At 50.4% G+C, this 70,265-nt stretch overlaps 4 protein-coding genes across 4 annotated transcripts; 2 read left to right on the top strand and 2 right to left on the bottom strand.

Moving 5' to 3' along the window:
• Positions 1 to 13,681: 13,681 nt before the first annotated feature.
• On the bottom strand, positions 13,682 to 27,505 carry LOC114702152 (UNC5C-like protein). The gene is made up of 9 exons (XM_028882482.2): positions 27,335 to 27,505; positions 21,574 to 22,003; positions 20,785 to 21,085; positions 19,292 to 19,554; positions 18,574 to 18,675; positions 18,388 to 18,455; positions 17,474 to 17,574; positions 16,925 to 17,038; positions 13,682 to 14,351 (listed from the first exon to the last, which is right to left on the bottom strand). Exons 2-9 carry the CDS (start codon positions 21,956 to 21,958, stop codon positions 14,129 to 14,131), a joined length of 1,557 nt encoding a protein of 518 aa, XP_028738315.1. The 5' UTR covers positions 21,959 to 22,003; positions 27,335 to 27,505; the 3' UTR covers positions 13,682 to 14,128.
• A 2,781-nt stretch (positions 27,506 to 30,286) lies between these two features.
• LOC114702156 (translocator protein 2) lies at positions 30,287 to 32,863 on the top strand. Its single transcript, XM_028882487.2, is given in 10 exon segments — positions 30,287 to 30,316; positions 30,736 to 30,853; positions 31,543 to 31,596; positions 31,599 to 31,734; positions 32,328 to 32,344; positions 32,347 to 32,473; positions 32,664 to 32,709; positions 32,711 to 32,773; positions 32,775 to 32,808; positions 32,811 to 32,863. Coding segments are annotated over 8 exon segments (510 nt in total). The 5' UTR covers positions 30,287 to 30,316; positions 30,736 to 30,853; positions 31,543 to 31,562.
• Positions 32,864 to 45,438: 12,575 nt separating this feature from the next.
• On the top strand, positions 45,439 to 54,446 carry LOC114702158 (C->U-editing enzyme APOBEC-2). Its single transcript, XM_028882489.2, is given in 4 exon segments — positions 45,439 to 45,611; positions 45,614 to 45,716; positions 54,019 to 54,250; positions 54,252 to 54,446. Coding segments are annotated over 4 exon segments (558 nt in total). The 5' UTR covers positions 45,439 to 45,583.
• A 5,947-nt stretch (positions 54,447 to 60,393) lies between these two features.
• Positions 60,394 to 67,091, bottom strand: LOC114702167 (ADP-ribose glycohydrolase OARD1). The gene is given in 8 exon segments (XM_037201969.1): positions 60,394 to 60,561; positions 62,540 to 62,582; positions 62,585 to 62,651; positions 63,578 to 63,636; positions 65,689 to 65,726; positions 65,728 to 65,828; positions 66,150 to 66,281; positions 67,023 to 67,091. Coding segments are annotated over 8 exon segments (585 nt in total). The 5' UTR covers positions 67,065 to 67,091; the 3' UTR covers positions 60,394 to 60,458.
• Between the last annotated feature and the right edge of the window lie 3,174 nt (positions 67,092 to 70,265).

Below are 70,265 nucleotides of genomic sequence, written 5' to 3'. Positions count from 1 at the left end.
GAAAGTGAGTCGGTGGTGACATTATCGGTGTGTTAAATCTACTGTCTTCATGCAGAAAAGCACTACACTGGCCAAAGCTATTTTTTAAAAAATGCTTGTCACGTGAACAAAAGACCAGATGTGGGAACATGTGTTCAGCCCACTGACGATCCAGGCTAAGGCGAGCAGTCTTTTCCGTGTGCTGAAAGAGCGTTCACTTGCTCCTGTGTACACATTTACAGATGTTTGGAGTGAGTCACAGGGGCGCAAATGTCTCAAAAGTCATCATCGTTTTCAGAACACGAAGGTCAGTGTGAGGCTGAAGGTGCAGGAGCCCTTAAGAAAGAGCCGCCTAGGATAACCGTGCAAGAGAAATATTTGCCAAAACAAATATTTAATGTTGATGAAATGAGTTTATTCTGGAAGCACCTGCCAAGGCATACATACAGTCGTCGGGAGTCCGCGGCAAAGCCAGGCTGGAAGGCGTTCAAGGGCACTGCAGTGCTGCCCAGGTGGGGCTGGTACCGGATCAAATCAAGGCTTTTCCAATTCCACCACTCCAAGAACCCGAGAGCTCCCAAGAGTGTGAGCATGCACATCCTGGGTAGCCTGGATGGCACTGGTGTTGTTTAAAGCTCGGCTTTTGACTGTTTAATCCAGCAAGAGACTAGTTTAGGCAAAACAACCTACGGTTCAAAAGAATGTTCTGAACACTGCGGGATTTCTGGAGCAGGTGCCTGACATGTGACAGCCTTGGAAAGACCTTAACTTTCTTTTTTTTTTTCGTGTGTGTGTGTGTGTGTGTGTGTGTGTGTTGTGTGTGTGTAGTGCATAGTGTACATGTTCCTGCGGTGTGTGCACAAGTGGGTGTGTGTTCACATGCACACATGTGTTCCTTCATGCATGCTGGGGTAGACATCAGGTCTCTCTTCAGTCATTTCTCCACTTTATTCTTTCTTTTTTGGGGGGATGGTTTCAAGACAGGGTTTGAACTCTCTGTGTACTTTTGCTGCCTGTCCTGGATCTCACTCTGTAGCCAGGCTGGCCTCAAACTCACAGAGATCCACCGGCTCTGCCTCCCAAAGCCCTGGGATTAAAGGCATGTGCCACTGCCACCTGGCTCCACTTTATTTCTTAAAATAGAATCTCTCACTGAACCTGGATTCACCAACTGGCTACACCATGTGGCCATTGAGATCCAGGGATCTACCAGTCTCTGTCTCTTCGATTCAGGGATTACAGATTAGGAACCTCCACTCAGCTCTTTGGGGGTTTTGTTGATGTTGGTTGTTCGGTTGTTTTGTTTTTGTTTGAGACAAGGTCTAGAACATCTTAGCCTGGCTAAACAGGTGCATCTTGAGGATGACCTCGAGCTCCTGATCCTCCAGCCTCCAACTCCAAGTGCAGGTTTTTAGAGGCATGTGCCACTGCACCCAGTTAGGAGGTGCTGGGGATTAAGTCCAGGGCTTTAAGTGTGCTATTGGAGCGCTCTGCACCCAGCCCTGAGCCCTAATTTTCTAAACGCAATCTGGAAAATTGCTGCAGCCTGAGAAGAAACCACAACAGTGTAGGGATGGTGTTCTCAGGAGGGTTTGAAGACATGTTGACTCATGGGCTTTCCCGGTCTCTGCTATTGAGAAATACTATGACCTAGTAGTAGCCCCATCCCAAGTAAAAGTGTTGGGTGCCTAGCTGCCTCTGACTCAGTAGTCTTTTCCACAACTTTATTTTTAGAGTAAGTCATGTTTTCCTCCACATCTACTACATCACAGAGGCTTGCCTTTAGAGCTACACCACAGGCCACACCAGTCACTGCTTTCACCTGCTATTACAGAACTTCACCTACACCTCAAGTCACTCCCATCCAGTCACATCTGGGAACCTCTGGATATGTCTCTCATTAGCCAGCACACCATCCGGTCCATGGGCCCTCTGCCTCAGGCACTCTGAAATGTTTCTGAGTCAGTCAGGGTGTTGACTACGGTCAGGGTCCAAGAACTACCTCTTGATATTGGCAAATGCCAACTGAGCTGTCCTGGGACAATCTGTGACCTTAGGTACTCGGAATTCAATGTGGGAGGGTGAATGCCCCATCCAGGCCCAGGCCTCGCTGCCGGGGGGGGGGGGGCGGAGGAAGGCTGCACACAGAGCAGATGCACTCACCACTGTAGGCTTAGAGATGAGTACAAGCCTCGCAAAGGCAAACAGTCATCGCAGAGCTAACATTTGCCGAGCAGTCACCCCATGTTCAGCCTTGTGAGTAACTTGTCTAATCTAGACACCAGGGAAGCTGCCACAACCGTGGAATCCAACCAGAACCCAGCGGCTTGCAGAGACTAGAAAATATATGTCTTTCTCACAAGTTCTGGGGAAGACCTCTTGGTGGGCAGGCAGCTCTGCTCAGGCAAACCTGGGGACCTGGTTCTTTCCATATGGTATTTCTCCTGCGTCCTGATGTGGGGTTATCTTTGGCACTGTAGAGCTGAGTACATTTGCTTTTTGTCCCTATGACAAAACACTTGTCATAAACGGCACAAAGGGGGGGGTGTGTTTTGGCTCACAATTTCAGTCCTCACCTCTACTGATTGTGAGCCTATGGGGATGCGATACACTATGGTAGTGGGAGCCTGTGGAAGCTCGTGAGAGCCCATGGCAGCCTGTGGGAGCCCGAGGCAGCCTATGGCAGAAACCAGTTGCTTGATGGTGAACAAGCAAAGAAAGACCAAGAGTTGATGGTGGGATGTATTCTCTACTGTGATTGCTCATCTTGGTTATCTACTTGACACTCCTAGGAAGAGGGACCATCAATAGAAGAATTGCCTCCATCAAATGGCCTGTGGGCATGTCCATGGGTCAGTTTCTTGATTAATAATTGATGTGGGAGGGCCCAGCCCACTGTGGGAAGGACATTGTCTAGTCAGATGGGGCCTGGGCTGTACAAGTTGAAGGTGAGCCTAGGAGCCAGTCAGTAAGCAGAGTCGTCCACAGTTTCTGCTTCAGTTTCTGATTGACTCCCTGCCCTGACTTACCTTAATAATGGATTGTGACCTACAGTGTAAGCCAAATAAATCCTTTCTTCCTCCAAGTTGTTCTTGGTCACAGTGCTTATCACAGCAACAGAAAACAAACCAAAACAGTTACTTGGCTCGTTGCTGTGAGAAAATGTCTGACAAAGCAATCCAAGGAAGGGTTTCTCATGGCTCACAGTTTAAGGGTCTAGGACAGCTGGTGGGTGTCTGTGGCTGCAACAGTGTGAGGCGCTGTCACATTGTACCCACACAGGGAAGGTGTGAGGCCCCTGGTCACATTGTATCCACAAGGGAAGGTGTGAGCAGCTAGTCACATTGTATCTACACAGGGAAGGTGTGAGGCCTGGTCACATTGTATCCACACCAGGGAAGGTGTGAGGCACTGGTCACATTGTATCCACACAGGGAAGGTGCAGGCTGCTGGTCACATTGTATCCATACAGGGAAGGTATGAGGCAGCTGGTCACATTGTATCCATACAGGGAAGGTATGACGCAGCAACAGTGTTAGGCAGCTGGTCACAATGCACCCACAGGGAGAAAGTGTAAGGCAGTTGGTTACATTGCATCACAGTCAGGGAACAGAGAATTCAGCTTCCTCTCTTCTTTTATTCCATCTGGGATTCCAGCCGTGACTGGGGGACCACCACACTAAAAGTGGGTCTTTGACCCTCAATGAACCCAGTCTAGAAACTCCCTCCCAGTCATGCCTAGAAATTTATCTCCAAGGTGATTCAAGATCTTGTCAAGCTGACAATTAACCAGCACAAGTGCCCAGGACAAAAAAACAGCCCAAGAGGACTTAGTGACTTAACCTTTCTCCAGCTAGATCCCACACCCCAAGTTTCTAGAACCTTCCAAATAACACCAACTGGGGACCAATTGTTCAACAGTGAGCATTTCATGTTGGAGACCACGACACTGGGCCATCACTGTGCCTCCTGCAATCAGTGGGAAGGAGAAAGGCAGCGGCGGAGCCATGGTGAGCATGGAAACATTGGGCATGGACGTCTCCTGCATCCCTCCATCCCACCTCTATCCTTCACTCTCACACTCACCTAATTGCAGTGAGACAGGGGGTTGGATAAAGTGGGCCATAGTAATTTTTTTTTAAAGACAGGAGCTTATGTAGCCCAGGCTGGCCTCAAACTTTCTGTGTAGCAGAGAATGATCTTAAATTTCTGATCTTCCTGCTTCCACCTCTTAAGTGCTGAGATGGCAAGCATGTGCCGACACTGTTTTGTATGGTGCTTAGGATAGAATGAAGGGCCTCCTACATATTGGACAAGCACTCTACCAACAGAGATACACCCCAGCTATACCTCCCCATTTCTGGAGACAGGTATCTTTATGTGGTCCAGGCTTTCCTCCAATGCCAAGTCCTGCTGCTGGGCTTGACTCACAGGTGAGTAGCACCATGCCTGCCCAGTGTGGTTATTTTACTGACAGAAGAAGAAATGCAATCTTGTGCTCAGCTAGCCATCTGCCACCCTCCCTTCTAGGTGCGCCTTAAGATGCTCTTCATGGATGAGCCCTTGCCCTGGCTAATAGCTACCTGATTTAATCAATGAACTTCAGCAAGGCAGCAGACTGAACCTCTTTCAGATAAAATACAAGTGGTGTGTGTTTTAACAGAGAGCTAATAGAGATGTAAGATTTAGCACAGATATCTGACTCTGGCAAGGGTGGGGGCTGGAGCAGACTGTGGCATCCTAGTTCAGGTTTTAGAAGAGATGAGACTGGATTTGAACCAGGTCTTTCACTTGTGGAAATCACTGACCACTGACCCTCGGAGCTGGAGAGGTGGCTCGTAAGGTGTCTGCAGTACAAGCTTGTGGGTCTGAATCAGGATACTCAGCACCCTGTAAAAGCGGGTGCGTACTGAATGACTAGAACCCAGCCTGGGCAGAGGTAGGAGCGGCTGGCAGGTAGATCCCAGGGCTTACTGCATAGCCAGCCTACCTGAACAATGAGCTTCTCTCAGGGAAAGCCTTTCTCAACAATTAAAGTGGAGAGAGAAAGAGGAAAAATCCAGCACCAACCTTGCACCTCAATATATGCATGCACATGCGCACACACACAATACACAACACACACACACACACACACACACACACACACACACACACACCACATACAAGACTGAGAATAATTCTGACCCTTCACCTTCAGCTTTCTGATGTGTATGGCAAGCTGTGAGGGACTGTCATGTGTTTGGACTGGTTTTGGTCTGAGAGATTCCCCACACATCTACATTGAAGTTGCCCTTTTGGGAGGTAGCAGATTGGCTTTGTACAGGTCTGGGCTTTGAATAAGGTTTTTTTTTTTTTTTTTAAGATGGCTACAAGGAATTTGCAAAGATTGTGAGAGAGAGTGTGTGTGTCCAAGGTGCATTCACTCCATTCCCCATTGATTTCTGATCAAGCTAACAAGCACTCGCTGAAAGCTTTCCTGGAGATCTACAGCAATTCAGATGCTGCTGGGAAGCCCTGAAGAGCACACACCTGCTTTCTTCAAGTGTCAGCTAACACACAACACCTAAGCAGAAGGGGAGGTGCGAGCATGGAGCAGGGGAGCTGTAGGGAAGTGGGTTAGAGTGGGGACTGTACTCTGGTTCCCAAGTCCTGGAGAGTGTGTTCGCTGGTAAATATAACCAACATACTGCGCAATTACTGAAATATATAATCTGTCATCGGAGCGAATACTTGTCACAGACGCCGCTTCCGAGTGCTTATGAAGTGCCAGGTGCCATGCTCAGTATATCACAGACACACTCTCGTTTAACCGGACCTCCTGAGGATGGCGCTGCTACGTCGCTAGCAGAGACACAGATTCAGATCCTACAGAGAGAAGTCAGCTGGGTGGGAGCAACCCACTCAAGGCTCCACTGTTGGGAAGGGGAAGAATCGGGGTGAAAGCCCAGACTTGTCTGATTCCCGACACCACCTCCAACCACCACACATGCTGCCACAGGCGTCAGTCTCCTCACTTACAAGATGGGACATTCCAACCTGCTCTGTTTGCCTTATAGGGCTGTTCTATTGAGAAATGGTGGCCAAGATACAGCCCGGGGGCTGGGGATGTAGTTCAGCTTGTAAAGCGCTCACCCCACAAGCCTGAGGAGTGCAGTTCAACCTCAGAACGCATACTTTAAAAGAGCCACGTGTGATATTAAGAACTTGGTATCCAGCCCTGGCAGGTGGAAGCAGGCAGGTCGCAGAGGCAGACAGAATAGCCTTCTTGGCAAGTTCTAGGACAATGAGAGACCCTGTCTCTAAAAGCAATCAATAGATCAATCAATCAATTAATCAATAAATGGGTAGATCGCACCTGAGGAATGACCCTTTGAGATGGACTACACATGCATGTGAACCCATATATCCATGCGTGTGTAAACATACTCATGTACACACAGACAAAAAAATAACATTTTTTATTCATTCATTCTATTGTATGTGTATGAGTGTTTTCCCGTCTGTATATCTTTGTATCATGTGTGTTGGGTTTGCTGCTGTGGAGGTCAGAAAGAGCATCAGATCCCTGGAGCTGTGGAATTACAGGTAGCTGTGAGACACCATAGGTTCTAGGGATTGAACCCGGTCCTCTGGAAGGAAGAGCAGCCAGTGCTCTTGTTGGCTCAGCCATCTCCCTAGCCCTGGACTGTTTAAACTTCTACAAAATAATTAAACAACGCTGCTCCCAGGTTCCTCAGGGTGAAGAGTAACAAAACCTTCCTTCAATATACTTAACAATATGTTGTGTTTGAGAAGCCTCCAAAGGTAATGGATTCTGTGTTCTCATCACAAGAAATCAGCACATGACGTAAGGTGTGTTAATTACCTCTATTTAGGCACTTTACAATGTATACATATTTCAACACAGCAGACTGAAAAGAGAAACACATAAATAAAGTTAGCCTCCTCCATGCGCAAACATGAGAAGAAGGATATTCCAGAGAGTTCACAGCTGTCTTCACCCCAGTAGAACATCTGGAATGGATGGTGTATCATCACATTGCAGAACTCTCAAAAAAGTCCATGGAGAGAAACCAAGGCTCAGGACCACAACTGGCATCCAAAGACAAGCCACAGGGAGGGTCACCATGGAAACGGACACTCCAGTCTCCATCAGCCATCAGCCAACAGCAGCCTTCTGAAAGCCCATATGCAAAATTACCCTGACTCCTGACCATAAAGATGGTGAGAGATTGGTCACTAACTGGGACGCAGCTGTGATGGCTGCTGTTGATCATCAGTTTGACAGAATCTAGAATCCCAGGGTAGACGCACCTCTGCGCATGCCTGTGGAGGTTATCCTGGCTGTGGTCATCGAAGTGAGGATGTGGAAAGATGCACCCACTGTGACTGATCCTGAACTGCAGAGGTGGAGAGAGGAAGCTGGCAGCAGCATCCATCGCTGTCTGCATCCTGACTGCGGACGCCACATGACCAGCCGCCTCAGGCTCCTGATGCTGTGTCTTCCCACCATGGTGGCCAATCCCTTGAACCGTGAGCTGAAATAACCCTTTCTACCTTACGTTGTTTTTTGTTGAGTACTTTATCACAGTCACAAGAAAAGATACTAAGACAATTGCTAAGATAGAGCCTAGGCTATTTCATGGCCTATGTGTAAATTTACAGGTTTGAATGTACAAACTCCTAGTTCACGCAAAAGAAGCTAATTCTAGAGAATGTATGCAAGAGAGAAGTGTTCTGGAAGTACATCAGGGTTCATTAAACACATTGACACTGCTGCCACTGTTGCCATCACCCCCCCCACCCCCAACCCCACCCCCCACCACCTCTGCACCCGCAGGCTCTGGAATAGCCAGGAAAGCACACCTCCATGGTTATATTTTTAGTTTTATCTCTAATTCTCTCTCTCTCTCTCTCTCTCTCTCTCTCTCTACTTCTTCTCTCTCCTCTCTCTCTCTCTCTGTGTGTGTGTGTGTGGTGTGTGTGTGTACATGAGCGCAGTGAAGAGGACTTCAGAGTCCCCTGGAGCTGGAGTTACAGACAGTTGTGAGCCACTTAATATGGCCCTGGAACCAAACCAGGTCCTCTGCAAGAGCAGCATGCACTCTTAACCACTGAGTCATCTCTGCAGCCCCATTTCCATTGTTCTTAGGAGCTACCAGCCATGCCACCAATCTGCCTGGCCATAGGCCTTCCAGACAGCTGTAACATGTGTCACTGGCTAGGAAGCTTCACACAGCAAACAGACACCTGGGGATCCTGTCAGGTTGACAATCTCATTAAGCACCACACAACTTAAGGAGGTAGAATTTACTTTGACTCCTGATTTCAGAGGCCTTGGTTCCATTTCCTTTGGGTCCATGCACGGTGAGGCAGTCATCCCAATGGGGTCAAGTGGCAGGACCATGGGGTTTCACCTCATGGAGCCGCGACAAGGCCCATTTGTCCAGATGTCCCAATGACCTACTTCCTCCAACTATCCGCAACTCCCAGTTTCCACCACCTCCCGATTCTTTATCAAATTCCCAATCACGAGTGGAATCATCCATGATGAGGTCAGAGCCCTCAGGATACAGTCAATTCCCAGAAGCCCCACCTCTGAACACTGCCTTGTAGAAAAGCAATAGTTCCACCCAGGATCCTCTGCAGAACACTCCATATCCAAACTACACCAGATGGTCTCTTCAGCCAGAGTGACTACAGCCGCCGCTTGGGGAACCCAGCACGGCAGGCACCAGGACAGGTGTGAAGCACTCCCACAATTCCCGAGACAACCAATGCCACCTTCTGTCTTGCACACTTTCGTTTGTATTTTTTAAGACCAGGTCTCACTTTGTAAACCAAGCTGGCTCAAACTCACAAAAGTCTGACCACCTCTGCCTTCTGAGAGATAGATTACAGGCGTGCATCACCACACCTAGATGTATGCTTATGCTTACCCAAGATTCCCAACGCTGGGAGGGTCACACATTATATCTTTGTGCACTCCATCTCCACTCTACTCCGCTAAGAAACCTCTTTTACAATCCCATCTGCACCCTCCTTAGCATTTCCAAAACATCACTCTCCGCTCTCTGATGTTATCTTCCCTAGCATGTTTAGAAACTGAATCCTCTCTCACCTGCAGGCTGACAACTAATATTCAGTATATTCCTGTCCTTGGGCTAATATCTCTATAACATGATGCATTAACCAGCTAAGATTGATGTTAACTTTTTTTTTGCCAGAAGCTGTAACATCTCTACTGACAAGAAACTAGTGTAGACAAGATTAAAACCGCGTGAGAAAAGATTACCTACAGATAAGAAAATAAACAAAAAGCCCCACCATGATCCTAAGCACAAAGTGAGCACTCCAGCATGTTACTAAGCAAATGAATAACCATGTGTTAAGGCTTGTTAAGAAGATAATAACGGGCTAGCTAGAGAGATGGCTCATGGTTATGAGCACTGGACGCTCTTCGAAGGACCTGGCTTCTGCTCCCAGGACCACACTCAGGCCATCCTTTATCCTGATCATCCTCTTCCTTTCTGGCAGACGGGGCCTTAAAGGGTCTGTGATCTCATGCAGAGTATTTAAGAGAAAGAACAGTAGACAAAACAAGGATGCGGTCATCCTGGGTGGGAACGGCTCAGCAGTTAGAGCACTTGCTGTTCTTTCAAAGGCTTTCCTATTTGTTCTCAGCACCCACATCAGAGCTCACACTGCCTGTAGCTCCAGCTCAGGGAGGTTAACTCTGATGCCTCTTCTATCCTCTGTGGGCACTGAACTCATGTGTATATACTCAACACAAGACACACCCACATACAATAAAACACACAATAAGTCTTTTAGAAATATGATAATCCTATGTTGATTCTCTCCTAAATTAAAAAGCAAAACAGAAATACAAAAGCCTAGAATAAATTTTTTTTAAGATGGGATTTTACACTATAGCCCAGGCTAGCCCCTTGTAGGAAAACTTGTAGCAATTCTCTTGCCTCAGTCTCCTGAGTGCTGAAAGTACAGGTGTGATATCTAGAATGCTTTTTAATGAGATAGATTACCTTTAAATTTTTTATTTTAATTTATGTGTATGGGGGTTTTGTCTGCATTGTGTGTATTTGCACCATATGCGTCTATGCCCGAGGAGGCCAGAAGAAGATACCAGCTTCCCTGGACCTGGAGTTATAGATGGCTGCTCTATGTATGTTGAGTGTACTTTTTTTTTAGATTTATTTATTTATTATGTATACAGTGTTCTGTCTGCATGTATCCCTGCAGCCCAAAGAAGGAACCTGATCTCATTACAGATGGTTTTCAGCCACCATGTGGTTGCTGGAATTGAACTCAGGACCTTTGGAAGAACAGCCAGTGCTCTTAACCTCTGAGCCATCTCTCCAGCCCTGTTGAGTGTACTTTGTTCAGCTATAAATTTTATGAGAACTGAATACGTATCAAATATTCCAAATGACTAGTTAACAATACTAGCTGCTTTCTGTCACTATGACAAAATACTTGTGAAGGAAGAAGGTTTGAGCTCACAGTTTCAAAGCTTCCATCCATGGTCAATAAGCCAGTGGCTTTGGCCATTGTATGCATTGAGCATCATGGTGGGAGCGTGAGGAAGAGCCCCTCACGGTGGGAGCACAAGGAAGAGCGCCCCACGGTGGGAGCATGAAGAAGAGCGCCTCAGGGGAGCACAAGGAAGAGCACCTCAGGGGAGCCTGAGGAAGAGCGCCCCACGGTGGGAGCTGAGAGAAGAGTGCCTCACGTGGAGCACAAGGAGAGCCCTCACAGTGTGGAGCACAAGGAAGAGCACCTCACGGTGGGAGCATGAAGAAGAGCACCTCACGTGGGAGCACAAGGAAGAGCGCCTCACGGTGGGAGCACAAGGAGAGCGCCTCACGGTGGGAGCACAAGGAAGAGCGCCTCACGGTGGGAGCATGAAAGAAGAGCGCCCCACGTGGAGCCTGAGAAGAGCGCCTCACGGTGGAGCCTGAGGAAGAGCACCTCACAGTGGGAGCCTGAGGAAGAGCACCTCACAGTGGGAGCATGAAGAAGAGCGCCCCACGGTGGGAGCACAAGGAAGAGCGCCTCACGGTGCCTGGAAAGCCGAGCAAATGACAAGGAAGAAGATGGGGTCCTGATAAATCTTATCCTGAGTTTCCCCAAAGACTTAACTCCCTAAACTAGGCTCCATCTCCTAAAGGTTCCATTATCTCCCTCTCAATAGCATGAGACACACTGTGGAGGAAGCCCTTAACGCATGGGCTCTGCAGAGACACGGAGAAGGACTGGAAAAGAAGCCACAAGCAGCCATCAGGGGTTTTAGTCAAGTCAATGCACAAGAGGAAACTATCTCCATAAAACTGGGTCACTGCGTGACATCTCTGTCCAGTCTGTGGACTCGAAGGTCCTTGGTGGACCTCTGCTTCTACTGCTTTGCTCCGAGGATGGAAAGGCTCCCATTCAAGTCAGCCCAAAGTTAGGGCAACACATTAAGTCTACGACACTAGGGCACACCTTCTCTTGACTTTAGGTGCCAGGAATATATATATTCAGGTGGGAACTGGTCCTTCCTCCAGGCACCACACAGCCAGGACCTGTCCCAGGACATCCAGGCATCCCTTTGCCAGCCCTAGAAACCATATTCTGGCAGCCTGAGATTGAATCACCTTGGTTGTCAGCTTGACTGGCTCTGAAATCAACTTAAAGGCAAGCTGCTGGGCACACCTCTGAGGGGTTGGCTTTGACTTTCTTATTTGAAGTGGAAAGACCCACCCTACATGTGGGGGGGGGGCACCTTCCAATGACAGATAAAAAGAAAGACCAAGAGAAAGACCTTGGCCTTTTGCCTGCTTGCCTTCACTCTGGCTGGCAAGTTTCTCACCCTGTTACTGTGGCGGCGGCCGCTCTTTCCTGGTATCAAAACCCTGATTCCCAGATCCCCTTCTTCAGGCTTCCAATGTGGACAGAAGACTAGGGGTTCCCCAGGAATCCTCTAGACCTCTGGCACATAGGACTGCTAAGGAACCCACCCATATGGACTAAACCACTGCCAGGTTCTCTGTCTCTCTGGTGTGAAGACAGCCAAGTTGGACTTTTCAGGTCATATCCTGTAAGCCAATCTAATAAACATCATTTTAAATACTTTAAAATTATACTATACATCCCGTCACTTCTGTTCCTCTAGCGAAACTTAACACATGCCAGAAAGCATTCTCTCCCATGACGGGAATCAGAACTCCTACAATCTCCCTCTCCTGTAACCCCTGTGGCTTCTGTTTGCTCTATAAAATCAATTGTTCCAGAAAGGACTCCAAAGATGCCTCTGATTGGCCTGCTGGGCAGAGAAGCAGCTGCAGGAGATGGAGGGGAGGAAAGTTCCCTTTGCTGGCCAACTCTGAGCCACGGCACCAACTTGGGCAGATCAGCAGCGGAGTGGAGAGCAGGCAGAGAGGAACAAGACAGGCTTAAGAACAAGGAGGGGCCCAAGCGCCCAGATCTCAAGGCTTGCTCAGGAAAGGGGGAGCGAGCTGCCTGAGGGAACTATCGTTTTCATCCCAGAAGTGCAAACTGCCAAATGCTCATGGGTGTGAGTTCACCATCCAAAGTCCCTGGAGCCTGGAGAGATGGCTCAGGGGTTAGGACCGCATTCTGCCCTTGTAGAGGACCAGAGTTCAGTTCCCAGCACTGTGGTCAGGTGCTCACAACCTCCTGTAACTTCAGCTCCAGGGAGCCAACGGCCTCCTCTGCCTCCGCTGACACCTGCACTCACATACACACACACCTACGCGTCACTGGAAATTTAAAATTGTATTAAAAAGTCATACCTATATCCAAATTTCTCAGTCTTGGCAAAACATAGTTATGAAGAAAGGCATTTTCATGTTTTACTAATTAATATTGCTCGCCATTAAAAAGTACCAATAATTTACGCAAATAGAGAAGTGAATTGTTAGCACTTCCAGAGAGATTGTGTGCCTTTGGACAAACTAACAAGACTATTGGTAAGCAAGAGTATTAATAGCTGGACCTGTTGACTGGGTGGAGTGTCCTTTAATCTAGTTTTTACTTCCTGACCCTAAGGGAGATCTTGATCTGTGGGGAAATCTCTACTCATTCACTCCTGGAATAATTGGGGCTCTTTCAGTAGCCTTGATGCATAGCATTCGTTTGGAGACACTCGCCTGAGGGAGTGACTGGGGATTTGTTTTAAGAAAGAAAGGAGCACAAAAAGTGGGGGAGGGGGGTTGTTCCATGACTGGATAGAGAAAAAGCAGTCAAAAAAGACCTGAGCCACAGAATGACAGGCTGCTTCTGAAAGGGGGTAACTGCGGGGGAGGAGCCAGAGACGGAGGGTGGATTCTCAGCTTCATGTGTGGTGAGAGACAGGCAGAGGAGGAAGACAGCTGTGAACTCCATGGGACGGGACAGGAGCCGAAGGACAGTAGGTATGACTGCCTCTGGATCTGGCCTTGACCCCGCGGCCACCCTCCCTCGCACCCATCGGGTGAGCTCATGAAGGCAGCTCGACACCCATTCGTGCTTCCGTCCGTGCATCCACCCTGTTCCCCAAGCCCCACCCAAAGATCTCTCCCAAGGTTCTCTCTGGAGACCTCTCTGTGCTCCAGCCCATCTCAGCGCCCTCCCCCCTCAACTCAAAGCTATGCACAGCTCCACAGCCACCGCACCCCCTAGCCATAGGGAGGCGCTCTCTAGAATGTTGCTCTCAGCTGGTGGTGAGCGCATCTCCATTCGGCAGAACAGACTCCCCAGGGCAAGTTCAAAGAAGCCGACACTCCCCACGACTCCAGCTTGGTGCTGAGACTTGAGACTCGGTGCTCCTTGAATACTTGTGGACTGAGCCGTCTCCACCTCGGTGTGCCCGCAGGGCCACCTGGCCGTCCACGAGAAAATTAAACCGCATTTTGGAAGCGGGCTGGGCTGTGGTCATCTCCCAGACTCTCGCGCCCCCTGCCGGCCAGGAGGGAACCTGCACTCAGGACAAAGTTGGCCAGCCGGATGGAGAGCAGTCCTGATACAGGGCTCTCTGGCCTCACTGGGGGTCCTGTTCGGTCCACGCGCGTCTGCGGCATTGACCCTGAGCTTATACGCATGGCCAGGTCTACTGCAGGACCCCGCGAGGCCCCGCAGGGCGTGCTTAGAGTTTCTCATCCAGCTCTAAGCCACCGTTCTCCCAGGTGCCTCCGTGCATCGTGGCAGGGCTGCCCCAGGGGGTTCTGTTCAGGTAGTTCTGGATGGCCGAGGCGCAGTCCAACCGCTCCATGGAGGTCATGAGGTAGTGGAGCTCCTGCAGGCTGCCATTCTGCTCCTCAAACAGCTCTAGGATGGCCGCAGCGGGGCTGCGCTGGCAGGACAGGAACCTGTCTCCAAGGACAGGGGCACAGTGAGAGGAAAGCAGGGAAGCTGGGGAGCAGTATGAGACCTACCCTGGACCACACCCCTGCACCACACCCCTGCACCACACCCCTGCACCACACCCCTGCGCTCTGCTCCCCTTGTGCCTCGGGTTCCTCTCACTAAGCTGAAATCTTGCACAAGACAGCCTCTGAGAATGTCCAACCGTTTGACATTGTGACAACGCTGTCCTAGTTAGCTTTGTTGTTAACTGGACAGAAGCTACAGTCATCCGGAGGAGGAAACTTCAGCTGAGAAAATGCCCCTATAGATTGCTTGTAGGCAAGTCTTTGGGGTTGTTTTCTTGATGGATGATTGATATGAGAGGGTCCAGCTAACTGTGGGTGATGCCATCCCTGGGCAGATCGTCCTGGGTGGTACAATAATGAGGCTTGGGCAAGCCATGGGGGCAAGGCAGTGAGCAGCATTCCTTCATGGCCTCTGCATCAGTTCCTGCCCTCCTGCCCCTAGTTTCCTGTCTTGAGTTCCTGTCCTGACTTCCCTTCAGGATGGACAATCATGAATAAACAAATAAACCCTTCCCTACCCAAGTTGCTTTTGGCTGTGGTGGGGTTTTGTTTTGGTTTGGTTTGGTTTGGGTTTTGGTTTGGTTTGGTTTTTTGAGACAGGGTTTCTCTGTGTAGTTTTGGTGCCTGTCCTGGATCTTGCTCTGTAGACCAGGCTGGCCTCGAACTCAGAGATCCACCTGGCTCTGCCTCCTGAGTGCTGGGATTACAGGCAAGTGCCACCACCACCCGACTTGGCCGTGGGGTTTTACTACAGCAACAGAAAAACAAACTGAGGCAGGTGTTACCTACAAATTTCACACTCGAGAACCATGCAAATTAAAAAACAAAACAGAAAAATCCAAGCTTTAAGTATGCTTATGATTTTGTGTTGTATCACATTCCTAGTTTCTATGATGACCCTCCATTGTTCCGGAACCTTCTAGAGTTTCTTTTACCATCTGCAGCTCCTGACTGCCTCGCTCCTCCACCACCTTGTGATGCCCTCTTTCTCTGACCGGTCCTTGCCTCCTCCCGTCCTAAGCCTCCTGTCTCCGAGCCCACGACTACGTCACCTTGCATATCCTGTCCCCTGCACCTCAGCTGCTCCTCACAACTAGAATGACTTCTCCGCGGCCTCCTCTCTGATGTCCTTTCTGACTCTCAGCTCTGCGGCCCTCTGGCCGTACTCAGCTATCCTTGCTTCAACTGTTGCGTCTCTCTTTTCAGTGTTCCGTAATACTGAATGCACACAAGATGGCTGTTATTCTCAAAGGTCCTTGCTATATTCCATTTGTGCTCCTAGGATGTGAAAACATATTTTACTCTTGTGTCCCAGTGCTTAGTGGCACAAAGACAGGCACTTGACAATTGCCTAAATCAGTTCTGCTTCCAAGGTCCAGCTCTAGCTGATCCCAGACGAGGACTTCCAAGCCTGGACTCTAGGACCTGCTCAGAAGCGTTCTCCTGCCGATCCCTTTGTGGGCTCCTTGGCAGGAGCCCCAGCCACTGTGATTGCTAACACTTACTGTGCTAACAAGCGGCAGGCTTCCAGCTACATGCTGTACACACATCATCCTATAATCTGCTTTTCCGTGCCTTGGGCCACAGTGTGGCGGGCGCTCACTAGTGCCAGTGACTCCTATCAGTTCTTGAGAAATATTTATTGCACACCTACTATGAGACAGACACCATACAACGGATCTCGGGCTGAAAGAAAGGGCTTGGAGTCCCGGGAGAGAGCAAAGGATCCTCAATTCTGCTGAGGCACCGGATCCCTTCTACTCAGCTGTGACACCATCACTACTTCCTTTTCACTTACAAAATTCATATGACAGACATACAGGGGTGTGAACTTGAAGCTGACTTCCAGAGAGAACACACAAAGGCTTCCTCTCTATGCCTACCCAAGAAATGACCTGAACCATGAGCTTGGCCGGGCTCAGACAGACGGGCTTGGGGGAGTGGGGGGGTTACACCACCACCCCAAGCAACCCCTGAGACTTTCTTCAAGAACTGGAATCTTAATGCCTGCCCCCATTTTCTTCAGTCCTCGACTTGAACAGTAATTAGAATAAAACTGTCTCTGGTATAAAGAACTGAGACGCTGGGGACAACCCGGGGACAAGTCACTTTCCCCAGTCCCTGAGAGAGAGAGCAGGGCCTATAACCAGGTCTAGCCGTCTTCCAGCCTTTGTCTCATGACTAGATTGTAAGTCAGTTACGAGGGACTGGAGTCTTCCTTTCCCCAGTTTTGGATAAACTGGACGTAAATCTATTTTTATCAATTCCGTTTTCCAGTTTCTTTGGAAACACAGGGAAGGCAGGTGGCCGTTTTTGGACCTGAGTGTCTGGTGACAGTTACTCTGGAGGTTAAGGATGTAGAAGGAGCTGTCCTTCTAAAGGGACTCAGGTGGGGAGTAGCCGTTCAGTAACTCTCAAGTCACCTTGTCTGTGGCCCAGTTCCCAGGATGTCCTGAAGCCCCCCCAGGCCAACCCACCTTCGATTTCCACTACAGCCCTGCTGTTCTTACCGGATTTTCATGCCACAGAGCCCCAGGTGGGAGGCCAGTCTGCGCCAGTCATTCCCAGTGACGCTGTTGGGCTCCAGTAACATCTGCAGCTGCTCAAAGAGCTCCGGGGGCAGCCTGAGACAGGGGACACGGTGTAAACCAAAGGAAGGCTCAATCTGTGGCCACACAATCATGAGGGCCTCATAACCAGCACCCACATAAAAAGCCAGTGTGGCAGCATGCACATGTGACCATAGCATGGAAGAGAGGGAGACAGGCAGATTCCTGGGACTTGCTGGCCATCTAGAGCTCCAAAGTTCCAATGAGAGACTTTATCTCAAAAACAAGATGATGGCTCCTGAGGAACAGTAGTACCCAAGGTTCACCTCTGGCCTCCATTTGCATGCACACATGTGCTTGCACACACCCACAGGAACACACACATGCACACACACACGCGCACACACACACAAAGGGACTCAGTCGTTCTCCATTCTCTTTCCCTGCTGGGGGAGCTGAGGCAGGATTGCCAAACACCCCCAGACAACAGCCAAGCCGCCGTCACCTCACCTATTGCAGGGGGGTGGCTGAGAGACAGGAGGCGGCGCTGCCCAGGACTCCTCCTCTGACGCCTGGAGTCTGAGGATCTCCATGTACTTGGTTTCCAAGCCCTGGAGCACATGCAGGGGTCATGAGAAACTCCTCCCCCAAGGGGCCCCACTGTATTCCTCGTGACTCTCCTTCTACCTGTCACAGGCCTGTCACCAGAAGACACAGCCCCCACCCCACCCAGGGCCAGGGACCCTCTGCCTCCAGACTTCAGAACCCCACACAATCAGGTTTAGATTTGCCCCTCAGGATGATAAAAACCACACGGGGTGCATCCTAAGCTGGCGGAAGGCACCAGCACGACACAGGGCACCGCCCACTAACAGGGAAACTGACTTCCAACTGTGCTCCCCCAAATGACAGTGTGTGGTGTCTGCCCCCATCCTTCCAGAGGCTACTTTGGTTTTCCAAAGACTCTCAAACCTGACTCTCCCCTGTGGCTGTGGGAGGGAGGGAGGGAGAGAGGGAGCAGGAGGTAGCTAACCCTTTCCACCTGCTCAAGTCCGGCTTCCTAGTCATCCCCACTGAAGATACATGGGGACAGTCACCTTGGAGCAGGCCAGGTCTTCCAGATGCCCTAGCTGTCCTGAGCTGGGAGAAAGAGATAATGTAGATTTGAATCGTTTAACTTTCTGATGCATCCATCCATCCATCCATCAAAGGGGCTCAGGGATGGAGGATAGCTTGGGGCCAGCCAGTCTAAGTCCCTTAAAGATCTGGCGTGGTAGCTCATGGCAAATGCTCTCTTGAGCTGCTTTGTTTTGTAATCAGGTCCCTGATCCCTGTGAACTGGACCCAGCTCCCTGGCCCAGACAGCTCCCTGGCCCAGACTTTCCTCAGGTCCCGCCCTCCCTCTGCGCCTCTGCACAACTCACATCCTGGAAGGTATGCATGGTGACAATGATCTCATTGGTCAATGCTGAGCAGTCTTTATTCTCGTTGGCTACAAAGAGAAGAAAATGGGTGAGCCAGGAAAGGACTCGGGGAGGAGCAGGGGGCGGGGCTGTAGAGTAGGGTGGCTGGGAGTGCGATCAGGAAGTGTGCAGGGCTTCTGGCCGTACCTGCCTTTCTCCTGAAGCAGAAAGAACGGAAGGGGCACTTTCCATGCCAGATATGAAGGTGGGGAACCAGCTGGCGACTACTGTCATCCACGTTTTCCCAGCCTGGGGAGAGGACGGAAGCGGAAGTCCTTAGCGTGCAAGGCCTACTGCAGGTCTTTCAGAGGTTGTGGAGAGGCGTCAGGATGTGGGTCTCAAGCCATGGAGATACAAGAGCTTGAGAGGGCACCTCAAACTGGCCTGGTTTCTATGCTTGTGTTTCTGTAACACACACACACACACACACACACACACACACACACACAGCCCTTCATCAGCCTCTTTTCCTCTACCCCCACCTCTTAAAGCAGCTGTATTCCCCAGAAATGTTCCTGTCCACAACCACACAGAGGATTCCAGAAACCCAGTCAGCAGCCCTAGCCTTAAGAAGGGCACCGGCAGGCAGACAAACTCAGAACACAGTTCCCAATCTGAGGTTCCTCTCGCTTCCAGCCTCCCACCTCTCATCCTTTCATCCCAAGATGGCTGGCAAGGGCTGAGTGGGAGACAGAGGAACATGAACAAAGCCAGAAGGTCCTCTCAAGGCTGTTGGTCCAAGAACCCAAGAACCAGGTCCAAGAAATAAAGTTGGGATTTCTGGATTCCCTGGAAGGCCAGAGGGGAGCCCTGAACCCTCCCTCTCACGGAGCTTTCTATCCCCACCCTCCGGGGCCCACCTCACCCTCAGAGATGTACTTGAGCATCAGGCACTGGTCTGCTCTGGCCCCAGTGAAGTCGAAGAGCTGGCAGGGCCCACGCATGCGTCCGCCATGGGGCTGCTCATTGGTGATAGCCCACTGCAGGGCGCAGGGGGTGTTGTTCAGGAAATAGACACGCAGCTGCAGGTGGGTCTGCCCCGGGGCCAGCGGGGAGCAGAACACTGCCAGCTGCAGCCATTTGCGGGCGGTCTGGCCCAGGGGTGCCTCCAGAACACAGGTGTAGAGGCTGTGGAGGGAAATGGTGACAGACACCCGCGCATAAGCTCCAAAAGGGCAGGATCCCAAGGTGCCTACCACCATGTTCCTGTCACCTGCGGGGTCTCTAAGTGGTGAGGGGAGCACTCCAAACAGGCAAAGGAGGAGGACTGGGTGAGAGACAGTGGCCTAAAGGGTCAGGAAGCGAATGGGCCATGAGGACCGTGATGTTCACACTGTCAACTAGACAGGATCTGAATCACCATGGACACCAGTCTCTGGGCACATCAGGGAGAGAGTTTCTCAAGTGAGTTACTGAGGTGGGAAGACCCACCCCGACAGACGGCATGGGGTTCTGGACTGAGGGAAAGACAAATGGCAGGGCAACAGCCATCTTTTCCTCTGCTGCTTGACTGAAGAGCGGTATGACCAGCTGCCTCCACCCCCGGCCTCCGTGATTAACCCTTGAAATGTGAGCCCAAGTGAGTCACGGCAGTGAGAGAGTGACTAAGACCGTGACTGCTACCTACTGGAGAGGCGAGCCAGTGTGGATTACCTGGCAGCAGAGACTAATCACGGGGTCCCCAAGATTTGAAGGGGGTCCTGCATGTGGTCCTCCTGGGGGGGTCAATGGATGACAAGAAAATTGGGAAGCAGGGGACCTAAGACCCTAAGATGGAGAACAGGCATGACGGGAGCCCTTCCTGAGGAGTTCAGGGGCAGCGCTGGAGTGCAGCACAGGCAGAGGAGGCAGCCAGAAGAGATGGATGTGGAGACAGGACACGCTCGCTGCAGGCGTGTCCAACCTTTTGACACTGGGGCACAATGATGTCATCCAGTCACACTCAAGAACCATGCAATTAAGCTTCAAAAAAAAAAAAAAAATCTCACTATGTTTTAAGCAAGTCTACAGCTGTGTCTTGGGCCTTGTCCTTGGCTGTTTGGGCCGTGTGGGGCCTGTGGAATGTGGGTTGCACATGCCTGCTAGACAGAGGGCTGAGTTGAACCAGCTGCCTCCAGACAGGCAGAGACGTCAACGGGGCAGAGTCTCAGATGGGGTTCCGATGACAGAAGGGACTGCCGTGGGCATTAGAACAGCAGGCCCAGGGAGGGACACAAAGGTCCCAGCAGACTGTCAAAGGGTCCTAGATGAAGAATGGGGCAGGCAGTTCTGACACAAAGATAAGGAGATAGACAGAGAGAAAGGACAGTGCCAGAGGGAGGCACGGAGCAGGAGGACAGGCCAAGGGATGAGGCCTACCTGAAGTGAGAGAGCAGGATACGACACTCATCCCGGGAGGTATACGCCCCCGGCCGACCCAGAGGCCTCCAGTGCTTGGCATCCAGCAAGGAAGTGTTGCTGCTGTAGACACAGGCCTGACTGGGCTGCTGGGCACAGTGCTTGAATGTGAGGGTGCAAGGCTTCAGGAAAGAGGCCCCATGAGGGCCACATGCCACCACAGGACTCACAAGTCCCTGTCTGTGGGATAATGATGGTGCATCTGTCAGGTCCCACACCAGGACCAAGGACACTCTCTCCTGGCGACCCACCGCCACAGCACCTGGAGGAACAATGGGCTGAGATTAGTCTGGCAAGTAGGAATGTTCTGCGCCCTGAAGGATGCCAGGCAGAGTGGGCAGGGAATCTGAGCCCAAAGCCCAGGACTGAGGGTGCCAGCAGAATGAGGAAGTCCACCGTGAGCTGACTTAGGGTTCAGTTCTAAAGCAGTCCCCCATTTCCTTCCAGGGCCACAGCCACTTGTATGGGGACTTGTGTGACTTTACACACGACAGTCTTCCTTCCTTTGTTAGGAAAATTGTTACAGCAGGCTGTCTTAGAGCAAGGCATTCTACTTCCACCTGCAGAGAAACTGTCCCAAAAGATGTGTGGAGACTCATCTTTGGAGAATCCAACTTTGGAATCCAAAAAAAACCTAAACTATAAATACGGTTTTCCAAATTCCAAAGCTATCTGTGGGTGGAGCTCAAATGGGGTACCCTCCCTGGCTGCCTGAAGAACTCTGCCAAGAAGGATGCTGGGAGTGGTTACCTGGTGGGATGAGCAGAGAAATGCCTGTGTCGTGGAGCATCAGGCATCCACCGCGGTGGTCCACCTCTCGAGCAGAATACACCAGCAGTTTATGCATCAGCTGGCGCGTGATGGTCTGGCCCCGGGTGGGCGTGTGCAGTTCCTGGTAGAAAGCAGCCACCTCGGGTAGTGTGGAGGGTGGGCTCTGCCTTGGGAGCTCGTACTCTGGTGACGGAGTGGGTGGGGACACTGTCTCCTCCTGGTCATCTGGCTTCTGGCAGGCCCCTGGCAGCCACCGAGAACAGTGCCGGCGAAGGCACTGAACCAGAAGGAAAGCGCTGGCCACAGGGATCCCCACCAACAGGAGGAATTGGAAAGGGTGGACAGAACTCTCCTGGGGGCTCATCCGCCTGGCCACTCCTGCACCCCTGCACCAGCCAAGGCCAAGGGCCTGAGGGGAAAGTGGGCAGAGACAGAAGGGCTGGGCTAAGTCTTTAATTTGTGGAGGCTGAGGATTCCATGCCCTACAGGGATGCTCCCCCCTCCTCCCATGCAGGCACACACACTCACACACACACACACACACACACACACACACACATGCACACGCACACGCACACGCACATGCAAACAGAAGAACCCTCCTGAGCTAGGCATGGTGGTACACATCTATAAGTCCAGCCCTTGGGAGGCAGGAAGATTTGAAGTTCAAGGCCAACCTGAGCTACAAACTGAGACACTGTCTCAAAAATAAACATCTTCCCACAGTTCTCCACAACCTAGTTACAGCTAAGTAAATACAAGCGCATTAAGAACTTGTATTCTGAGGGAGAGGACATGAGTTCAAAGCCATATGCTTGATTTACCTCAGTGTCCTCATCCATCCAAATATCTACTTTTGAGTCAGTAGAAATACACACCTGTGATCCTAGCACTCAGGAGGGTCCTGAACTGGAAGCCAGCTTGGGCAGCATAGCATCTCAAAAACAAAATTTATCTTATTTATGAGCACTCGTAAAAAAAAAAAAAAAAAATCTGTAAGGGAAAAAAAGCCCCTCCAATCTCATTGATCTAAAATCCATGTATAGGCTGAGGGCAGAGTGCTCTGATGCACAGGGCCCTGGGTTTGAGTGTGATTAACAAGTGAAGAAAGTATACTGTGAGCACGAGAGAAAGAGAGAGAGAGAGAGAGAGAGAGAGAGAGAGAGAGAGAGAGAGAGAGAGAGAGAAGAGAGTAAATTATAGAGAAGTGTCTTCAATATGGCATGTCATAAAAACACAAGCCAATTCTGTAATTTGACGTATTTTATTGGTCACATTTCGAAGTATCAGTGGGGCTGGAGAAATAGACGGCTCAATGGTTAAATGTGTCTGCTGCTCTTCAGAGCTGAGATTCAGACCCCAGCATCCATGTTGGGAGTCTCACATCTGCCTGTCACTCCTGCTCCATGGGATGCAGCACCCTCTTCTGGCCTCTGTGGGAACCCACCACAGGCATACACTCACACACACATACACGTACATACACACAAGGAATAGCAAAATATTTCAAAATAATAATATTTGTATTTAATCCAACACATTCAAAATATTATTTTGGCAGGCAGTGGGTATGAGCTCGTTAGTGACCTATTTCCCTTTGCACTTAGGGCACAGCTTGCCTGGGGCTTGCCGTAGTTCACACTCTCAGTTCTGTGATGACTTGTGTCTTAGTGGAAGTCTGGAAGGATATAATCCTGACCTGTTCTAGTGATCGCCACTGAAAATCACAACTGGAGAACACAGGAATGAATCTGGCAGACTCTGCATTGCTTGGAGTTTTCACAGCAAGCATGTCCTTTGCATGAACTTTATAGTTGTGTGTGTGTGTGTGTGTGTGTGTTTGTGTATGTGGGTGTGCATACATGTGGAAGTAAGCTTTGGATATCATTCTTCAGGAGCCATCTACCTTAGTTTTTTTTTTTTTTTACATTTATTTTTATCATTTTAAATTACATAAAGGAGTGTGTGTGTGTGTGTGTGTGTGTGTGTGTGTGTGTGTGTGTGTGTAGGTATGTGCACATGAGTACAGTTCCCACAGAAACCAGAGGCATCAGATTCCCCTGGAGCTAGAGTCGAAGGCAGTTGTGAGCTGCCTGACGTGGGTGCTGGGAACCAGACTCCCCTCTTCTGGAAGAATAGCAAGTGCTCTTAACCACTGAGCTACCTCTCCAGCCCCCACCTTGTTTATTTGTTTGTTTGTTTGGTTGGTTGGTTGGGTTGGTTTGGGCTGGTTTGTTTTGCTTTGTTTTGTTTCTTTCTTTGCATTTTGAGACAGGGTCTCTCACTAGGACTTGGTGCTCACCCAGGAGGCTTGGATGGATGGCCAGTGAGACCCAGGGATCCACCTATCTGGGTCTCCTCAGTGCCAAGATTATTAATGCAAGCCACTACGTCCACATTTTCACATGGGTCCTGGGGACCCAACTCAGGTCTCATGCTTACATGGGAAGCATGCTGTCAGTCAAGCCATGTCCCTGGTCCTTGGGGTTGTGTGTGTGTATGTGGGGGGTGGGGGTTGTTGAGTCCTAGGGCTTTGCATTTCTTAATGAGGACGGCATGAGATCATGTGAGAAGCACCTGAGATGATAAAGCACTATCCAAAAGTGTGTTTATTTATGCCCCTCCTCCTGCCATAAAAGTCCGAAGGTAGCTCCCAGGCATACATCTAGTACATGATCAGCAAAAGTTAAAAGTGGAAGCAAAAAAAAGAGAGAGAAAGAAGAAGAAGAAAAAAAGTGGGACCTACAGAGAGGCTGAAAGGAGGCAGGCCAAAAGCACATGCTCACGGAGGGCTCGCCTGATTGCCTGGCAGTGGCAGCCATTAGAAATTCAGAACCTTCTAGCAACCTCCAGGATGCACGTCAGCTTTCCCTGAATCTGCTTCCACCCCCTTGTACTTCCTCCTTGAGTCCGTCCTGCTAACTCCCAACACCCACACATGCTGGTGGGGCCGGGATCCCCATTCCCTGTGCATTCTGGCCCCTGGCTGTGGCTCCCCGAAGCCCTGGTGATGCCTCAGCCCTTGACTGGCTCACGGCCTCTCCACTGTCAATCTGGCTCTTCCTTACATGTGTCCCACAGCGTTCTCACTCAAATGAGTGTTTTCTGATCTCCAGCTGCATGCCAGGCACCATGGGAGGCTCCAGAAGTGCGAAGATGTCTTGTTCAGCCCTGGAGGAGCTGCCGAGGGAATGCAGCTCCTCCACTTGACAGCTGGATTCCTGAGGCGTGATGTCCTCCTTCTCAGGAAGCCTCCGTACCTCATCGAATTCTGCACTAACTGAAAAAGCTCCCAGGATCGCCCTTCTCCTCAGCAATCAGCAGCAGCTAAGCTTCAACACTTTTCCGTCCTGAAGACCTTCAAAGACTTCACTCCCTTCCCAGCCCCTGCCAGACAGGCAGACGCTCCTCCTCCTCATCATCATCATCATCATCATCGCCATTGGAGGTCGGGGAGGGACCTGTTTCCCTTTATTCTCTCCCTGAACTGTGCACAGGAGATGGGACGCTGTTCACTTTATCTTGAAACACAACCTTCTTTAGCCAGGACACTGCAGGCCCCTGTGAATCAGTCAGTGGAGGAAGGGAGCTGAGCTGGGTAAGAAGCCAGCTCCCTCGAGGCTCCTCCCCCTCTGCTGCTTTCACTGTTAACAATGTTACAGCTACTCCAAACTGTAATAGTAACGGCCTGACTTGTGTGGACACGCGTCTCCGCGTCACGGGTAAGGAAACTGAGTTTTCTGCCTGCTGCAGGGACGGAGGGAGGATTCTTCAGTAGGAACTGAAGATGTGCAGAGGTGATGAGTTCAGGGCGCCCCCCCCCCTCGGGCTTACCCCACTCCCCTTTGCTCCCAGGTCTCTCCGTTGAGAATGGTGTCGGATGGGAAGGAGCAAATGTAGAGAAAGACAGTTCTGCTCTGTGATGACAGAACTTGGGAGGCTGAGGCAGGAAGGTTGAGAGTTTAAGGACAGAGAGTGAGACTCTGTCTCGAAATAAGAGAGGGAGGAGGGAGGAAGGGAGGGAGGGAGGGAGAGGTGGGGAGAGGAAGGGAGAGGAAAAGGGGAGGGAGGGGGAGAGGAGAAAGGAGGGGGAGGGAGAGGGAGAGAAGGAGGCGGAGAGGAATGGAGGGAGAAGGAAGGAAAGGGGAGAGGGAGGGAGGGAGAGAGAAGAAGGAAAGGGACTAGAGATGGCTCAGTGGTTAAGAACGATGGCTTTCAGAAGACCTGAGTTTGAGTCCTGCACCTGCATGGGGTTTACAACCATCTGAACTCCAGTCCCAAATGGTCGGATGCCCTCTTCTGGCCTCTGTGGGCACTACATGATCATGGTGCACAGCCACACATGCAGGCAAAACACTATACACATAAAATAAAAATGAGTAAGTAAAAACGGGAAAGAAGGAAAATAGGCAGAGGGGGGAGGAGAAGAGGTGAATGGGAAGAGGTGAAGGGGAGAAGGAAGAGGAGGAGAGCCAGAAGAAGTTGAAAAGGAGTAAAGGCATCTCTGGGTTCCATGGCTAGTGGCGTTTATGCCCTGCCCGCCAAAGTTCCAGAATGAAATGAGAGGGCCACAGCCTTCTTGGGGCCTCTACAGACCAGAGTTCAAACCCCCTCCACCCATCGGGCCAGGTCCCTTGCCAGCAGCCCCACCTGGGCAGTCAGTAGAGAGTACTCCCATAGCACCCTGGGCCTCCAGGGAGCCTCTTCATCTCTCTGGCCTGCAGCAGCTCAGCTCCTTCTAGCTCGAGCCTGGGGCCCCCTGACCACTCTTCCAGACTCCCTTGGCCTTCACCCCACCTCTGATCCCGAGAAGGGAAAGGAACCAAAGTTTAGGGGAGTCGCCTGAAGTACCGCAAATTCACTGTTCTGCAGTCCAGCTCCTCAGAATCCAGTTCTTCCAACTTGTCTGTCTCAAGGCCAGAGCATTCTGGGTAGCACTTCCCCGAAACAAGGGACGTTAGAATACTATCATCACCTGTCCTGAGAACAAAGATCCAGAACCCTCCTGGAAAGGTCTGTGCAGATCCTGTAGACACTCAACCCTCCCCACCTCACTGCTCCTCACCATATCACCTGATAAACCAGGCTCAGTGGCACAAGCCAGGGACCCCGGCTACTCAGGAGGCCGAAGGAGGAGGGTCACAAATTCAAAGTTGTCCTGAGCATACAGAGAGTTCAAGGCCATCCTGGGCAATGCAGTAAGAGTCTGTCTTAAAAAAAATAAGGCCCCAGCACTGGGGGGAGGGGCAGGGGCGGGGGCATGCCTTTAATCTCAGCACCTGGGAGGCAGAGGCAGACAGATCTCTGAGTTTGAGGTCAACCTAGTAGTGAGCTCCAGGCCAGCCTGAGCTACATAGTGAGACCCTGTCTCAAACAAACAAACAAAAGTAAAAAGTGAAAGAGGACAGGGGATGTAACTCGGTGATGGAACACTTACTTGTCTGCAAGCCTGAGTTTCTGGGTTCAAGCCACACAGTACCAGGAAAACAACAACAAAAAACTACCAACAGAACGAATGAGGCCACACACACAGTTCGTGGCCAGCATTCGTGAGCGTGGTACACATTTCCACCAAACACAGAATCATCCCCCTGCTCCTGACACCAGCCAACACGGGCCCTTTCTCCTCTCTCCCATGCAGAGAGTCCTCACAAGGCACAGACTAGCTAAACTGACCTGGCTCTTCCCTGGGCCTCTTAACCATGCCCATCCCCCCTGCAGCCGCCCCTGGGGTACTCACCTTAAAGTCAGCTTGCTCTCAGAGGCCGCTAGCGCATCCAGAAGCAATAGTTCCTTTTCTAAGAAACAGATAGGTCAGCCAGACCTGTCTCCAGGCCAGCAGACAAGTGGCCTTGGGCGGGGAATCCAGGCAGGTGTGGCCTGCCAGTTCCCGGCAGCGTCCTGCCTCCCAGGTCACGCTAAGGAGGGTGGCTGAGAGTGTCTTTGTCTATCGGCAAAGTCCAGGTGAGGCATGGGAGTCAGCACACTTCCCACAGCAGGTCTGGAAGGGAGGAGGAAGGAGGCCGCTTTGGTACAGGTCTTGCATCGAGAAGCCCCTCCTCACAGCGCCCTCTGCTGGTGAGCAGCAGCCCCTACCAAAGGCTGCGAGTACGACCAAGAGGAGGGAACCTTCGCCATAGGTTGTCAGAGGACTGACGCACAGAATTCACCTGGAAATCTTGTTCAAACACAACCGCTGTATCCACAGAGTCTGGGCGGGAGATCTCAGCTCAGAGAAACTTCCGGGTGAGGCAGTGTAGCCGGTCCGCGCACCGAGAGTCTCTTTTCAGTCCTTCCGGTGTGAAGGATTCCCATACCTCCTCCGTACCCCTCAGAGTTGGTGGGACTCTGCCCTTGGGGACGAGCTGGAGGTAGCACCGACACTCCAAGGCTCTGAGCCTGAAGAGCAGAGCCCTGGAGACGGCGGCGAGCCTCTAAGGATGAAAGCCCCTAGGGGCGGGAAGTTGTCCATCTGTGAGCTATCTGCCTCTTGGGTACCCAGCCATCTTTCCATGGACTCTTACACTAACTCCATATCTTGGCTTTTGTGAACAGCGCTGCAATAAACATGGGAATACAGATATGAAAGTCCGGGAAGAGCTGGGAGCAGAGGGCAGGAGATGCTGGTCGATGGATTGCAGTTTGATAGACCAAGTTCTGGTGCTCTGTAAGACTGCAGTACAACCATGTGCCTACAGTCAACCATAATATGCCATGCATTTTGAAATAGTCAGAAAACAGGATTCTGACTGTTGTCACAACTTCAATAATAAATGTTTGAGGAAATTAATATGCTAATTACTTTGATTTGATCATTACAAAATGTATCCATGTATCAAGACATCTTGCATTATACCCAATAAATATGTAGTTACCGTGCATCAATCAAAATAAAAAAACAATTTTTAATTTTTTTTATTTTTATTTATGTGAATGTGTTTTATGTTTGTTTTTATTTTATGTTTTATTTATATGTACGTGTCTGTGTGAGTGCATGCCACCTGTGTATGGGAGCCTTCAGACCAGAAGAGAGCATCAGATCCCCCGAAGCTAGAGTTATAGGCGGCTGTGAGGAACTTGGTGTGGGTGCTGGGGACTGAGTTCGGGTCCTCTGCAAGAGTCACAAGTTCTGTTAACCACTGAACTGTCTCGCCAGCCCCTAAATACAATTAAGAGAGAGAGAGAGAGAGAGAGAGAGAGAGAGAGAGAGGAGAGAGAGAGAGAGGGAGAGAGAGAAAGGGAGGGAAGGAGAAGGGAGGAGGAGAGAGGAGGGAGGGAGGGAGAGAGAGGGAGGGAGGGATGAGAGGGAGAGAGATGGCTGGAAGAGGGCTCAGTCAGTACAGTGTTTATGTTGCAAGCTCAAGGACCCGAGTTCAAAGGCTCGAATCCACATAAAAGACACCCTAGAGCTGGGGAAGAAGAGGCAGATGGAACCCTGGGCCAACTGGCCAGACAACCGGACTTGGTCAGCTCCAGGTCAGGGAAAGAGCCTACCTCAAAAGAAATAAATGAAAATAAAATAGTGGACTCCAACTGAGAGAGCTGGCACTGAAGGCCGTTCCTCTGGCCTCCATGTGCACATAGCATACCCCTCATCCACATGCGCACACATGCACCTGCACACACATGTGCACATAAAAGAACGTATTGAAATAGCTTCCTTGTCTTTCCTCTTTTAGTTCATTATTCTCTAGCTTCACAGTCTCTCTCTCTCTCTCCTCTCTCTCTGCGACCCCCTCCCCTCTGCTTCCATTCCTGGCAGGAGAGTGAGACAGACAAACACCCACTAGGAGCTCTGGTGGGTGTCACCAGGGACCCTGGAGAGCAGCCAGCCCACAGAGACACAAGGAAAGGTGCTCAGAACTCACAGGGGACACACAGAGAGGCAGCAGCCTTCGTTACACAAAGCTGTCTGAGTCACACAGGAAGACTGGGCCTTGCCAGCAGACGGGGACACTCTCCCCTGTCCCTTTTCGGGGTGGCTGGGAGGAAGCACCAGGCCCCTCCTACCCAGATTCCCCACCCACCTCTACTGCTTGCAGCTTTCATCTCTGAGACACAAAGTGCTTGGGGGTTGGGAAGACATGCCTAACTCCAGTTCCCAGCCAGGCGGAAACAGGCCAACCAAGAGGCTGTAATCCGGACTGTGTTCATGGATCGTGAACTCATTTCCAAAGCTGGTGCTTACCTCACTTGGAGACAATCTGGTTCCAGAAGAGCTCTAGGGAAATCTGGGGCCCTTATCATCCCCAGGGACACAGAGCTGGGTCACAGGTACACAGACCATGCCGGTACCAGTAGGGCTGGGCTGTTAGAGAAGGTCAGATGTCAGACTCCGAACTAGTCCACCAAGGGGGTCTCCTCCAAAGACCGTGTATCAAGCAGGAGCTGAGGCAAGGGACAGAGGGAGGGAAGAGGATCAGAGCAGCTCAGTGGTAGAGTGCTTGATAGCAGGCATGAGCCCTGGGTTCATTTAATCCCTAATATCACACACACACACACACACACACACACACACACACACACACACACACACACCAAGGTGTGGACAGGAGCCCTCAGGCAAACCACAGCAGAGACTCCCCAGCAATGTTTACCACCCTTTCCATCTGAGAAAGGCAGAGCGGCAGGAGCCCAGCTCCACCCCTCAGTCCCTCACTCTTCCCGCCCTGCACTCATCACAGATGATCGCGGCAGCCGGCCTGGGAGATGTGTGTCTGAGGTAAGTGAGGAGGCCTGGGAACAGAAGGCAGCATGGCCATGGTCAATGAGGGAGACCTCCAGCACTGGATTAAAAACTAGAAAAACTGAGACAGGGAGACGGGAAGTAGACCCGAGAAGCCGGAGAACAAACAGAAAAAGGCACACATGCATGAAGCTCAGCCCTGTCCCAGGAGTCTCCAGAACTTGTCCTTGACCCATAGGAAAGGGCAGCACTGTCGGTCACTCCAGGACACTGAAAACAATCAGATTTTAATTTCTGCCAAATTCCATTGATCTGAGAAGCTGAAATAGCAAGAGCAGGTGGGAAGATTGACATTGACCCGGGCCTTGGTTGGAGGAGGGTCTAACCCCTGGCCCTCATGAAAACAGCACACAAAGGACAGCGACATGCAAATGGGAATGACGGTTTTCCATCAGAGGCCAGGCTGGTGGGTCCTTGGGAGTCAAGTCACAAGAAATCCGGACACCCGTGTTTGCAGACCAGGCCTATGGGAATGGGGAGACGCGGACCGCATCTCTGAGGTGCCAGGAGCAGGTGAGAAGAAATGCTTCAGAGAAGGGGATCCACAGTGTCCGTTGGCCATGCCTGAAGTTGGGCAGAGCAGCCTGGGTGGGCCTCTCGAGTGTTCCAGTCTGGTGCAGTGAGATAAGATGAGTGAGGTAAGGGAGGTTAGAGCCGGCACAGCAATGCCTGGCTCCTCCACTCAGGACATGTGACTTTTCCTGGGGAGACACAGACAAACATCTGTTCACCTCGGACAATGCACTGACAGAAAATCAAAGAAATGGCCCCAGCTAAGTCCAGCCTTGTGACTCAGAGCAAGGCTCATCCACTCCCTCCAGGACGCCACTGTCAGCTGCAGTGAGCGCTCGAGTCCTTGAGACCCCACAGGCTGGCTATCTGCCTGGCCAGGAGCTGCCTGTGGTGGGAGATGAAGATCAAGCCTGGTCCTGACTTCCAGGAATCAGATGGCCCTAGAGAGAAGGAAGCCTTTGACTCAAAGCAAAGACAGATGCTGAGCCCGTGCTCCCCGGGGCTGAGCAAGTAGTGAATGTGGGGAACATTAAGGCGTGGGATGCCAGAGAATGGCAAGGGGTGGTGGCTGGAGAGGGCTCGAGGCAGGGGGACCTCCTGTGAGGAACTCTGGCTAGGGAATCCTCAGGTTTGAAGGCCCAGGAGAGGGGCAGAGGAAGGCCCATCCAGCATGCTCTCTGCCTCCCCAGATTTTGCCTCTCTGCGGTGAATGTTGCTTCAAGGGCCTGTCTTCGTGGGTGTGCCCCTCCTGGACCCATCCTGATTTGCATGTTCACTCATCATCAGACATCCGGTTGGTGTGAGGATGAGAGGAAGCTGTCTTGGTGCCCACCCCACAAAGTCATATTGCTTGTGTGGGCAACCATCTACTCTGTCATGGGGTGAGTGTGTGGCCTTGGTACCTGCAAATCTCCCTGTGTGTGAGCTTGTGCTGAATACTGGCCTCCAAATGGGTGCGCCACCCCATTGTTTCTCTTCGAGTAGGGGTCCCCACCAACAAAAATGCCCTACATACCTAAGATTCCAGCAAGCCCTCCACTTCCCTGTCTCCAACCCTCTCAGCCTTCTCCCCACCACACCCAGCGTTCTCCCACCCAGTTCCTCACACCAGCTCTGCCTTGGCTCTCAGATTCACTTTATTTTACTTGTGTGAATATGTCTGTGTCTTTCTGCCTGTGTGTGTGCTTGTGTGAGTGTATGCTGTGTGTGAGTGCCTATGGAGGCCAGAAGGAGGCTGGAGCTTCCGCGGATACAGGAAGTTCTGAACGCCCTGGCAAGGGTGCTGGGAACCAAACTTGTGTCCTCTGGAAGGCAGGAAGTGCTCTTAACTGCTGAGCCGTCTCTCTAGGCCCTCCCTTGAACCTCAAATGATGCTTGCCGTCCCCTGCCCACATGCCAGGCTCAGGGTACGCCTTGACGCCAAGAGGCCTTATGCCGAAGGGCCTGGGTCCTACAGAAGCCCATCTCCCTGCAGCTACGCCTCCTACCTGGTGTGAAGGACCTGGGCGGGGGCTTCCGGTGGCCCCTAGCACTGCCCCTTGGCCTCTACACTTTCCAGCTCACCCTCAGCTGGACTTTCTTGTTGCTCTTCTTGACAGCCGACAACCCTGGGCTGGTAAAGTCACGTGGTGTTCCGTTCTGGGAGAAGGAGAGCATGAACCACAGTTGACATCAGGGACCAGCAAGCGACATGTGTGCGATTATTACAGTGTGCACGGTGCCCCAGGGGTGGGATTTCTTGGGTCAGGGTACTGTAGAAAGACAGAGAGAGGGTCCTGGCATGACTATACCCTCCCAACACTTCTGCCAGGCCCCTCCTGGACCTGTTGCTGCTCTACGGGCTGGTGGCAAGCCTGGTGCTTAATCTGGCAGCCGATCAACAAGCTGGCTGCTCTGCTCCTGCTGCCTTACCTGGCCTGGCCTCACCGTGACCACCGCCATCACCTACCGCCTGTGGAGGACAGCCTGTGTCCAGCGTACCGGCCTTAGCCGCCCGAGAAGGGCAACTGAGGCACCAGGCTACGGGAGAGAGGGCAGGGTGGCAAGCGGGAGGGGAGGATGTGGAGCTGGAGACACTCTGTGGGCTGCTGTCCTTAGACTTCGGAGAAATAGAACGGAATAAAATCCCGTTGCTGACTTGGAGGGTGTGACGGAAGGTGGATATGGAAGCCAGCGTCCGAGGCTGCAGAATGGGAGCCTCTCCTGCAGGAGTGATGAGGAGTGGATGTGGGAGCACACCCTGGGGAGGGTGGCCACCCCCCCCCTCACATGCCTCCCCAAGCCCAGCGCAGGGTTTTAGCATTTGGCGCCTTACCTCAAAAACAGAATCCTGGGCCAGCAAGACGGCTCAGCAGGTAAAGCCCTTGCCACCCAAACAGATAGAAACCTGGTTTCTGTCACTGGGAACCACAGGGGAAGGGAAAAGCTGACTTCCCAAAAAGTCGTCCTTGGACCTCCCTCCACATGAGCACTGTGACACACACACACACACACACCACACACAACACACACACACACACACACACACACTAAATAAAAAATGGAATCTTGTCTAGAGCGTTGGGGCAATCCTGTAACCCCAACAGCATTCAGGAAATGAATTCAAGGTCATCCTTGGCTACACAACAATTTTTTTTTTTTAAAAAGGTTCTTGAAACAGTACATAAAAGGAAAACTAAGGGCTGGAGAGATGGCTCAGAGGTTAAGAGCACTGCTTGCTCTTCCAAAGGTCCTGAGTTCAAATTCCAGCAACCACATGGTGGCTGACAACCATCTGTAATGAGATCTGGTGCCTGTGGGGATATGTGCAGACAGAACATTGTATACATAATAAATAAATAAATCTTTAAAAAAAAAAAAAAAAAAAAAAGGAAAACTAAGTGAAACAGACTACTGAGGAGTTAGCATGATGATGGCAGGTAAGTGTCTGAGACCACCTGACAACTGAGTTGGATCCCAAGCCCCCACGTGGCAGGAAGAGACCAAAGGTCACAGATTGTCCCTGACTTCCACACAGGTGCTGCTGTGGTATAAGTGGTCTCTGTCTCTCTGTCTCTGTCTCTGTCTCTGTCTCTCTCCTCTCTCTGTGTCTCTCTGTCTCTGTCTGTCTCTGTCTCTCTCTTTCTCTCTCTCTCTCTCACACACACACACACACACACACACACACACACACACACACACACACCATTTCCACTCACTGAAGATCAAGGGCTCTGGACTTGGACCACTTCTCAGAACCTAACTCCCGCAGTCAGGGGTTCTGTGGGCTCAATTTGGATCTGAAGCAGAATGAGGTCTGTCAGGAAGGAGGCAAATAATCTCCCAGAGGAAAGGCGCCATGCAGCAGCAACACTTGAGGGGACACACTGGCTCTGTCCAGAGCTCACCCACAGCAGAGGAACCCCGATCCCCTTCCTCCGTCAGGAAGGCTCTGCTCAGCAGGCCAGGTCACCTGTACACCCAGCGGAGCAGACGTGAGGTCCACACCATCTTGTCTCTGCAGAGCAGGGAACCACAGGGACAGAGTAGGTACTCACACACCTTTGATGGATTGAATGAACCAGTAAGTGAACAGATTGTCACACTTTGAAAAAAGAAAATCAAAATGTCACTGCCCCCCACCACCCGCCAACACCTACCACTTGCCTTTGGATGGAATGGAAAAAGAGTTTACAGAGTTCTAGAAAGTTCTTCTGATTCTAATCTGCAGCCAGATGAGGAACCACTGTTATATGTAGGGCCCTTGTGCCAGCTGCTGTGGCCAGTGACCTGATGCCTGATGGCCATGGACTCTAGCCAGCTTCCGGCCCTGAGAGCCAGAATCACTCTGTAGAGTGAGTGACTAGTAGTCTGTCCCTGGAGGCAGACTGTCACGGTTTAGCTGTGAAATGTCCCCCTGACTCATATATGCGAAGATGCTGATACAAAAACACAGCTCTCGGGGCTGAGGAGATGGCTCATTTAGTAAACTGTGAAAGCATGAGGACCTGAGTTCGGATCCCTGGCGACACCACAGAAGAGCCAAGAGTGGCAGCACACTTCTGTAACCACAGTGCTGGGGATGCAGAGGCAGGAGCATGGCTGAGGCTTGCAAGCCAGCCTAGCAGAAGATTCGATAAAGGACCCTAGCTGAAAAAAAAAAGAAGAAGAAGCTGAATGCATGGTGCTCAACTCTGGTCCCAGCACTTCAGGAAACAGAAGCATGCGGATGATCTCTGTGAGTTCAAGGCCAGCCTGGTCTACATAATGAGAGCCTGTCTTAAAAAAAAAAAAAAAATTAATTAATTAAAATAATAAGGTTGGGCTGGAGATTTTGTCTCAGCAGTTAAGAGCACTTGCTGCTCTTGCAGAGGACAGGTTTCAGTTCCCAGCACCCACATGGACTGCTCACATCTGTAACTTCCAATTCCAAGGGACCTGGACGCCCTCTTCTGACCGCGCACGGAACCAGGCACAAAAAGCATTGTACATACATACATGGCAGGCAAAACACTCAGACACATAAAACAAAATAAATAAATCATTTTTAAAAAATAAGCAAGGTAGGCGAGTGATTGAGGGAAACGCAGACGTCACCTTCTGGCCTCCACACACATATGAAACACACAGCCCCCCACACACATACAAACAACAAAACCCCCCGCAGCTCCTAACTCAAAGGGAATAAGAGTTTATCCTGGAATCAAATAAGAGTGAGCATGACCCAGGCACACAGATTCGGGTCCCCCATTTCTGTGTTCCAGCGCGGTATGGTTTCATGAGGTTTTCACAGTACCAGGACAAAAGGACGTCATAGTCATTTGCACATACATTGGTGAGTCCTGGCAGGTGGTCAGAGCACAGATGTCTCTGCTCTCTGATGACATTCTCAGCTTCGGGCTTGAGGGAGCTATTAGTCCTTTAAACACATTCCAAAAAGACTGACCTTCTGAACCACAAGGATGTGAGGTCAGATGCAGAGGTACATGGAGAATGGCCGTTAAGGTGGCTAGCTCGAAATAGCTTGGCTCTGGATCTGCACCATTCCAACTCTCCACAGGCGAGGAAGCCCTAATCAGTCAGTCTTCAGCACAGGTGTGTTCTTCTTTTTTTTTTGGGGAGGGGGGGGAGGTCAGTTCTCAACGTCTTGGTCCTCAATGAGTCAGAGGTGGGAGGTGGTGAGAGCATGGAGTTCGACCTCAATCCGTGATTAGACTATCGACAGTGTCACATCTGTGTGGACTACGGGAGTGGGGACTAGTCAGAAGGAGCTGGCGAGTTTGGCCACTGCGAGCATTCTCTCTCTCTCTCTCTCTCTCTCTCTCTCTCTTCTCTCTCTCTCCATGACTTTCTATTACGAGGTGCGCAGGCTCCGCCACCATCCACGGCTGCCATGATGCTGAGCCTCCCCGTGGGCCTGCAGTAACAGAGCCAGCCAGCCACACACTGGAGCGTCTGCACGAGCGCCCACAGAGGCCTGCTCCCCTTTGAAGTTGGCTTCACAGTGTTTCCTCGGTGAGAGAAGCTAATTAATACCCCAGAATCCAACTCTGTCATTCATTAACTGGCCAGCAGGACTTCCCGGCAGCTGGCCTTCACACTGCTCATCTGCAAAACCGGGACCTCGCAGCCGTGTGGGGAAGGGTGAATGGAATGATGGGAGAAAGGGTGTGCGGCCCAGAGAGGAGACTCGGTCACTCAATCATTAACTCAATCATTAGCCTTCTAGCACAGAACTCAGGAAGCACCGTTTAATAAGAGCAGGAGCCACCTCCTCAGATCGGTGAGCTAGCCTGACGGTTGCCACAGGGCCAAAAACGACTGGCTTTTGGCGCTCTACATTTGTATGGATTTGTCTGTGTGTTAAGAGAACTACTGAAGCCCGGGCTGGGGCTAGCTCAGCAGTGGGGACCTGCCTAGCATGCGGGAGGCCAGGAAAATCCCACGGACACACTGAAAACCTAACAACTTCATTTTGCTTAGTGCTTTCCTTGCACATGTAACTTATTAAAGAGATGCTTATGTGAAAGTATGCACATGTGTGTGCACCTGTGTGAGCTCAGGTGCCCCACTTGCACACAGGTGCCCATGGAAGCCAAAGGGCGCTGGCGCCCTGGAGCTGCAGGCACCTCATGTGGGTGCTGGGAACTGAACCTGGGTCCTCCGCAAGAGCACTGCTCACTGCCAATGGTGAGATGATAGGTGAGATGCTTCCCACCTGTGATCTAACTCAGACAAGCAGAAGACACAAGCCTGGGTCCAGATGCCCTAGTTTGGGACACCTCGCCCGCTATGGATGCTCAAGTTGGGCTTATCACCTTTGGAGGACTCTTTGTTACCGGATGCCCCCCCCCACACACACAAAAAAAAAAAAAACAAACCTAGTTCTGGGTCCTGGATGCCCATCCTAATCTATAGAAAAACAACACAAAATATACAAAACAGGGGCTGGATGGTTCAGCAGCTAGAGCACCTGATGCTCTTGCAGAGGACTGGGATTCCGTTCCCAGCACCCACATGGGATGGCTCGCAATCACCTGTAACGCCAGCTCCATGCTAACTGATACACTCCTCTGGATCCCACATGCATATGATATGCATATTCACACACACACACACACACACACACACACACACACACACACACAAATAAAAACCTTGAAAAATACACAAAAATGGGAAAATGGATCATGTGTAGTTCGGGCCATTCTTGGTCTGTCTCCGCCTTCTCTGCGGCTGTGACAACTGACAGAATGTTTTCGGTTAGCTTTCTTGTTGCTGTGACCGAAATACCCGAGAGAGCAACTTGAAGAGGGACGTGTGTTTTCACTAACAGCTTCAGAGGATCCACTCCATCAATGCTTGTCCCATATCATAGGGGTGGGGACAGGAGGCAGAGAAGGAATCAAGGACCAGGTGTAACCTTCAAGACACACCTCCAGCCACCTATTTCCTTCAAGTAGGCCCTGCTTCCTGAAGTTTCCAGAACCTCCCAGAACAGTACCACCTGCTGGAGACCAAGAGTTCAACAGGCACTATAGGCAATATTCTAATATAACAGAAAGTAAGAAAAAAGGCCAGGAAGTGTGTGTCTGTGTGTATCTGTGTTCTCTGTGTATCTGTGTGTGTCTGCATCTGTCTGTATGTGTGTGTGTCTGTGCATATGTCTGTGTCTTTGTATGTGTATCTGAGTGTCTGTCTGTATGTGTGTGTCTGTGTGTGTTTGTGTCTTTGTGCCAGGAAAGGACCATCTCGTACCCTAGCCTTTCCTCTCTCTGTCTTTCCTATTACTGGTGCTGGCCAGTTCTCAGCCTTGATTCACATGCAGGGCTGAGCTCAGGGTGTCTGTAGGTGACTCCTGTGGGGTCAGCACTGTGTGCTGTGGTTTGGGAAACCTCAGACCTTGTCTGAAGGGAGCTTTGGTTCAAGGTCATGTGAAGAGTCTGCTCTTTCCTTAACCCTGTGAGTTAAGGGGATCATGGCAATCAAACTCATGTCACCAAGCTTGGTGGCGACTGCCTTTACCCACTGAACTGTCTCCACAGCCCTGTTCTGTTTCTTTGAAAGCGAGGTCTCACATAGCCTGGGCTGCTGCGAATCGCTGTGTAGTCAAGGGTGATCTTAAACGTTCGACCCACCCACTGTCATCTCCAGAGTGCCGGACTCCAGGAGTGACCCACCACACAAGTTCCTGTGGTGGGGGCATGGAGCCCAGGCCTTGCTGTAGCTAGGGAAGCTCTCTAGCCAGTGAGCTGTATCTTCAGGTTCTTTGGCAGGAGAGGCCAGGTCCTTGGGTGGGAACGTGGGGCAAGCGTCTCTTCTCCCACACATTCCCTACAGAGGTCAGCAATTAAAAAATAGAAAAAAATAACTTTTTTAAATGTTATTTTTAAATTATGTGTGTGAGGGATATGTGCATGTAAACGTCAGTTCCCTTGGAGGCCGGAGGCATCTGCTTCCCCTGGAGCTGGAGTTACAGACCCTGGTGTGGGTGCTGGCATTGGAACTGGGGTCCTCTGCAGTACGTTCTTCACAGAGCCACTTCCCAGCCCAGGACGCCTTTTTTTTTTTTAAAACCCTAATTTTGAAAGCATTCCATCATACCCCCACACACTCATGTCACCTCTGGGAGCACAAAATCAGGAAGACGCCATCTTGGTTACACTGCCTCCCAGGTTTCTAGTCAGGGCCCGTTCACTATCTAGGGATTAGATGGCCGAGTCTTCCTCCCATGTAGGAACCATTGCTCAAAGGAGCAACAGCAAAGTCCCAAGCCCTTTCTGCCTGCCTCTGTTCTAAAGCCTTTCTCCTCTTAAGGGCTAAATTCTCTTCCCAAATGTTGGTTGTTGAGCTCATAGCTTATTCCAGGTAGTCGCTGGTTGACCTTGCAAGATCCCTTCAAAGAGGAACACTATTAGTCACTCTAATGGACAGTTCTTATCAGATCATTTTCCTCAAAGACTCTAGCTGGGCAATGCCCGGCAGCTTGGGTGGTGCCAGGAGTGGCCACGGGAATGGAAGACCATGGCTCATGGCTACCAGGGCCAGTCCTACACTGCCCCTGTTTGCCCAGGGCAGTGTGTCCCTCAAGATAAGGCAACTGTTGTGTTTTGTGCAACAGAACATACACCCTGGCCTGCCCCCGTGATTTTGGTGTCTTCTCCAAGCCCAGTCTCAGACTCTGGGAGACCCTTGACCTTCCACCCCTGTCCCCAGCCTTGCCTCAAAGCCTTGGACACCTCATGTTTATGTCAACAGAGCGGTTGCCAGAGAAGGCAGGCTCCTGCCCGCCAGGGGGTGTCTGGTGGCCAGCCCAGCCAGTTGTTTGTGTTCCTTGTCTCGGTAGTGACCAGAGGGCAGCACGCCTGGACTGGGTCTCTGGGCAACACACTGTTAGGGTCCCAGCTGTCCCTACACATAAAACACCCACTCTGTCAACACCCTCCTGAGGTATCCTCTTTCACAGAGTAAGAATTTAAAGGTTCCCCTGATGGGGCTTCTATTTTCCGCCTGCCCCTCTGCGGGCCTCTCCCTTTCCAGTGAGAGCAGCTCGATATGCCTCCAAGACCCAGAGGGTCTCCAAGAAACAGAGGGTCGGCGCCCGGCCCTGGCCCCTCCTCACCCGAATATTTTCTGCAATGACTGTGGGGCCTGGGCTATGCGGGGAAGTCTGCACCTTTTCCTGTGTGTCATCAAGCTCCTGCAAGCCGCTGCCACCAGCAGAGGGGTCATGCCGACAGCCACCCTCCTTTTGCTTTCCACCCAAACTGTGGGGTGTCTCCGTACCCCTAAACCAACACACAGCTGCTGCTCAATACCAAATATTTCCCAGAGCATGCTTTCTCAGCAAGAACTCCTGAGCTCTCCAGTTCCCCCGTTCCTCTCCCCTGTTCCTCTCCCCCACCACATTCCTCCGCTGGCCTGGGAGCCTGGCAGCAGGAATAACTGACTGATAAGGGCTAAGAACACAGTTCTGGAAGCCAGGAGTTCTACCTTCCCTAGAGGTACCATCTCAGGCCGGTCACTCAACCTCCAGGACTCAGTTTCCTTTGTCAGTAAATCGGGCGCCCCGCCAGCAATATCCTGGTGAGGAATAAATTGGTTCATCTGCAGGTGTTGGGGGGGGGGGTCAGGCTAGCAGCCAGGGAGTGCAAAAGCCCGTGCTACTGAACTCCAGGCTTCATGACGACATCGTGGGGAAAGCCTCGGCTGGCACCAGACCGCGGTGCCCCACTAAACCCCTTGTGTGACCTTGAATGAAATGCCCCGCTATGCAGTAAGAGGACCGATAGACCTGTCCCTGCACAGGCTTCAAAGGGGACAGCGTGTGCTGGCCCTGTGCGGAGAGCAGAGGGGCAACTCGCGGGGAGGAGCCAGGTTCCTGGCACCTGACCCCCACCCCCTCCACATTAGCTGCGGCACTCTGGGCCTGCCAGAGAAACTGGCCTGATTTGGAAAGGAGAGCCAGGGACCAGCGAGGAATTCAGGTCCCTCGGAGGTGCTATAAATAGCCAGCGCTGGCCAGAGGGCCTGGGGCGGGGCGGGTGGGGCCAGGAGAAGCTGGAAAGGAACGGTGGAAAAGGAAGCCGCCAGTCCTCAGTCTGGGGAAGGCCAGCGCACTCCCCTGGAGAGGTCGACGGGAAAATTATCTATGGGTGCCATAGCAGCGAGGGCCCCTGTAGGCACCTCTTCACTCTCCCCAGAGTCGCTCAGAGCCATGGGGAGGGTCAGGAAACTCTTGCCAGCACCTGTGGACTTTGCCCACCGACCCCACGCCATCATCTCCATTCCTTAGAGCAATAGCTCAGTAGCTTGAGAGGAAACTGAGGCCCAGAGATGTCTAAGATCCCACCCTGAATCAAGCTAAGATGGGGCTGTGAGTGGGATTCATTCCCTTCCTATCCAAGGTTGTATGTGAGAACCAAGATGTAAGGACATGTCTTAGGGACAAAGTCTTCCCTGAGTACCAGTGAACAGACAGGATTGTCCTCCAGAAACCCGGGGCTCTTCCTCTTCACTGAGGGACTCATATTTACAATGCTTTACTTTTATCCACGCCTTGTGCATGTGTTTATGGCATGTATGTGTGTGCTTATGCATTTTTAAATATGTATGGACGTGCATGCTGATGTGCATGCCTGTAGAAGCCCGAGCTGACATCAGGAGTCAGCCCCCATCGCTCTTCTCGGAGGCAGGCCTTTCAATCAAACACAGAGCTCAAGCTATGTCCAGCTCGGTAGTCAGATCGCTCTGGGGATCCCATTCCTTCTAAGGCCGGAATTACAGGTGAGCCAAGACACACACCTGGCGTTGATAGGTGTTCTGAGGACACAAACTCTGGTCCTCAAGCTTGCATGGCAATGCCTTTAACCACGAGCCGGCTCCCCCAGCCTCATAGGTACAGCACTTTGGAGATGTTGAGTAAGAGGTGCCTGGATGCAGCCCTAGAAATGAGACCGGACCTAGGCTCAGAAGACCTGAACACAAACCCATGTTGAGCTTACACAAATCAATTTCCCTTTCCAAGCACTCAGCCCCTTAACTTGCAAAGTGAGCCCAATAATTCACGTGTGAGACTAAATGAGACGAGGCATGCTTGAGTGCCTGATTAATGCCCCAGATGTTACAGACTCAAGCCCTGCATATTCATCTCTACAGTCTTGATATTCACTATGTCACCTGGCACATACGAGCTCTCACTAACTGTTGATTCAATCGGAGAATGGAGTCAATGCTTTGCATCTAGATGCTGTATGCTTATGTCATAACAAATGCTCTTGACTATTTATCAGCTGTTGCTGACATTGCATATGGACTGGGCATCTTTTAGGACAAACTTAACAACTCCCATTTGTAGTTTGAGTCTCCTGAGAAACTTTCAGTGCATCTTCACTCTCTGGAGTCTGAGTCTGACCCCCAGACCACTTCCCTAGTTTTTTTTTTTTTTTTAAAGACAGTCTCATGTAGGCAAGGACAATAGCCAGATGCCTGGTGATGCCTGGTTTGTTTGGTGCTGGGATCGAACTCAGGGCTTTAGCATGCTAAGCAAGCACTCTACAAAGTTATGTACCCAGCCTCCCTACCTGTAACCAATATGTTTAGGGTCCTCATTTTAATCAGCAGGTGGTCTGGCCACTTTTTCATTTCCTTGAGAATTCTAGAGCATTTGTATCACCCCCAAATATAGAAACTCGGGGCGGGGGCTGCTAAGCACTCAACTCATGAGCTCTACACTGTCCAGCTGTCCTTCAATGCCATTCTAGCTCGAGTCTTCCTCTGTCTGGTTTGACTGAACTTCTAATGGGTCCCTCAGTGTGGTTCAGTATAGCATATCACAGTGCCGTATAGTATAGTACAGCACGTATGATATGTTAGAGCTTTAGAAGGGTCTCTCATAGCCCAGGCTGGCCTCCTATTCAGTACATAGTCAATGCTGGCCTTGAACTCCTGGTTTCTGCCTCCTTCTCCCAAACGCTGGGTTCACAGGTGTGCACCACTGCACTGAATCTGCAAAAACTGAAGTAGAATGTGTGTCTCACCAGCTCAGCGACAAACAGCCCCTCCAATCCTGCAGCGGGAATTTTCTCTGGTCCGGCCCAGCTCTGAGTCCAGACAAATCTTTCCGACCTCGGTCCCATAGCTGCTTATAAAATAATTACTCAGAGGCTTATATTAATTATGAACTGATGGCCTATGGCTCAAGCTTCTTGCTAGTAGCTCTTATAACTCAACCCAGTCCTATTAATCTATAAGCCACCACGTTGCTGTGGCGTTACCAGTCTGCTGACATCTTGCTTGACATTCTTGGCGGCTGCTGGCGTCTCACTCACCACCTTTCTTTTCTCTGTATCTCTACTTGGATTTCCTGCCTGACCATACATGGATTTTTGTCATAGGCCAAAACAGCTTTACTTACTAGCCAATGGAACAGCGTATATTCACAGTGTACAGAAAGGCATCCCACAGCAATATTCTGTTCTCCCTCCGGCTTCCTTCCTAAGACTCTCCAACCACTCAGGTGGTGGTGTTACTTCCTCAAACGTAGCAGGAAATCTCAGAACCTCTGCAGCCACCCCAAAAAAACCCCTGCACACACCTTTCACTCCCTCCTCACCTACCCCCTCCCCCTCTGCTGGAACTTTCCCTTTAGATAGGCGTATGAATGCCTCCTTTGTCTACTTTCCAGCGCTCCCTGTTTCTTCCAAAGTCCTTCCCTATTAAAAATCTAATCTAAGCTGGAGAGGTAGCTAAGTGGTTAAGAGCACATTTTGCTCTCGCAGAAGACCTGAGTTCAGTTTCCAGTACCCCCATGGGTAACTCATAACTTCCTGTAACTTCACCTCCAATGTATCTGACGCCCCCTTCTGGCCTCTGCAGGCACCTGCACTCACATGCATATATACACACAGAGAGACATACACACAAGCACACAATTAAAAATAAAAAATAAGGGCCAAGCCCAGCATGGTGTGCATGCCTTTAATCCCAGCACTTAGTAGACAGAGGCATGAAGATCTTGTGAGTTCAGGGCCAGACTAGTCTATAGAGGAAATTCCAAGACAGCCACAAACTATTACACAGAGAAACCCTGTCTTAAAACAAACAAACAAACAAACAAACAAATGAATAAATAAATAAATAAATAGGAAGAAAGGCCAGGCACAGTGGTGCATGCCTTTAACCCACCATTTGGAGACAGAGCCAGGTAAATCTCTGAGTTTGAGGCCAGCCTGGTCTTACAAGCAGAGTCCCAGGATAGTCCGGACTATATAGCAAGACCCTGTCTCAAAAAAAAAAAATAGACAAACAAATAAGAAGTAAACATCTTTCTAAAATGTAATCTCACCCTTGGTCATTGTTGGAACAATCCTTGCCTGTTTTCCCCAGCACTTACCAAAACCTATCACTTATTTGACTTAGCTTGTCTGGCCGCTGACACCCGCAAGCTCCCGAGAGCAGGGCTCTCCTTTGCTTCGTTCTTTGGATTGCTCTGCACCTCTGTGCCCAGAACAGTTCCTGGCAGAGAGCATCTGCTCAGCACACGTTTGTCAGATGAGCACAGGCCTGATGCAGGGATGAAGGCTGAACATTTGCCCTTTGCACTAAATGGGATTTTAATCCTACCAGATCCACTTTGGGTCTCTATGACCTCAAGTAAGCACCCTAACCCTTTTGTGAGTCTCTGTGTCCCCATGTTTAGTGTGGCAAGAATTACCTCCCATGGCTATGGAGAGTCTTAAATACACGTTTACAGGTAAACCACTAAACTCGCTAGCAGGCCCATTTAGAAACTTTGGAACTCGGTAAACTGAGCACCCTAAGGCTGTAGGATTAGTGGTGGCAGCCAGAAAGATGATTGAACTTGGTCCTCAATCATGAAAACCAGAGTTTGGATCCCAGCACCCACAGAAAAAGCTGGGTGGCCTTGAAACACCTGTAAACCCTGCACGGAGCAGGGCAGAAACCTGAGGATGACAGGGCTCACTGATTTCTAGTTTAACTCAGACAAGTGAGGCATAGCTTTAGGGAGTATCCTGCCTCAAAGAAACAGGTGGAGAGCAATAGAGGAAGACTCCTGGTGTCCTCTTCTGGACATCATACACACAGGAAGCATATGCTCTCACAGACACACCCCCACACCCCACACACATACACACACATAGACATCTTTAAAAGAAAAAAGACCAGCAGCCAATTGCTGTGGCAACCAGGACTCACAACAAACATATGCAGCATGAAGTAGCAAGAGACGTTCTCACTTCAAAGCATTGGTTTCTATCTCGTGCCCTCCCAGACCCCCCAAACAGGAATGGCCGGGGTCTCTACAATTTCCTGTACCACCACAGGCTCTCATCCTGTTTAAAACACTGTGAGGGCTTCTCCCCAAAAGCTCTGTTGAGAACACAAGGTGAGAGGGGAGAGAGAGGTGGGGAAGAGTTGGCCCAGCCCTCCACACCTGCCAGCTTCCTGTCTGCCTGCTGATAAATAGGGGAAGAAGCATGGCCAGAGTTTCCATTCCCCCCCCCCCCCCCCGTCACCGACAGTCATCCAGTTAAAAAAAAAAGATGGGAGACAGCTCCAGGGAGGGGTGGGGCCCTGCTTATAAAGCCTGCAGCCGAGGGCGGGCGAGAGCACCAAGCCTGGTCTTCTGGTCATCCCCAGCCAAGCTGAGCTGTTGACAGCTGCTTGGGATTCTGCCTCCAGGCTCCAGCTGGCTTCACAGCCCCTCCACTTCTCAGCCACTGTCCCTCCATGGCTCAGAAAGAAGAGGTCGCTGAGGCTGCAGCGCAGCCTCCCAGAATGGAGAAGATCTGGAGAACCTAGAAGACCCTGAGAAGAAGCTGAAGGAGCTCATCGACCTGCCGCCCTTTGAGATCGTCACTGGGTGAGCCTTGTGTGGGGCTGGGGTCTCCTGCCTGGGAGAGTGTGGGGGTCTGAGCAGGCTGCGGAAGGTTAGGAGGGGAATAACAGGGCCAAGATCAGGCTCAAACTCTGTGGCCCACATCCTAGCAGGGGCTTCAGGGCGGCAAATGCCTCTTGACTTTTTTTTTTTGAGGCAGGGTCTTACCATGTAACTTTGACTGACCCGGATCTCACTCTGTAGACCAGACTGGCCTTGAACTCACACAGATCCTCCTGCCCCTTCCTTTTCTGTGTTGGGATTAAAGGCATGTACCACCAGGTCCAGCTACTCTTGGCTTCTTGAGGTGACACTTTAGACTCTGTAATCAGTGGGAGATGGGAATGGGAGTGCCTCTGAGAAAGGGACCCACAGAATCATGGCAGTTTCTGACGTGTGCAAAGGCAGAATCGTGCCTTGCTGAGAGAAGCTTCAAGAGGATGGTGGTGGCATGGATGCTGTGGAGAGGGAGAGAGAAAGAGCCCTGGGGCCATCTGGACTTGCCTCAGGTACTGGGTAACACCAGTCCCTGTGCATATGACCCACCCCCAAAGGAGTGTGGTGAGAAGATCCTGGCAGGACCGTCATCTCCCGGAGTGCAGACGTTAGGAGCTTCTACCCAGAGGAGCTGTCCCCACAGGCTCCACACAGCCCGGAGCAACTGTGCCCAGATCAAACAGTCTGCAGGTCCCTGAGGGAGAGCCATGTTCAGGTCCCCTCTTGTCCAGATTGTCCCATCTCCAGAAATGAACAATAGCAGCCTTCCTCCTCACCTCTCTCTATTCCGAGAGAGAAAGACACTGCTAGGTCAAGGCAGGAGTAAGGAGGCAGGCGGCAGGCTTCCCCCTGCACGGGGCTTTCTCATGGCAGGCTCGGCAATGTGCAAAGACTGGGTGGAGGCACACTGATTCTCAGGGGAACAAAGCCACGGATGCTCTCATGGGGAGAAGCAGCCCTGGAGAGTAGTTTGGACTTGCTGCTGTCTTATGCTTGATGTGCAATGCCCTAGGCGTGGCCTCCATTTTCCTATTTCTAACATGAGGAAGCTCACCTGACTTGATTCTTAATGTCCCTTCCTGCTCAGATATTTTCTGACTTCTAAGAGAGCCCAGGGGAAATGTAGCTTGGTTCCTGAGACGTGAGTAGCCACTGAACTTCCATTCACTCTTGCTCACCCAGCTAATCCTGCTCTCATCTCGGATTAAGGGAACAGCTGGGCACAGACTAATATAGACACAGGGAAAGCCTAGGGCAAACAGGCCAGCAGAGTCCTCAATTCCAGTGGCTTGCCTATGGCAGAGGATCCTTTTACTGACACATGAGCATGCTGGACCATGCTGTCCTGGGTTACACACATGCCTTCCACTCTCTGCAGCTCTTGATCTCCAGGTACAGGGCAAGGTGAGCCAACAACAAAATTAGACTGTTGACTTGAACATTGCACTGGAGTCCCAGGGCAGTGGAGCCTGAAGGTCTCGGAAGTAACCGACATTTGTCTAAGGCTTCACAACACAGTCAAGAGAATGCTTATTCATAATGCAGAGAGAGAGAGAGAAACAGACTCAGAGAAACTGAACAATATACCTAAGACCAAAGAACCAGGAAGTGACAGGTTTCTGGACTCCCAGCCAAGTGTCGTCTCCCATGGCGATGAGAGTTACAGGTTTTCCATGACCCAAGGCTCAAAGACAGGGGCACAGAGGGGCACAGTTCTGGGTCTCAGAGAGCACTTCTGGATGGAGGTGGAGCTCTGAGTGTTTCCTGGACACAGCAACAGCTGTGGTGATCTGTCCTCTAGGCTCTCTGGATAAACAGATACTTAAAATAGCCCAGAGGTGTGGCCTTGTTCTCCGGACCGGGAAAGATGGCTGGCCTCTCCTTCCCTTTCCAGGGCCAGCGAAGTCGCTCCTTCCCTAGTCTTGGCTCCACAGGGGATGGCTCTAAAATGCTCCTTAGATTTGGGCTGAAGCTAGAAGAGCAGAGAACACATTTCAGAACAGTCTGAAGCAAGGAGGGTTTGTAGAGGCACGAGGAGAGAGATTTGTCTGTGGTGATCTGTTTACATGGGGTGCTTCAGATAGATAGATGGAAAGCAGACCTGAGCACAAGGACAAGAAAAAGATGGCAGAAGATTCTGGAAAAGGGTCTAAAGCCATAGGTGTGCTGAAGCCAGATCCTCCCTTCTGGAGAGAAGATTCTGCCCATCTCTTCCCCATCCTGTATCCAGGGATTTCCACTCATGCTTTGAGATCTCCATAGTGCAGGGGTTACATGAGAGAAATTAGCAAACGCTGGGCTTGCAACATGCCTCAGCAGGTAAAGGAGCTTGCATGCTAGCCTGGCAGCCTGAGTTTGAGTCCCAGACCTCACGTAAAGTGGAAGGAAAGAACCAACTTCACAAAATTGTCCTCTGGACTCCAAAACAAGTGGCATGACATACAGAGACTGATGTCCACACCACATATCATGTGCAATTACACACACACACACACCACACACACACACACACGCACGCACGCACGCACGCACGCACGCACGCACGCATGCACGCACGCACGCAGGCGCTTTATGATGATTATGTAAAAAGAAAAATCACGACACATTACAACTTGGGGATTTTTTTTCCCTCTTTCTCTCAGAAAGCTGGTTATATTTGTCTCAATTCCGGAAGTTCCTTTTCTGTGGTTTGCCTAAACTCAGGGTGGCTCTTTGAAAGGTATAACTCTTAGAGGCTTAGAGACGGCATCATGCATCAGTACTAGCTATAGCTTATTAAGTGTCTACTATTGCTCAAAATCTGGGAGGTTGGATTACTCAGTTATTTGCATATAGAAAAATAAAACCTCAGAGGGACAGGGACTTTGCTCGAGGCTAGTCAGAGTCATAGGGCATGAACCTCAGGACCTTGTGACTCCAGAGCATAGCACTACCTCAAGCAAACCATAACGAGGACTTTTATATTCACGAATATTTGCCACCTATGAATTGTGCACTTAGTGCTTATTTCCATTAGGGTAGCTGTCCTGCAGGAAAGCAATGACTCTCTCTCACTGCTTTATCTCTAGCTCTCAATTGGTGCTCAATAAATATTTGTAGGATAAATGAATGGACTAATGAATGGGCACTTCGTGTGTTAGGCTGTCTGCCAGGCGCTGTAACAGGAAGTGAGCTGGAGGAGGGCTTCTAATGCAGAGAATATAAAGAGACTTGCAGTTCTCAGCATGTAGAAATTTCCAAGCATTCCCTTGCAGAAAGCACAGGGGTGCTCTAGGACAACACGATCTCCATCTTTCCATCTCTGCCATGGTGATCCTGGACCTACCTAGTGCCACCCTTCTATGTGTGGAATCGTGTATGCTTCTGTAGAAAGCACAGCCTGCTGTCACAGGGTATGGGGGCTGAAGATAAATGGCACAATGAGTTTTCTCTTAACTACGTCTTCTCAGTCTTCTAGGTTTACTTACTGTATGTGTACATATGGATGTTTTGCTCACATGTATGTCTGTGGAATGAGCCTTCAAACCTGTGTGTGTGTGTGTGTGTGTGTGTGTGTGTGTGTGTGTGTGTAAGCATGCATACCATGGTGTATATGTGGAGGTCAGGAGAACTCCCTTGAGAGATGATCCCCACCTTCACCTTGTTTGAGGCAGGTCTCTTGTTTTGCAGTGTCTGCCCAGCTAGCTGGCCCATGGGCTGCCAGAGAGTCTTCTGTTCCTGCTCCTGCCAGGGCTACAGACAGGGGCACTACCACATTTGGCTCTTTACTTGGGTTCTGGAGATCCAAAGTCAGGTCTTGACTCGGCTGGTTTCAAAATGTACAGAGATCTGCCCATCTGCCTCACCAGTGCTGGGTTAAAGGCATGCACTATCCTTATGCCACAAATCCCCACCCTGGCCTCTGAGCATGCTGAAGAGTGGGCTACTGGAAACAGGAAATGGCCCACCAGCTGCCACCCTGCCTTCAGGGAGGTCAAAGCTGTGTGGATTGAGTGTCCCATGGAGAAGGCAATGGCTTCCTGCTTGCTTTGGGTAAAACCTCATCAGTTCTGCAAATCTAGCCTTTTCTCCTTAGTTCTAGAACCTTCTGTTTGCTCTATACTCCTCTTCCTGACTGGGCCCACCGTTTATAAGGCAGGAGTACCTTGGTGGGTCTCCAGGCAAAGGTATGCCGCAAAGATCATACCACACAACAGATCTCATGCAAGAGATTTATTGGGGTTGGGAGGGAAAGGCCGTCTCAGAGTGGGTACATGAGAGACAGAGAGAGCAAGAGCGAGAGAGCACTAGAGGAGTCTGTGATGACCTAACTGCTGGCGCTGAGTCGCTCCAGGCAGGCTGGGGGAGCGCCTGATCTCTAACCCTCTCTCCTGGTGTCGGCCCTGGGAGTCTGAGAAAGGCGGCTGTCTATCGAAAGCAGCAGCTCCCCCTCGGTCAAGGGCTCACAGACAGGTCCAGTGAGGGAAACTGAAGCAGTCAACATCCGTCTGTCCCGAGTGCATGCTCCACTGCGTGGGCCACTGTGTGGCAGATATTCCGTCTCTGACCAGCTTCCAGGGACTCCACTGCTGCCCCCCTTCATTATGTATCTGTGCCTGGGAAACACAAATGTTTAAAGCATGCACCTTGGAAACAACACGCACTACACCACCCACATTGGCTCTCCCTGCTTGGGCAGACGTACTCTCTTTTGTGAATAGGTATGAGGGTCCAGTGTTTCTCTGTTTGTTCCTGGCGATGCCCAGTGTGAGCGGTGCCTAAGGAGGGCACTGGAGTCACACTCCTGGGTCTTCACCTGGACAAGTGACTAGGTGCAGAGAACAAGACCTGCCACCGTTGTCACTCTCCAGCCTGCCCTCCCAACACGCATGCACACATCACACATCACACAGTTACACACAGAGAGACAGGATGTCCCTCCTTCTTTAACAGTGAGATCTACTGAGGTTGAGAGTAATACTCAGCCATATTGTGTGATTAGGAAAAAGGTTTACAACTGAGAAGTTAGAGTCCCTGCTTCCTTTCTTCCCCTGGCGTATCCTGTGTTTCCACAGTGGCCTGAGGTAGCCATGTTATCCAGCTCTCTGCAATAATTCTAGGCCTCTGGCAGCTCTTTCCTGGTTGAGAGTAGTCCATAGGAGACCCAAAGAGCCTTATTTGACCTTTCTGCTCCTTCTGACCGAGAGGCCCACGTAGGAGCCAGAGGAACCAGGCAAGCCCAGGCTCTAGCCTAGCCAAGGAGAGTTGTAGGCGGCAGGTCTTCCCTTAAGCAGCTAGCCGAGAGGCCCTGCAGGGAGAGGGGCGGGTGGGCTCGGGACTGGGCAGGGCTGGGTCAGAAAGGATATTTATAGAGAGGCGACCTTTCTTCCTCTCCCATGGGTTTAGGATTCTGGGTTCTCTCTTCCTTCATGCTTGGGAAGAGAGGAGGGGCAAATGCCAGAGTTCCTGTGGGAGGGGCTTCTTCGAGAAGTAGTTCTCATCCACTCAGCCAGCTTGCTACTGTTGACTGGGCCCAATTCTTGCTCTTCGTGAGCCACACCTAACAAAGTTGAAGCAATGCTTTACACATGGGGTGTGGGGGCGGGATGAGGGTAGCTCACCGGCAAACCAAACAACAAAACCCTGAAGGACCACATGGGGCAGCTACTACTTAAAGCCCCAAGCCTACAGCATAGCCCTAAATACTTCCAACACCACCCTCCCCAGGATCCAGCATAGAAGGCAACTCTGGGCTCTGGCTTGGACTCCTGTCAGGGAGGGCGAGCAGTCTAACAAGTCTTTAAATACCAAAAACATGAGTTCTGTGTTCTCAGGAACAGGAATCTCTTTCAGGAAGAAAGGGGACCCCTGAGGAACAGGTAGAGCCGGAGGTGGTTTGGTGGGTGAGCGAAACTATGCAATGGGGAGTATTCCATCAGGGTTTGAAAGAGGAAAGGAAAAACAGCAGGTGATTGCTCCTGCTGAAATGTTAAGTAAATAATAAACACTTCCAGCTAGGGATGGAGGTGCTTAGAGAGCTAAATATAGCCCTGAAGGAATCCTGGGGCTGGGTCCTCCGACAGATCCATCTCCATATGGGAAACTTGACTTGCCAGCAGGGGACATGGAACTTGGGTGGAGACGTTCTGTGATGAGGCCAGGAGGAGGTAAGTCACTGGGGCTTCCTGGTTCTTCCAATCGGCTGCTTCGCTTTAAGCAGCCAAGGTCTGGGACACAAGGGACTCCCCTGTAGCCCTGGAGTCTGCTGACCTTTCTGGGGAAAGGTAAGGAGGAGAGACGCCCCCCCCACTCCCAGTGAGTTAGCAGGGCATGTCCTGCAGCAGGTGCAGAGATCACACATTTATTCTGTGGCGCTGGGGGTCTCTCATGCTAGGCAAGTGCTCTCACAGAGCCGCACCCCAGCCCCTGTGGCCGCAGAACATGGAAAGAGGGCTCTCTGGCCAGCACTTTCCACTCCTGACTGAAAACTCTCATTTTCATTGCCTCCAAACCTATACGGCTCTACATTTTAGGAATGTACTCACAAACAAGAAAACTAAAAACAATCTTTGAGACCACAAGATGGCTGGCTCAGCAGGTAAAGATGCTTGCTGTCAATCCTGATGACCTAACCTCGATCCTCTGAACCGCGGGGTGGAAGGAAAGAAACTTCGCTCACAAGTGTCCTCTGACCTCCACACACACGATGTGGCACAAGGGCCTCCTCCCAATAAATAAATAAATATAAATAAAGGTTTATACATATGTAATTTTAAAAGAACAGCACTGTCAACTCTGACGCCTGCTCTCCTTATCAATGCCACGCTGTTCTTTAAAATGCCCAGCTACTCCTATTCCATCCACTGCCTGGTATAACTCTCCCTTAAATCTACACACCAAGCCCACTGCCAAAGACATCTAGAGGGCTCTTTAACCTCAGGCCGTGTCCAGTTGTACTGCACCAGCCTGGTATCACCAGGTCTTCCCTGGATGCCATGCTTTCTTCGAGAACTAGAAAACATTTGTACTGACTCCTGAATCAAGGTTTAACTTTCACGACCCTCCATATGTCGTCCAAGACTGTCCTCATTGCTGTAACAAATGCCTGACAAGAGGCAACCGAAGAGGAGTTTCTTTGGGTCCACAGAGTGAGGAGATGTCCTTCGAAGCAGAGCAGGCGTGAGTGAGGCAGCTGGTCACATGGCATCCAGTCAGGGAGCCGGAAGCACTGAATGCTGGCCTGCTCACCTTCTCTCCAATCTGAGGCCTGAGCCCACGGTTTGGTACCTAAAATTCAAATTAGCTCTTCCCTTCGAGGGTAAATCTCCCGGGAAACACTCTCACAGACATTCCCAGAGATGTGTCTCCAGGGTGGTTCTAAATGCAGTGGAATTGACAAACTAACCATCCCACTCCATGTCCTCTCCCGTCCACATTTGCAGTGTTCTAGCATTCTCGACCGTTTATTTACATGGCTCCCATCTACATCCTAGCTATTATTAGATGACAGCCATGTGGAGGCCAAGGGCCAAATGATCCGATACTACACCCAAGCTTACCTAGCCTGTGGTACCTCGGGTAGACTTGTCTCACAGATAATTCTTAGCCCCTGATCATGTGACACCCCTTTCAATTGAGAAACAGCCAATAGGAGAACACGGTATTATGATGAATATCGGCCACTCCGTGACCAAAATGCAATCTATGTGAGCTACAAGTAGAAATGAAGGCATGGAACACTCCATAAAATCTTTGTCCTGCTTCCTCGTGAGAAATTCCACAACCTACTGCCTCATTAAATTGCTATTCTCATGCCAGGCAGTGGTGTCTTAATCCCAGCACTTGGGAGGCAGAGGCAGGTAGATCTCTGTGAGTTCGAGGCCAGCCTGGTCTATATTAGTTCCAGGACAGCCAGGGCTACATAAAAAGACCTTTGTTGTTTCTAAGGGTAAATATTTTTATACTGATGTGTATATGTCACTGAATGTGTGCCGGTGACTTTGGAAGCCAGAAGAGGGTGTCAGAGCTCTTGGAACTAGAGTTACAGGTGGTTGTGAGTCGCTGAACATTGATACTGGGAATCAAACCAAACTCAAGTCTCCTCAAAGAGTAGTAAGCAGTCCTGACCTCTGTGCGCCCCCCTCTATATATGTGTGTGTGTGTGTGTGTGTGTGTGTGTGTGTGAGTATTAGCACAGGCAAAGCCCATTTTCAGTAAGAATGAATGGGTCTTGAGAGCTGCCCGATCTAGGTCTAAGAAACAAGGGCTCATCGTTCCCTTCTTCCCTGCCTTGTCTCTCCTTGACTTACAGGGAGCGGCTGCCTGTCAACTTCTTTAAATTTCAGTTCCGGAACGTGGAGTACAGTTCTGGGCGGAACAAGACCTTCCTCTGCTATGTGGTGGAAGCTCAGAGCAAGGGAGGCCAGGTGCAGGCGTCCCGGGGCTACCTGGAGGATGAGCATGCAGGTGCCCATGCTGAGGAGGCTTTCTTTAACACCATCCTGCCGGCCTGCGACCCGGCCCTGAAGCTACAAGTCACCTGGCTACGTGTCCTCCAGCCCCTGTGCAGCCTGCGACTTCGAGACCGAATTCTCAAAACAAGCTCAGCTGAAGACAGAGAACCTGCGCCTGATCATCCCTGATGTGGCGTCGGCTCAGCCGTTAAGAGCATGTGTGGAGGCAGCCAGCTCCAGGGGCTCACAGGCTCTTGCCTCTCAGAAGAAGCTGGCCCAGGTTTGACTCTGAACATCCACGTGGTGGTTTACAACCACCCATAACTCCACTTCCTGGGACTCCAAGTCCTTACTGTGGATACTTCCTAGATTCCTATTCCCAAATTCACAACCTCTGTTTTTCTGTAATGCAGAATTTTCATTCTTGGGGCAACTTCTTGCTTTTTCTTTTGCCATCTTTTTTTCTTTCTTTTCTTTTTTTTTTTTTTTTTTTTTTCTTTAAAAAAATTTATGGATATAGGTATTTTGCTTGTGTGTGTTCGTGTACCATGTGCATACTTGGTACCAAGGAGGCCAGAAGAGGCATTGGATCCCATGGGACTGGAGTTACAGGTATTTGTGAGGCCCCACATGGTGCTGGGAATCAAAGCCAGGTCCTCTGGAAGAGCACCCAGAGCTCTTAAGCTCTGAGCCGTCTCTCCAGGCCTGCATTCATCTTCTGATTTTAGCCGGATCTGCTCTCCGCTTTCAAAGGGCTGTTCTTTGAGTTGCTCAGTGGTTGCTGGGTGGATGCCTAAGGCCAGGGCATTCTTACTGTGAATCACCCAGGGAACTAACTCATGGAGAGTCAAATGCTATCAGGTGAGAGTAGTGAGCTATTTTATACCAGAATGTCTAAAGGGTTAAGAGATGTTTGTAACGGAACTAGCAGCTCAGAAGTAGCCTCCTCCAGATGTCAAGAGGTGATAGGAAACTGGAAATAAAGATGAGCTGTTTAGGCAAATAATTAGGACACAATTAAGGCCAATTTGGCCTCTTGCTGAGGGTAAATTAGACTCTCACAGAAACAGGCCAATTATCCTCAGGAAAGAGGGTAAAAGATCCTTCACTATCCTTTGAATTTGGTCTGGTCTACTTTGCTCCCATGGAACTGCTGTGACTGAACCCCTTCCCAAGGCCGGAGTTGCTGATCGAAACCTAGCGATGGTGAAGGCTCTTCACTGCACTCCTACCGAGTTTAATTCTGGAACAACTGCTGTATTCATAAAACATGGGCGCAGCATGTGTCCATGAAGATCATTCAATTTACGTTTGATGTTTCTCGCTCCTAATACCCTTAAGAGAAGATGCTGCTTCACAGGCACGTTCTGGAAATCTCAATGTTCCGGAGCTGCGTGTTGGCAGTGTTTGCTATTAGGTAAGCACGTGGGGTGCCCAGACATCCTCAGGCTGCATCTTCCTGTCCTAGCCAACACATTTTCAGTCTATTCTTTTCAGCAAAAGGACAGAGACTTTGTGGGCAGTCATGAGGTAGGTTCCCACCATAAAATAACACAGGACACTGGGTCAGGACAGCAGTAATGACAGATGTCAAGGTGATGCCTAGAAATACAGAACTTGCTTACAATTCCTTAAAGATTTTTGTTAGTGTGTGTACCCCTACTGTAACTGCCTAGATAGCATAAGACTCACCAGAATGGTGACCACTGGCGTAACTTTAACCCTCCCTGAGCTGCTTTCTTTTGCAGTCTTCATGGGAAAGAGGAATATTGTGGTATGTGCCTACAATCCCAGCACTCCAAAGGCAGAGGCAAGAGGATCATGAGTTAGAGGCTGTCTTGGGTTATAACAATTCTCAGGTTAGCCTAAGCTACGTAAAGAGACCTTGTCTCAAAACAAGAGTCAAAAACAAAGAAAAACCCCAAGAGTTTGGGTGGCGATGTAGTTCAGTGGTAGAATGCTTACAAAGCCCAAAGATTTGTGCTGGGGTATGTCTGGTTGTGAAGTGCTTGCCTAGCATGCATACATACTGGATTCAATTCCCAGCGCCACTGACAATAACAACAACAATAACAAAAATAATCTAAGTATTATTATTCTATGCTTGTGTTCCCAGAACCAAGAGGTAGACTGACGAGAATGCAGAGCTCATAGGCAGCCTGGGCTACTACTTATTCTATCCCCAAAGCAGCAACAACAAAAACACCCCCCAATGCCACTTATAAAATTATATTTAATTTTTACTTATTTGGGGGAGCACATGTCGTGGCACACATGTGGCGGTCAGAGGACAGCCTGCCAGAGTTGGGGCTCTGCTTCCACCATGTGAGTGAGTTCCGGGGCTGGGATTTGAGCGTCAGGCCTGGTGGCAGGAGTCTAACCTGAGCTATCTTGGCAGCCCTGGAAGACTTACAGGCCACTTCTGCCAGCTCCCAAACTACTAGCAAGTCTTCAGGGATTTTTTTTTTCATTAAATTATGAATTTCACAGATGATTAAAAAGTTTTAATCTGGAATCACGGAGCGTTTTAACTGGTACTCAATAAATAATCGAGCATGAGGGGATGTGCATGTCTAAGTCAGCTTATTTTTAAAATTCTCTGGGCCAGCGAGATGGCTCACCAAGTGAAGGTGATTGCCACCAATCCTGAAGACCTGAGTTTGATCCATGGGACCCGCATAGTGGAGAGAACTGACTCCCAAAAGCTATTCTTCAACCTCCAAACATGCATGCACCCATATGCATAAATAAATGTAATTTAAAAAAGAATAGTACTCCTTGTATATGCAGATACGACCAGTATTCTTGAACGCATTAGCAGACTTCCCTGTGCATATCTGTGAGTCTTTCAAGTTCCTGAGGGGAAGGTCAAAGGCAACAGAAAAGCTACAGCAGAGTCTAAATGACCCTAAAGAACAGCCCTTCTTAAAGTGCACTAAGAAGCACACAATAAATAAATACATCTCATTTCATCTTCTGCTTTAAGACTAGCAGACCAGCATGCAGGAGGCAGAGGTAAACAGCTTTCTGAGTTTGAGACTAGCCTGGTCTGCATAGTACATTCTAGGCCAGACAAAGCTACACTGTGGAACCCCATCTCAAGCCAAGCCAAGCCAAGCCGAATCTTTGTGCCATATATTTAACTCAAGAGAACAGACTCCAAGCAGATCTCCCCTGGGACTGTTGTAACCATACCAAAGCAAAGAAGGAAACATCCCAACCCTAGCTCAGCCAGGAACCACAGTGATGAATGAGTGTTTTGAAAAATCATCCCCGGTAGTGGGTAACCCCACCAATGCAATATACCAATTCAAGCTGAATTAAAAGTCCAGATTTAATGAGCAAAGCATCCCCAGGAGATCTCAGGGGAAGAGAAACCATATGGAAGGTCTATGGATGAACCTTAAATACCCTGTAGGTGTGTCTTGAGGGGCCCTGGGCCCTCCACCCCCACCCCTGGAACTGGAGTTTCCCAACACACAGGAAAGCCCTGGAGGAAACAGCCAGGGTCTCTTTCGGAAAGGTACAAAGAAGCCTTGGTTATCTTAAAGGGCTGGCTGTCGGGTCGGCAAGGCTCTCGGTAACATGCTTTGTTTCCATGAAGGTCTGCCCGCTGCCACCCGGAGAAGCAGTGACATGGATGGCACCCAGGACAGGCCTGTCTTCTCACTTATACCTGGAGTTGGACATCTGACACCAACCAGTTGTTCTGGACAAGGCCCTCCCTCCCAGAACTCAGCGCACCCAGGCCGCCATTTGGTCACATCTTTTGTGATGTGGCTATTGGGGAAAGGGAATTGAAGGAAGAAAAGCAGCTGTATGTGGGCACCTGGGGGCGGAGGCTTCCTGCCTCCCCAGGGTGCTGCCTGAGACAAAGATCCTCACATTCAAGGCACAAACCTTTGAAATACATCAAGAAAAGTGTTTTGAGTTGGGCTGGGTTGTTGGTGTTTTTTTTTTTTTAAAGGCAAAATAGCATCATTAATAAAGGAAATAGTGTGGTTTTTGTGGCCTGTTCTTTTAAGAAAGTTGGGCAGTGCAAAGTTCCCATGGACAGTGCGTGGATACTGGGCACAGGGATATTGTAGGCTAAGAATCAAGCTGTGACATTAGGGTAGTAAAGTCAGGTCTTGACAATAAGGAAACTAACTCTCCAAGGCTGACTTCTTACCATGACCCCAGCCTTCAATTATTTTCCTCTGAGGGCTGGGGAAATGGCAACGAGGGTTCAAATCCCCAGAACCCATGTAAAGCAGTGTGCAGTAGCACAAGGTAAGAGATGGAGAATCCCTGGAGGTGTGCTAGCCAGCCTGGCCTACCCAGTGGCAACCAGGAGACTCGGATTCAAACCGGTGGAAGGTGAAGACCGCCATGGTTGGTCCTCTCACCTCCGTCTGCACGCTACGACACACGCATGGACTTCCTCTAGTTTGCCAGCAGAGTGCTTCCCTAGCATATGCAAGGCCCTCATTCCATCCCTGCACTACTGAAAAATAAAGAAAACACTTTCCCCTGGGATTCTTTGTCAACGGTAGCTTTTCCTTTCCTCTGAAGATAATATGGTGGGGTCACAAGGCTTGTGGAATTTTATGAGATAGCCACACCTCAACGGCCAAGCAATAAGCAATTTCCTTCTCACTAGAGAGGGTCCAAAGAACCAAGTCAATGTTCATACACACTGTGAGATTCCCAAAAGTAGCACTTGGAGACCATGACCGGGTGGTGGCAAGTGTCATTTCCCAAAAGGTCTGTGGAGTGCTTTGCAGAGGTGAAGTCACACTCACACGCCTGAGTGTCAGTCAGATTCATCTGGGTTTCCAAGGTTGTGCTCATCTGTTGTCAGGCTGTTTTCCTTCCTCAGGTTTCATGGTGATGACTCACTGGAATTTGACCCCAAGTCACTTGATAATATCCCCATCAAGGCCCAGGATGTCACTGATAATCAGGCTCCCTGACAAAAATTAACTATTAACTATAATCCCCCTAAAAGCAAAGGAGCCCTTGAGAGCTACCGATTTGACTAAGCACTGAGATGTTTCCGTAGGGGCTAGGGGTGTAGTTGGATAGAGGGGCAGCCTAAGATTAAGGCTACAGACTGAGTCTGTGAGAAAGGAAGGAAAGATTTACCACAGTGAAATAAGATCATCTTCTGCCCATCACCCTGATCTAATCTACTTCATGAAATTAAGACATTTCTCCCTACAGTGTTAAAGACACGAGAAGGTTCCAATAAAAGCTTTGGTCTAAGTTTGTAATGAACTCCCTCCCCCCACCCCCCCAGCAACATGTAGAACTTGTCTGTCCCCAGTGAAACACTTTCCAAGCTGCTGCTCTTGGGAGAAAGTACCAAGGTGGGTTGCCAGTGCCTTCCCGGTGCTCCCACAAGCCTTCTGTAAAACTTAGTTGTTTGTTTTTTATGCTGGAAACACCACACATTCCTGAGCAACCAGCACTCACACTGGGAGCCTTTCAGTCCTTATTCCCCAGTAACTAATAGCACGGGCGGTCTCCTCCTCCAGACAGGTCTGTCCTGAGTTTCTGAAGAGGAACCAATGACCGCAGTGCTCTTGAGATCCAGTTAGCTGTAACCTTCCCATCTTCAGGGAGGGAGAGACACGAACCTGGAACCCTCCTCGCCAGCCTCCTGACTAAACCCACGCCCCCGCCTTCTAACCAGGTGGACACAACCCTGTCCACACTTACCTCTTACCTTGATGCTCTTCCAGTGAACCCTGGCTCTTCAAAATTAAGTCACAGGTTTAGCCTGTCCCCAAGATCCAGAACAAAGAACACAGACGCACATGTGCCCAAACCTCAGTGACCCCAACAGAAAGGTTTATTGTTCCACTCATGTCTCCACAAACCCTTGGTGACAGCAGAAACCTACACGTGTAACTACCACAAAACAACCAGAATCCTTTCCTGTGACGATTCCGATGACATCAGACTGGCACCAGGCACAGTCACAAAAGACGCCAAAGAATCGCAACAGTTTACCTCTCCCGGAATTTCTCTTCAGAAGCAAGAGCTTTAGAATCAACGCTGCCACCTAGTGGCCAGCCAAACAAATCCGGTAGTGGACGAGCAAAAGAGGCCCACCTGGTGGGCTTACTAAACTGGTTCCCTGCCACACTGCGTGGGCCCAGCACCCTCCAGTCTTGGAGTACAGAAAGCCACAGCTGGCCTGTGACACAGATCCCTCACACACTCCCTGCCCATTCTGAGGTCCCCACAGGTGCTACAGTCCTACAACCAAGTAGCAACGACACAAAGACCACGAGTCATCCAAATCATCTGTTCAGAGTGTGTACACCGTGATTTTGATGTCCGTTGCCTCAAATACCTCTTCAATAATCGCAGACACATTTTCCCACTGCAGACGATCCAGACCACATCCAATCCTGAAAACAGAAGAAATCTCAACGTTTCCCGTCTTTGGTTATGATCAAGTGTGGATAAACAAAACCTAAAAGTACCTGGGAGGCTGTTCCTCCCCCTTCCATTAGACTCTATGCAAGGCCCAGTCCTGGGGCGCACACCTACAGGCAGCCACAATGAAGAATCGACAGTCCAGTCTCAGTGGGAAGCCACTCAAAACAGTTCTTAGGTGACCGCCATATCTCTTCTCTTGCCTATTAATTTTTAATTACTTTTTTTTTTTTTTTTGGTTTTTCAAGACAGGGTTTCTCTGTGTAGCTTTGCGCCTGTCCTGGAACTCACTTGGTAGCCCAGGCTGGCCTTGAACATACAAAGATCCGCCTGGCTCTGCCTCCCGAGTGCTGGGATTAAAGGCGTGCGCCGCCACCGACGCTGGCAATTCTTATTACTTTCTAATGATTTCATTCTTTGACATGAGGCCACTAGCCCAGTTACCCTCTTTCATGAAAACTTACTTCAGTGGACGGGAAATACACATACGTTTAAAACACACTTACAATAATGGAATGCTAGGGAGGATGCAAGGGAGAGGAGGACCTTTGCAAAAGGAAGCAAAAAATGCAATGTCCAGAAATGTGGGCTGTGGCCGAAATGAGATCGTCACAGCCTGCTGGTCAACCTGTAAAGCTCTACCATCTGACACTTTTCTTTTCATATGACACTGATCCTCAACAGCCCTAGGGATAAAGGGGACACTTAAAATCCCAATTTCACATGATAGCAAGACAATGAACTTCCTCAAGAATAGCGATTTTTTAAAAAAGTTTCTGATACATAAGCCATGAGTTACTAAAGGGATGATGGGCTGGAGAGACGGCTCAGCAGTTAAGAGCACCCACATGGCAGCTCACAACTGTCTGTAACTCCAGTTCCAGGGGATCCGACTCCCTCACACAGACATACATGCAGGCAAAACACCAATGTACATTTAGAAAAAAAAAAAAAGAAAAAGAAAAAGAATTGATGTTGTGGTCACACCCAAAGTCACTTAAACTTGGGTAGCACTGACTGAAAACTACTAGGATAATAAAAGAGAAAGGAAAAGGTGGTGATATATTGTGTACCCTAGTAAATTTGCCTGAAGAACAGAGAACAGAACAAACCACTAGATTAAACATAGAGGCCAGACAGTGGTGGCACACACCTATCCTAGCACTCAGGAGGCAGAGATCTGTCTGGATCTGTGAGTTCAAAGCCACCCTGGACCACATGAGATTGACTCAGTCTAGGAGAGAAAACAGAGCCAGGCAGTGGTGGCACACACCTTTAATCCCAGTACTTGGGAGTCACACACCTTATTCCCAGCACTTGAGATCTCACACCTTTAATCCCGGTATTTGGGAAGCACACACCATTAATCCCAGCACTAGGAGGGAAGTGATGGCTGGGCAGAGAAAGGTATATAAGGCGTGAGGAGACAGGAACTAAAGCGTTTTGGCTGAGAGACCAGTTCCTGAGGAAGCAAAGGGTCACAGAAGACCCAATGTCATTTAAGTTCTCAAAGGGACAGCAGGGACAAGTCCTGACTGCTCCCCATGGAAGGACAAGCAGGCGAGCAGCAGAAACGGCAGAGATCACTGACAACTTCCCTGGCCCAGACTCAACTGGAGGGGATCGGCAGCAGCCTACGAGGAGCTGTGGCTGCTGTCTCCGCTCTGGGACTCCACTGCTTCCAACACCACTCAAGAACTCAACAGTGTGTCTGAACACCAAGGGCACTCCCCAGAGGAGCTGAGGCAGGTGTGTGCCTCCCATTACGTACCCTGACCCATTCAACTTAAGCTAGAAACAGCTATCCTACAGCCTCAGAGCCAGTTGGAAGGGAGCTCTGAGGAGCAGGGATATGTCTACCTTTACATCTACACTCTCGGTTTGGCCTGGAAGTTAGAGATTCAACCAATCAATCAATTCAATCTTCGTCAGGACCCTGGGTTTCCTTGCCTGGGCATGGAGAGATCAGTGACTCCATTCTTCAAACAATGGACTTCATGGCCTCTAAACTCTTCCGCAGGTTCTCATAGGTCGGCTTGTGCGAAGCCCGCTTCTTTGTAATCTGAACACAAAAGAAAGGATTCAAACTCTCATTAGCTCCACCTCCCAGAAAGGGAGCCAATGAGGAAGCCACCAGATTCCTCCACACCCTGAAATGGAAAGAATTAGCACTTTCAGCAGGGACGACAATGTCCCGTAGCCACAGGAAAAGCCACTAATAACTGAGAAACAGACTCCGATGTGTAACAAGGAAAACCACACGGCACAGGAAAGCTGTGCCTATTGCCATGCTTAAGCAGGTGGTGAATTCTGTGCCAGATAAGTGTGGGCACTTGTGCCAAGGTGCCCACACTGCCCGAGCAGCCCCCTTCAAAGTCTGTTCATTTAGAAATCATGCTCCCCTGCTTCTGTTTCCCTAAAATGAAGCAGCAAGAGGTAATTCTGCTAACAGAACATCATTCTTGCCTTTTAGGACAGTACCCACAGCTTAGCGTATCTCCGTACTCTGTTTGCTGGCTAGAAAAGGTTTGTAGTGGCTTGGCCCTAAATCACCCAACTGGCTGTAAAGAAGCCACACCTGGGTCCAAAGATGATGTGGAAGGTAAAGAACCCCACATTCTCACAGCAGGCAGGAAAGGATCAGAGCATTCTGTGGCTCTGCATTTGACAGGGAAGATTACTAGAGTAACTCAGAGGGATCTCCTGAGACAAGGTTTCCTTTCTCTGTGACTAAGAAAGGCTAGTGGGTCTCCTAAGGGCCACCACTCTTGGACCACAGGCCTACAGTGGACAGCACAGCGTCTCACCATGGAGCTGTGGTGCAGTCTGATATGCCTAACTCAGTGCTCCAAGCAGCCAGCTCCCCTGGAGCAGAGCCGGTGTCAAATTGGAAGCTGTTTGGCATCCTTTGCTGTCTAGGATGGAGCATCGTGATCAACACAGGGAATTTGCCAATCCATTCGGTATGAAGATTTGGCCCCATCTTACCAAGTAATATATATATCGTCCATCTCTCTTCAGAACAGCCACTTCTCCAGACTTCTTTTCTAAGAAAACAGTTACTTAATAGTAAAAAGGAAAAAGAAAACCAAAACACCCATCTCCACACTTTCAGTAAGAAAAATCTTTATAGACCTGTGTACCTATCCCAATTTCAAATGCACTGTCACCTGCCCACTTAAAAACACTAATGTTAACTGTCTGGAAATTGTCTTAGAATGTGCCGCTATTCAAAATCTGTCAAACACGTTTAACAAGGGGTGTGTGTGTGTGTGTGTGTGTATGTGTGCGCGTGCGCGCGCCTGTGGAGGCCAGAGACATCAGATTCTCTGGAAGCAGAGTTACAGGCAATTGTGAGATACTCAATGTGGAGGTAAAGAATCAAATTCATGTCTTTAATCACTGAGCCATGTCTCCAGCATCCCCCCACCTCACATCATCTTTATTTTAATTCCTTTTCTTTTTTTCCTCCTTTTTTTGAGACAGGGTTTCTCACTAAAACTGGAGTTCCCTGAATCAGCTACTGACTGGCCAGTGAGCATCAGAGATCCACCTACCTCCACCTCCCCAGGGAGGAGCAAGTATGTCTGTACATAGCTTTAAGAAAGAAAATGAAACAAAACACAGGGAGGGGTTCTGGGACGGAGCTCACATTCTCATGCTCGCTCAGCAAGCACTTTACAAGACTAAACCACGTCCCCATCCCAACGATGACCTTTCAGTGTGTATTAAACATTATGAGGAACATCCCCCCCCATGCCTGGGGCTTCTCTGTGTAACAGCCCAGGCTGTCCTGGAACTTGCTCTGTAGACCAGGCTGGCCTCTGTCAGAGACCCACCTGCCCAGCTATGATAAACAATTCTTTTTTTTTTTTTTTTTTTTTGGTTTTTTCGAGACAGGGTTTCTCTGCGTAGTTTTGCGCCTTTCCTGGAGCTCACTTGGTAGCCCAGGCTGGCCTCGAACTCACAGAGATCCGCCTGACTCTGCCTCCCGAGTGCTGGGATTAAAGGCGTGCGCCACCACCGCCCGCGATAAACAATTCTTAAGGTCTTAGGTATTATCTTAGAAGTCTGGAGAAGTAGCTGTTCTGAAGAGGGATGGGCCTGAAATGTGGTCTGAGAAATTCTCTCAGAAGCTCCAGATGTACTGTCATGCACAGTTCTGATGTAAAGTCATTGACAGAGTGGTGGAGAGGTTTGTAGAGAAGCGGTTTCCAAACTACTCTCCCTTGGTCTAAGTACCTAGACCAAGCTGGCCTTGAACTCAGCGATCCACCCCTCTCTGTATTCTGACCAATGGGATTAACGGTGTCTGGTACCACTTCCAGTACAAACTACTCTCTGAAGATTAAGTTGAAAAAGCCTGGTGCAGTGGCTCATGCCTGTAATGTCAGCATCCAGGAGACTGAGCCAGGAGGACTGCTCAGAGTCCAAGACCAGCTTAGGAAGTGCCAGGCCAGCCTGGGCTACACAATGAGACTCTGCTTCAAAGAAAGAACAAATAGAAGAGTATTTAGTACAGGATCTTGACCTCCAAGCATAATGGGCATAAGGACCTTGATAAGCCCTTCAGTTAACCAAAGGTTTGAGAGAAGTGAAATAATTTTGGAAGAAAATTTTTGAGAGTTGAGAACTGATCAATGAAGTGTTTACTGCACAAACATGGGAATCTGAGTCTGACCCCTAGTTTTTTGCACATAAAATCTGTGCCTTAGGGCACACATTGTGCACCCAAACTGGAAAATGGAGATAGGAAGGTGTCAGGGCCCTGATGGCCAGCTAATGGAGCTAAATGGGCAAGCTCAAAGTCAGATAGTGTCAGCCTCTGGCCTCCACATATGTATCTGCACACCATGAACTTATACACACACACAAAAGAGGAAGAGATTGAAAACTTTTATAAGAACTCTGATTTGGTATGGTAAAGATCCAAACCAGAGGCTATTCTTGTGAGGAAATTAAAACAAAAAAAACAAAAAAAACCCTGAAAAGTTAAAAGCACTAGTTAGAAATCTCTTTGAATACACATGTAAACAGAGTGTACTAGGAGACCAAACCATGCTTCAGCAAGGATGAAATAGGCTACTCTCAAAACTCACGTTGATTTAACAGTTCCTGTACCCCTCCAAACTTCTTGAAGAACAGCTATTCCAGCACCCATTCGACAATCCTCACTGATACAATGGGCTAAAGAGTCTGTTTTGGAACATTCGAAAAGATCTCCTTTCACATAAGTGATCTAAAATGTGCAAACGGAAAGAAAAAGCGTGTTAAAAACAGAAAAGGATTACTTCTTTCAGAGCTTCAACAGGGTCCCCCGTCCCTGTCGCCGTCCCGTACCCCCCCTCCCCCGCCTCCACTCTGAATTAAAGCCAAACCTTCCCATCTTACAGAATTAACCACCATATATTAAAGTATCTGGAAAAGGAAAGTGATGGATGATCTCTGTCTAGGATTGTATTAGCCTTTCCTAAGTAAATCAGCTAGAGAAACAAACCGGGAGGTGGGTGCCGCGAAAATCCAATTATTGGTTTAATTAGAAAGTGTTTATGTTTTTGACCTCAATTATTCTGAATTTCACTTCACCGATAAATTTAATAGTTGTCACGCACTCGACTTCCTTCTGGATCTTCATTAAGGCGGCCGGCCATGATACTGAGTCGCTATTTCCAGAATTTAAGAGTTTCTTCTGCTAATGAAAAGGAGAAGCAGGTAAAAACACTCACGCGGCCTGAACACAGCATGTTCGGATCACCGTGACAACCCCACTTAGTTTTCCCCACCTCCTCTACTTTTCTCTTAACGTGAGTTCACTCAGCCTTTAAGAGGCAGCACAAAACAGCTTTCCAGGAGCGGGGCCAAGGCAGTCCCAAGACACACCTCCTAACTTCAAACCGCCTCCTAGCAGGGTAGATTTTAGAATGGGCTGCTATTTTCCCAGAGGATAGGGCTTAGACGAAAATAGGAGGGGCTCTGCACAGTGCCTTTGAGCTGCAATCAGAGTGAATCGAACTGAGGTGTGCGGTCCGGGGAAGATCACCATCGCTCCCAGAGTGCAGGAAGCAAAGTCTACAAGAACTTCCCAGTCTCTCCTCCCACCCTAAGGAGGGTCGGTCCTGGGGTCCCGCAGGAGAGTTTGTGCGGGAGTCATCCTTCACCTGCAAAGGAATCGGCCGTCGGCAGGCCCGCCTGCACGCAGGGAGATTTTGAGATGGAAGCCTGGTAGGTGGGGAGCAACACAAGAGGCCCGACGCGGAACCAATGCCGCACGGCCTTTAATTGCACGCACGCAAGATGGCGGCCCCCGCCCCTTAACGGGGCGGAAGTGAGCCTCTCTAGCTACCACCTGGCCGAGCCCGCTCTCTATGGCAAAGGCTTCAGAATTTCCGGCGGCAAACTGTGCAGTCTCCCGCCGCCGCTCAGGCATGCGTACCAAGATGCCGACCCCGACTTGAGAAGAGGAGCGCTTGCGCATTGGGGCTGAGGGGGGGGGAGCGCGTCCCCGTGGTCGCTGAGAAATGGGTGGACAGTTGGCAAAAATAAATAAATAAATAAATAAAAAATAAAAAAGGCGTGTCAGCGCCTGCGTAGTGTACGGCTCGGGGCGGTGTTTGCGAAGACCAGTAAGGCGCCTTCCCTGCGTAAGACACGGCGGAAGGCGGTGTCAATCCTAGGCAGGGGGTGTGGCCCCGGGGACGCCTGCGCAGTGCCCCTGCCGGGGGGCGGGGCCAGCTTGGCCGGGGTTATGGGGCGTGGTCTCGAAGGCGCTTGCGCGAAGGCGGTTGGAGGAGGCCCGATTCCCTTTGTTCAGATTCGCCATTTTGCGAGGCAGCGGCAGTGGCGGCGGCGGCGGCGGCTGGAGCCTCTGATTGGGTTTCGGGTCCGGTACTGGAGCCAATCAGCGCGGGCAGCGAACCGGGGGAGCGAGGCACGGTGAGTATGAGGAGCCAATATCCAGCGCCCAGAGCCGGCCCCAGCGCCCCGATTGGCGGTCTCGCTGACCACTCAGGAGAGGCCCAGGCGTCCGTCGAGCCCGGGAGTCGAGCCGAGGCTGCCGGAGCCGGGGAGCCGGCAGCCCCGGCTCGGAGCCGTGAGGCCTACGGGGGCCGTCCAGCGTAGGGATGGCGCCCCGGAGCCAGGCTCCTCGGAGTCCGGATCCGCTCCCGGTGCCCGCGGCCGCTGCGCCGCTGCTCCCTGCTGCTCGGTACCGGGAGGGCAGCTGGCCAACCGGCCCGCCACGGACCGTGGCGTCTCCCCGCGTCGTGCCAGCCTCATCCTCTGACCTGTCCTTGTGTCCCCACGTTCCGGGCCCCGGTGAGGCCCGTGTCCCCGGAGCCCCTAGGCAGTCGGGCGGCAGATCCGAAGCGAGGCCAGGCGGGGACACGCAGCGCAGCCTGCAAGACCCACCCCGGGCCGTTAGCGCGCCCGCCGCGCCCCTCCTCCCGGCCCGCCATCCCGGGGCTCCGGCCCGGCGCCGTTACCACCCCTTTCTGCTCGTCATTTCCTCTCCTCCGCCCCGCTCGGTCGGCGATGCCGGCACACCTCCGTGCTGGAGCCTACCCAAGCGCTCTTCCTCTTTTCGCTGGGTGTTTGGAACCTCAGTCTTGCAAGACTGATAACCTCGTGCATTCTTAATGACTGGGGACACACATCTCTCCGTTTCTTTTATCCGAGTCTCCTGTGAGCTTTGCGCCTTGCATGCTCTCTGATTCTGCTTTCCTTGAACCTTTTGTGCTGCCGGTGTTAGGCACCGCTCGGCTCAGCCCACTCGTGTCTGTTTTCTAATACACTTCCCAAATCCCGTGTGAACGTTTTTTCAAAAGATGTTTAAAAAACTTACATGCCGAGATTTTTTTTTTCCCTTGAGCGAGAGAAAGTCTCCATGTGCTGAGTAGTCTTTGGCGGGCATCACCTAAGTGCTGCGAGGGGGAGAGGTAGGAACCACGCCTGCCCTGTGGAGATAGCCCGTGAGAAATCAATACCTGGGGCTTAGTGTTATGTAGAGGTCTAGTGCAATCGGGAAGTGCTATTTGCATGAAGAAGCCAGCCAATTTTCATCGGCACACTTGATTGGGCGTTGGAGGATAATGTCCTGGGCGAGGAGAGCGTGTGTGGGCAGCAGATAGTGCTGTTGGACGCAGAAAGGGCCAGTAGGACTAAGAGTTTAGGCGGGAAAGTCCAGTGTGTAAAACCTTGCAGATCTCACAAAGGAATTTCTGGAAACTGCTTTGATGGAGCTTAAAAGTGATGTAGAGTGGATTTTCTCCCTATTGGTGAAAAAAAAAAAAAGTTAAGGATTCTACTCCATAATAATAACTGAATTGGTGTGTGTGGGGAGATTTTTCTCTGGCCAAACATCAGTTGTCCTCAGCATTTAGATGGAACCCGCTTTCTGGGTGTGGTTTCTTTAGTCACATTTGCTGAATTTTTTTTTTTTTTTTTTTTTTTTTGGTTTTTTGGAGACAGGGTTTCTCTGTGTAGCTTTGCGCCTTTCCTGGAGCTCACTTGGTAGCCCAGGCTGTCCTCGAACTCACAGAGATCCGCCTGCCTCTGCCTCCCGAGTGCTGGGATTAAAGGCGTGCGCCACCACGCCCGGCTTGAATTTTTTTTATTTGATTTTGTTTTTCGAGACAGGGTTCCTCTGTAGCTTTAGAGCCTCTCCTGGAACTCGCTCTGTAGACCAGGCTGACCTTGAACTCAGAGATCCGCCTATCTGCTGGGATCAAAGGCGTGTGCCACCGCCCCCACCTGACAATGTTTGCCGAAATCTTATCTGATGGATTTGAGAAAACTAATCCAGTGCTCCTGAGCCGAAACAGCTTCACATTTTAGGAAGTTTTTCTTTGTGAAAACAAATTGTTTTCTTAATTCCCTTATGTTCTAGTTCCCTGTTGTATTGCTGTGACAAGCACCACACCAGAAGCAGCTTGGGGAGGTTTATTTCCTTTCCCAGCTTAGAGTCCATGAAGGGAAGTCCAGACAACTCAAGCTCCAGCGGGTGCTCTTTGCTGCCTTTCTCCTCAAGGCTCAAACTCAGGACCTCCTGCCCAGAGGAGATGCATCCACAAGGGCTTGGGCCCTCCCACATTCATCAAGAAGATGCCCACGTTTGCCCACAGGCCAGTCTAGTGGAGGCATTTTCTCAGTCGGTGTTTTCTCATCTCCAAACCCTGGCTTGTGTCAAGTTGACAACTAACTGGCATGCCTTATTTCTTACATTTGCAATAGTAACTGGGTCAGCGTCAGCACGGTTTCAATCTTTTTTAAAAATAGAGTTGCCTTTGGACCGGGTGTTCTGACCTTAGTATTTTAAAAATGGATGTATCTGGCCACTTGAAAATGCCAAATGTTTTTGCTGACAAAAGGCAGTTATCCTCTGGTGACTGTCGCCTGGGCGTCGGAGCCTGCACTTGTTATCTGCCTCTGCCTTTTAAGAAAAAGTAATGCAGACTGGCTTTCGCTAGACACGGCCTGAGACTTTCCCCTTGGAAGGACTTCACCCTAGACTGGACCTCACACTTGAGGTCATTCACATGACACCTCCCTGGTGGTTTCCTTGATTTATCCCCAGCTAGAAAAGCCTATCTTCCAAACTCGTGTTTACTTTGTTCTCCTCCTAGGAGTAGAAGACATTTTTGTTCCCTTTTAGACTTAAAAGCCTCTTGGAAGTTAGAAT

Source organism: Peromyscus leucopus, unplaced genomic scaffold, assembly GCF_004664715.2.
Source record: "Peromyscus leucopus breed LL Stock unplaced genomic scaffold, UCI_PerLeu_2.1 scaffold_555, whole genome shotgun sequence".
Lineage (NCBI taxonomy): Eukaryota > Metazoa > Chordata > Mammalia > Rodentia > Cricetidae > Peromyscus > Peromyscus leucopus.
Note: the sequence above shows the minus strand (reverse complement) of the source record. Positions and strands in the feature narration are given on the sequence as shown.

Bases quoted from the DNA above. Each gene is read 5' to 3' on its own strand.
- LOC114702152 (XM_028882482.2), bottom strand. From the start codon at position 21,958: ATGAGCCCCCAGGAGAGTTCTGTCCACCCTTTCCAATTCCTCCTGTTG. The intron at 19,555-20,784 runs GTAGGCCTCATC...TTCCCTCCACAG, and splicing joins ATCCTGCTCTCTCACTTCAG to CCTCTACACCTGTGTTCTGG. The intron at 18,676-19,291 runs GTGAGGTGGGCC...TCCTCTCCCCAG, and splicing joins GCTCAAGTACATCTCTGAGG to GCTGGGAAAACGTGGATGAC.